The sequence below is a fragment of the Silene latifolia genome, chromosome 11, assembly GCF_048544455.1.
Source record: "Silene latifolia isolate original U9 population chromosome 11, ASM4854445v1, whole genome shotgun sequence".
NCBI lineage: Eukaryota > Viridiplantae > Streptophyta > Magnoliopsida > Caryophyllales > Caryophyllaceae > Silene > Silene latifolia.
Genome location: NC_133536.1, coordinates 116223503 through 116295591, shown reverse-complemented (window position 1 = coordinate 116295591; position 72089 = coordinate 116223503). Strand labels below are relative to the sequence as shown.

The 72089-nt window shown below is 35.5% G+C and overlaps 1 protein-coding gene and 1 long non-coding RNA gene across 4 annotated transcripts; one reads left to right on the top strand and one right to left on the bottom strand.

Moving 5' to 3' along the window:
- Nucleotides 1-44732: 44732 nt before the first annotated feature.
- On the top strand, nucleotides 44733-47798 carry LOC141615045 (uncharacterized). 3 transcript variants are annotated; one of them, XR_012529576.1, is made up of 4 exons: nucleotides 44733-44883; nucleotides 45663-45800; nucleotides 46851-46961; nucleotides 47564-47798. It is a non-coding gene; the product is annotated as an uncharacterized LOC141615045 (long non-coding RNA). The 3 variants fall into 3 exon arrangements; XR_012529575.1 differs by having other exon boundaries at nucleotides 45017-45800; XR_012529574.1 differs by lacking the exon at nucleotides 44733-44883 and having other exon boundaries at nucleotides 44939-45800.
- Nucleotides 47799-55023: 7225 nt separating this feature from the next.
- On the bottom strand, nucleotides 55024-55533 carry LOC141613847 (uncharacterized). Its single transcript, XM_074432589.1, has one exon. The coding sequence runs from the start codon at nucleotides 55531-55533 to the stop codon at nucleotides 55024-55026; it is 510 nt and encodes a 169-aa protein (XP_074288690.1).
- Between the last annotated feature and the right edge of the window lie 16556 nt (nucleotides 55534-72089).

Genomic DNA, 72089 nt, shown 5'->3' with positions numbered 1-72089 from the left:
TCGATCGAGTAACTGACGTACTCGATCGAGTAACCCCTACTCGATCGAGTACCAAGGCTACTCGATCGAGTACCTACGCATTTCTCAGCACTGTCCAGTTTTCGTAAAACAGTCATAACTCACTCATTACTTGGTCGTTTTGGGCGTGTGACCTATCGTTAGAATCGTAAAAGGACAAGCTATCACCTCCAATTAGAATCACATCAAAATCATTTATGCATCTCAAGTTATAACAGTTTAAAGACAACTTTGCTGTAATCAGACGACATAACTATTTGATTTTTACTTCCAAATAGCTTAAACAACAACCAAGCAAACAAAACCAGTCCAAAACTCATAAAACCAGTATTCATAATCATATGTTACTATTTTCAAAAGCCAAGCAACAACATTCATCATGCACATAATTTATCTAACTTGCCAATTATGACTTACCCACATGTTTTTATTCTATCACTTTTCCGTAAACAAAATCACAAATACATGACATCAAGTCCCCTATTCACATGTAACTAGCATAACAACATTATAAAATAACTTTCATTATATAACATGCTTAATCGGAACCATGTTACCATACCACGATGATTCATCTTTTTCCACTAATTCATCCATCATACCACATATTTATCCACCATATTCGTTCAACATATTCACCCAGCACATGTTCAATTCACACTCCCAACCTTCTGTACTTTTACTCAACACGACAACAACAACATGTATACTTACACATCGCTTTATATATATATAGACAAAACACTTTTCCTTACATAATTATAACATGTCAAATTACATGTATCAATAATTATACTTTCATGCTTTACAATCAACCAACATACAATTCACGTCATTATCATCTTTCATCCATCAATTCATACAACATACTACTACATAGATGCACACAGCACACAATAAGCACATAACGATCCCGACACATATCCCATGGTGACCGGTTCTTAATTGTAGGGCGAGTTCGCGACTTTAGGACGTCTCCCAAGTCTTTGCATTAGCTCCTACAACTTCTACCCCGGGTTCATTTTAATTGACTCCCTATGTTCATTGGATTCATTGGTTACAGGTTTCAGGATCGTCGCTCTGATACCATTTGTAACACCCCCATACTCCAAGTGCCTTACCAGGACCACTCAGGTATAAGGATGCTACCATCTCGGTTACCCGAGGCACGATAATCATAAGACAATGAAGAAACATACTTTATTAAACAAGTTAAGTGATTACATAACAAAACCAACTGTAAGCAAAATACAACTGCTCTCAAACTATAAACCAACTGAAAGGAACTGTCCTAACAAACACAGCGGAAGACTAAAGACTCTGATATGTGATGACTCCATCCCCAGCTAGATCCCACGCGTATCCAAGATATACCTGCCAAGCACTGCTCACCACCCCCGAATGGATCACCACAGTTTTTAAAACATTTAAACGGGTCGCACCAATCACACAATTCACCATATATATATACAATAAGATAAAATGCAGACCTTAACCGTCACACATACACAACCAACCAACTCCAATCATCTCAATCACCGATCGTCCACTTTGGACCAGCCACCCGATGGGGGACCGCAGCCGTACCCACCAAATCCCCGCTCCACATAGTGAGCGATAACCCTGTCCATTAATGTGCACATCCCCTTCCGTGGCGGGTTCCACGAAGGGCGAAACTAGGGCGTGAAGCCACTCCCGCAAGTGACTCCACTCAGCCGAGAACGCATCTCGAGAACCATAGGCAACCAATCACAATCACAATATCAACAACCGTCTCGAATCTATCAACAGTGTACAATCACAATCACAAACGTCACAATACAATTACTATATCAAACAATCAATCTCAACACATCAACAATCATCCCATTATGGGACTAATACCGAGTAGGAAATCCTACCCGAAAAGCAACACAATCATCGACGATCTAGCAAAATTGCCTCAAAACCTCTCCTTTACAAATCCTTCTCCTATCACATAATCACATAATCACAATCTAACCTTAACAAATCATAAAAACCCCCAATCCCAAAATTAGGGTTTAACGAAACTTGACGAAATACTATAAAATTGGTATGCAGATCTTACCCTCGACGCAAGGATCACAAAGGTATAAAGAACGATGGAATCCGACCTCTCAAGCTCCGGGATTTGTCAACAATGCGATTAGTATTAAGAACGTACTTGCCTTCTCTCTTAAACAGTAAATTAGGTTTTGCAAAAGTGATTTAGAAACAATGACGGAAGGTTATATATCTTAATCGCATAATTAACAAAACCCGAGAAAAACTCCCCGTAAACCGGCTACTCGATCGAGTACCCAAGGCTACTCGATCGAGTACCCCCTTACTCGATCGAGTACCCTAGTTACTTGATCGAGTACCCAACAGGTCAGAAACTATTTTATTTCGCAAAACTCCCTTACTCGACAGAGTAAGGCCTACTCGATAGAGTACCCCAAGACTCATAAATACGGAGTATTACAGTTATAGATTTTCAAGAAGGAATATGTTGGAGTCACACAACCAACTTCCTTGATCTTTACTTATTGGGGTTTGTATCAATTTTAGTGTCTAACACTTTCTCTTTCGAGCCTAGTTCTATCCTTAACAATTAAGATAGGTACTTACTTCTTATTGCTCCCACTGACTTCAAGAATTTCTACTAAATGAAGACTTATCTTCATATAAATTCCTAGTTAATCCTTCACAAGGGTAAACTCTATTGTGGTATTTGGTTAATCAAAATTTCTAACAAATCAATTTACCAATTTAACATTGTCATGTTCTTAATAACTTAAGTGCTTGATGAAAAGTGTTTAGTTTTGAGCAATAAGACTTTTGAACCGTGGATGCATAGAAGATATTATCAAAACATATTTTGACTAATCATTACTTCTATTCACACATCTTCACAAGAAATCATACATAGGCATGTTAGAAATTTAAGATGCTAATCTTATATGACATAGGACAACTCCTATGTAGTTATATGGAATAGAATGATTGGAAGGGAACTAGTCCATGCCCTATTTAAACGGTTCACTTGAGGATTTAGGAAGAGATTCTATTTGTCATTAGTAATAGTGGTTTAGCGGAGACTCGTGTTACAATCGAATTGATATCGTATATTAATAGGAGAAATGATAAAGAACAACATAAATCAACGAAATAGTGGGAAAAGAAACACTCATCGTTCATATATGAAAACATTTTAGCATGTTTTACAATTTATATAACGACCTCCACCCAATTATATAAATGATTCCGAGATCCAAATCCATATTAACTCGGGCACGGGGAAACCGATACATCCCTCGCTAATATAACTCGGTGGGTTAACTCTTTAACCGATTCTACAATTAGAACTCTCGGTCGATGAAATTACGTTAAGTTCATCTCTAGCCCCGCAACATAAGACTAGTCTTCATGTCCCGCCGAGTCCAGCCAAATTTCGCGTGTAATAACGTTTTATTACCCCACTTACCCAATGAAAAATGAAAGCACCCCGGGAAAACCGAACCTAACCCAAATGTCCCAGGGATTCATGGGTCCTACTATTTGGTAAGGCTTAATCTCAATTTTTTAATATGTGTGAGGTCGAGTCAATTTATTATCTATCAAATTTTAAGTGGACTAAATTGTTGAACTAACGATAATTATAATTGACACGGTCGAATACTCGATATATTATGCATGTTTAGTTTATGGCGATTTGGCAATGCATGCAAACATATAAAGGAAAAATGCAAAGAAACAAAATAAATTTCCTAGTATGGCCTTCCTAAAATAGAAAATTTAATATTCTATTTTCAAATTCAGAAATCAACTTCATTGGTCCTTTGAACTTCAAGTGGCACGTTTCCCAAGGACTCTGTCTTGATCGGAACGCCTTTCCGATTTTTTTTTTTGATTAGGTAAGAAAACTAGGTTGATCCTCTAGGGTAGGACCAACCTATCTCATCCTTTCGAATGAGGGAGGTAAGTTGAAGCCACCGGCTATCAAACCACCTCTATTATACATTTGTAAAAATAATTAATAAAATTACAAATAATAATAAAATTACAATGCATTTCTATTATACATAATTACATTTGTAAAAATGAATCTAATAAAAATAAAAGTGATACGAGATCACATTAAAATTACAACCGAATCGGTATTCCCTTACATTACCGGTAATACCGATTAAAACTAAGGCCATACTAAGATAAAATTACATAATTCAAAATTACATAAATAAAATATAAAATTCATAAATAAAATATGCAGCGTAAATATATGTGTCTAATATGCCAAATTAATGTGCCAAATCGCCCTACTTAAACCTTATATCTTATATAATCTGTTTTTATGGAAATGCGTGTAATAACTTATTAAAATCACAAATCAATACTTAATTCAAATTTAAGCCCAATTTAATTATCCTAACCTTCTTAGGACTCAAAAATTAGTCTTCACTAAATATTTGACAATAATTCAACTTGGTTTTGTATTATTGCTTATTTAAACTTCTTTTAATCATAATAATTATGAAATAATTCCCAATAAATCATAAAAATTTGAACAATTTTAAAATCTCATTTTTGCATATACTGGAATATTACCAAGATTCCAAAAACTCAATAAATTTGCCCACAAAATATTTATTATTTACTTCATTAATAAATCGTATAAATCATAATTTTTACCATTTAATCCAAATTAAACATAAAAATTATGGAAAAATCAAAATCAAAATTTTGTACATTCTTAAATAATTTCCAAAACCTGGAAATGGCATAATTCCAGCCAAAAATTTCGAATTAATTTTTTTTATGACTAATAAAGTTGCCCTTTTATCGATTTTATCACATAAAAATCAATAAACATATCAAATCAATTAAAATTAATCATGCAACTTTAGATCTGATGTTCATATCAAATATACAAAATTAGGGAAAAATTTCATGCCATAAAATTCATTTTAGCTATTTTTGCTAAAAATAGTCACTATTTATATTATGTTAACCATAATCATGCATAATAAATCACATTTATCTCAAATTTTACATAAAATCTGTAAAATATGCATGAGACATCATATTAAAATGTCATGGCCTGTTTCGAAGATTAACTATTTTTAGGGGGTGTTTGGTTGGGGCTTTTGGAATGGATTGGAATGGATTCAATCCATTCTAGTGTTTGGTTGGAGGTTTTTGGAATGGAGTTAGATACCCAATGGATTCTAACTCCATTCCAACCCCTTGGAATCTCATACCCATGTTTCTACTCAAGTTTATAACTCCATTCCATATTATTACTACCTCTATATCCATTCCAAGGTCGAACCAAACACTCATAAGCAAGTATGGGGTTCTAACTCCATACCACTATAGTATCACAATCCATTCCGTACCATTCCAATACTTTGAACCAAACGACCCCTTAGTCATTTAACCTCCATTTATAGCATTTTTATCATATAAAAATCATAAATCATGCAATATTAATCACATTAATACGACATTTTACATACAATAATTAAAATACGCATGTGACGTCATACTAAAATTTCATGGTCAGTTTCAAAGTTTAACTATTTTTAGTAAATAAAAGTTCATTTTACTCATTAAAATGTAATTATTTCACTAAAAATTATTAAAATAAGCAATAATCATCCATAAATCATCAAAATGACCTAAATATATTTTAGAACCAGAATTTATAACATGCGTGTAAATTTCGGGGTCTATCTTATATGTCACAAATTTCTAGTTTTTATTTTTTTATCAAATAACTCATAAAAAAACATAAAATGATATGCATGCAATACCAAAGCTCTTGATGTCAATTTTTAGGTTCATATACCCCTATTAGACTCATCTAATTTATTTTTATAAATTACTCATAATTTATGTCATGTGGATCTAGTTGCGTGCAAGATGTTTTTAATCAAAAATAAGGAGAAAACGATTTTCTTACATACATTTGTGACGGATTTAGGGCACTAGATTTGGACTCCTTCCAAATCTAGATCTTGAGCTAATGCCATTTTTGGATGATCCTCCAAGAACCTTCAAGCATTCAAGTGTAGAATGCCTCCTTAGTGATGCACCCAAGACATTCCCATAACACTAATCATATTACTAACTAGGTAATAAAATTAGTTAACCTTAAATATTAATTATTATATTAGTTATATTACTATCATAGTAATCTTATGTGAATATTAGAATTTATGAACAAATTTTTAAGCATAAAACAATTTTATGTAGAGAGAAGGAGGAGTTTTTGCATGAGTATAGAGTATGTAAAAATAAGAGAACTAATTCTCTATATTGGGGAGGGGTTGGCCGGTCACATGCATGGTAAGGGTGAGGGTTTTCTTTTCCTTTTTGTCTTACCAAAGATGCTTTTTTTCTTACCAAAAAGGTTAGGGTAGGTATCTAGGTTATGGGTGGTCATCATGATGTTTTTACCTTTAAAAACAACAATTAATTACCATCCTAAATTACCCATAACACCGGTTTCTCACACATAAAATGGACCTCTATTTTATCTTTGTAATTTGTCATTTGTAATATGTAGTGACATGTGACATGTAACATGTCATTAGTAATATAAATGCATATTTAACTAATTAAATATCATTATATATTAAATAAATTACATTTATCAAATTAACAAGTAACTCACAATTACATGTATATAAAATGGGTCACATTAAGTCTAGTTAATGTAAATCTACAATATTTTGCAATTATGATTAACTAATTACTCTTATCGAAAATGTTTCATAAACATTGATCAATTTTAGTAATATATAATATTAACTACTAAATTGAATGTTATTTAATCAAATTAAAATAAAATATATAATTCTCATTCATTGATAAAATTTGTGCTATTTAAAGATTTAATTAATCTGTATCGACATACAATTAAATAACTTATCAGTTAAGGGAATTTTCCTATAGGTGTGACCTTAATGGATCAACTGATCACCACCGTCAAACGACAGTAATGTCAAACTCTAGTTAGCCTATCATTACCGATTAATGCTGATCAGTTGACTATATATATTGAATCATCCCTTACGTATTCTTATATGAGATTTATTAATGTGATCGCACTATTGTTGAGGACACTTACTCCAACAAATACCCCTCAAATGCCACCATTTGAAGGTACACGAGTGTTCGCCCCCTCATTTCTCCCTTAAAATTCTAGACTCGACTTCTTAAGTCACAAACGGACACGTTTTTTCGACCGACCGATCGAAAACACAAGCGTTACACATTGTTTGGTACCGTCATCGTGCATAAAATCACTTGACCGACCATCTCGACCAACTAAACCATCACCAAACTTTAAACACTCTTTTTTACATTGCTAAAACGGTTTTCAAACCGAGTTTTCCGACCAAACAAGTTGATACACTTTCGTCGATTTCTCGTCTCAAGCCTATCTTGTAAGTATGAGGGTGTAAAAATCCTCTTTTATCATGTTTTTCATTTGTTTCATGACTATGACATGCTAAAACATGCATAACATGGTTCAAACATAGGTTAAAGGAGCCAAAACCTAATTTTGGCCCGAGACAGGGGCTGCTTGTATAGGAGCAGGCCTCGCGCCTAAACCCCCTCTGAGGCCTTAATCCAACCGTGTTTGGTCTCATTTTCCTCTTTATTTCATTTCTTATTTGTAATCGATTTTTACCATTTCAAATATTTCAAACCATTTTCATGGCAAACGGTTAACCATAAAACATTTTTCACCCTTGGTTCCTAATACCAAGACGGTTTAATCCGTGTTTGGATGATAATATTTGGTTAATTACATTTTAAAAGGTATTTTAAAACCTTTTATTCCATTTCTTTACATTTTCAAAACATGCGCATTAGTCATAAATACAAAATCATCCTTGGTTCCACATACTATGTCGAATTTTAACCCGAGTACGATGGTGAACGTTGACTAATCACAAACAAATGAACTTAAAATAATTAGTTCATAATCATTTTCAAAACTATTCTTGTCAAGCTTGCAAAACTGAACCCGACATCGAATATCGTCAAAACAATGATGATTATTCAAGTCTCGTTCTTCATATTAACACAAAAGTGGTCTAAACGACCTTTTCAAACCAAGACGGGTTCAAACACCCTCTTTTCAAGCCTTTTAACAAACCTTTTAATGGTCAGAAGAAGTCCCTTCAACCGTCTGCTGATCCGCGCCTAAACAGGCTAATTATTTTCCAATTATCAAACCAGGACAAGCTTGTTTGCATCGCCGGATGGCTCGCGCCTATATAGGCAGCCTGATCTAGACCCTGATTCCATCCACCACTTGTCTAGGACGATCCCGACTTCCGATAACCCGAATATAGGAAGGATCAGATGACAAATCTGCTCTTTTACAACATATTTGCAAAACGCCTTACTAAGACAAATGGATCACGTTATGCACAATAAACCTAACTCGATAAATGGATGTTTAATTTCCGTCTTGCATGCAAATCAATATTAAATCCAACTCGACATCAAATAATTGATAGTAGGATTAAACAACCGATATAGAAAACTCATATGTCAGGTTTAAACTTGTCGATGCGCATTCATGAATTTACCCATTTTATCAACTTTTGCATTTAACCAACCAAGATCGATCAGTAGACGCCGCTACCACAGGCGGCATTGGGTGTCCGATTAAAAGGCTTCCCAAAACGTACCTTCACCTCTTACTCAGAAACTTTGGATAGTGGACAACCTTATCCAAGGCGTACGAGAGTCATTCTAGAGATAGGATGCTAAAGAGGGACGATTCCTTATCTTTAGTTCCTATGTCAAACACCACTTTTTTGCCTTGGTTAACCTAGGTATAAAGTGGATTCGAACGGGTTCCAAGAATCCCACAAATGCTTGGTGGCTACTCCGAACATCTCTTGCAACATTTCGAGACCATTGCTGAGACGAAACCAACCGATCTAAAATGATCGAGTCAAAAATATTTTTACGCCGTCGAGCGTGCTTTCAAAAGACCGCTATATGCCCAGAGATTAGCTGGTCGTGTAGGTGGCCTTTTCTACAGATTGGCGACTCCGCTGGGGAGAACTAGGACACTTGGGTCTTTATGATCCCTAGATGGTGAGGCTCGAACGAGGTCTTGGTTAAAATGCATTACTTGATATTACGGTCATAAGTCGGGTTCCTTGTCCGGGCCCATAACCTATCCTTTATCGACCAATTGGCTCGTCCCGTCGGCGTGAGTTTTCTCATCCCCGCACTTTGAATCCCGATTGAGTCAAGCATACCGTTGAGGTTACACATTTTTGTTTCGTCAAGAGCTTTCATTTCCTTTGAGCATGAGGCTAGGGCACCCTCCTTACACATTTTGTTTGGATTGGTATCCCTCACAAAAATCGGGGTTTGATCGCTTGGTGTGTAACCAACCCTTTAAGCCAAAACCCGTATCAGCATTATTCAAAATAAAATGAAACTGCGAGTGCTTATGTGTTATGTGATTATAAGTACTTCCGTGTCATTTCAAACATTCAAAAACCCTTTTTGCGCCGTTATAATGGTCGTTTCAAACCTCGGTCTTTCGTCGACCGTCGCATCTAAAAAAACACGCCTTTTTAGGTAGTCGTAATGACGATTTTCAAAAGCACGCCTTTCTAGGCCGTCGTAATGATGATTTTTAAACTCTGTTTTCTACAACCATTTCAAAAAAGCACGCTTTACTAGGCCGTCGTAATGACGATTTTCAAACCCGGTTTTCTACAACCATTTCAAAAAGCACGCCTTTCTAGGCTGTCGTAATGACGATTTTCAAACCCGGTTTTCTACAACCATTTAAAAAAGCACGCCTTTCTAGGCCGTCGTAATAACGATTTTCAAACCCGGTTTTCTACAACCATTTCTAAAACCACGCCTTTCTAGGCCGTCCTAATGACGATTTTCAAACCCGATTTTCTACAACCATTTCAAGAAACACGCCTTTCTAGGCCGTCGTAATGACGATTTTCAAACCCGGTTTTCTACAACTATTTCAAAAAACAAGCCTTTTAGGCGGTCGTAATTACGATTTTCAAACCCGGTCTTCTAAAACTATTTACAAAACACCTTTATACGTCGTTATAATCGCCGTGTCAAGACACGGATTTTAACCCGTCTCGCGCCGACACAATGTCTCTTTCAAAACCCGAAAATGACACACATCTTTTTCCAGACTTTTTAAAATCCCGAGGACCATACACGATCCCAGAGACCTTTTCGAACCTTTCAAAACTCAATTTTCAAAACACACAATTTTGAATTTCAAAAAACTGTCTTTGGAAACAGTACATTGTTTTCAGAGCCGCCTCAACTCAAACTCAAACCGTCTTTTGAAAACAAACTTAAGACAACCTTTTCAACTGATCGACTTTTGAAGAACCCTATTCTTCGGAAGCGTCCATACAGCGACAAAGGAATCCTTTTGAAAATACCTATTTTCGAAAACTTTAGCCCACCATTCAAATTCCGCCTCGTGTCTATCGAGTCGAAGCAAGCGTACTTATGGGTTTTTACATATGAATCGTCTCAACTTGAGACTCGTTCAACGGCGTCACACCACTACGTTGGACGCGAGTCAAGGTTTGGTCAACACCGTCACTTTATAAATTGAGTCAGTACCGAGGCACCGCACATGGCCACCCTCGTCTTGTTAAGTCTGATCTGTCTTTCCGTCTTTTGTGCTGTCTGCGTTCAATCGTTAAACCGTGTCGGATTGGGATGTTACGTAAGCCATTTTTCTGCCTCAGAGCCATGGCGCATTCCTCAGCATCATCCAGCAACAATGACAATAGAGATGTCACAACTGCTCAGCTAGCGAGCCTACACAAGAAAACCGGAGAACACAACACTCCGCCTTTGACTGAAACCGAGAAGAGGCTCAAGCTCTTGGAAGAGCAACTCCTAGCCCGTGGTAACAATATCCACCTTGAGAAACATTGAAGATTCGAATCCGTTGGGGATCAAATACCCGACAACTTTACCTTGACTGATGTACCCAAGTTCAAGGGATTGGAGGACCCACTTAACCACATTCGAGCCTTTAAGGATTACATGTTCATTAAGGGGGTCAAACATTAACTCTTCACCTGGACCTTCCCGTCATCCCTAGAACTGATCCCCCGTCAGTGGTACTATTCCTTCGACCTCGAGAACCTTCCTACATTGAATGAAGTCACCGTTGAATTTGCCAAACAATATGCCGACAACATCGAAATCCAAGCCAGTATCCGCACTCTTGAGGTCCTGACTCAGAATGGTATGGAAGAGTTCACAGAATTCCTAACCCGTTGGAGGAGGGTAACCACTCATTTGGTCAGTAAACCGAGTGAATCAACTCTGGTGGAGAAGTTTGTCAACAACCTCCGCCCGGTTTATGCCAACCTGCTGAGATATCGAAACATCAAAACATTCCAGGACTTACAAATCCTCGGGACCCGCATTGAAGAGGATTTCCGCAAGGGTGTCCTAGCTAAGACCACCGGTAGAGGCTATCAGGGATCTACATCGAACGGATCTCGTCCTTGTGGTCAAAGAAACAAAATCGATGAAGTCAACCTCCTCGAACCAACCGCAAAGAAAACTGAGCGTCCTCAAAGGGTATTCACAAACTTGGGAACAACCTATGCCAGTGCCTTAAAAAGACTCATGGACCAAGAGAAACTACAACCTATTGGGCCTACTCCTGGCCCGTCCGAGGCTAAGAAAACCCGTTTCTGGAGTCCTAATGCCTACTGCCATTATCACCAAGGAAATGTTCATGACACAGAGGTTTGGTTTAAACTGAAGCCCGCCATCCAAGATATGATCGAGATGGGAGAACTACCTTTACCTCCACCCACCAAACCAAATAAAAAAATGAACCCCTTGGAAATTCATGCCATCTCTGATGACGAGACAACCTTCAATTGCTCACACCTCATCCTACCAATTGACGGCGAGCTGATTGCCTTGGAGAAGGATACCCCATAAGGGATATTCGTATTCAGCGCTGCAACCATGCTCACCATGTTCCATCAGGTTGACGAAGCCATTGCTAGCCTCTCAAAGAGGATTACTCGACTTGAGGACGCCTACCACCGGTTGGTTTTCAACCAACCAACACCAACATCAGATCCGAGGGAGGGTCCTCCGAATACCCAAAACTACCCTCACCAGAAAGGATTGCTCTCGCGACCATTCTGGCATGCACCCCACAATAATCAACCCCACGATAATCAACCTCACAAAAATTACCCTCACAAAAACTTCCCCTATAAAAATTATCCACCGAGGAATACCCCTCCAAGTGTTGCAGTATGTGTCCTCAACAATAGTGCGATCACATGATTAAATCTCATAATAAGAATACGTAAGGGATGATTCATTATATAGTCAACTGATCAACATTAATCGGTAATGGTTGGCTAACTAGAGTTTAACATTACTGTCGTTTGACGGTGGTGATCAGATGGCCCCTTAAGGTCACACCTATAGGACGATTTCGAAACAAGAAAGTTAATTAATTGTTTATCGATACAGATTAATTAAATCCTTAAATTGAACAAATTGATATATGTATAAGAGAGAATATTATATCATATTGTAATTTGATTAAATAAGATTCAATTTAGTAATTAATAAGTTATATTACTAAAATTGATAAATGAAACATTTGAGATAAGAGTAATTAGTTAATCATAATTGCAAAATGTTGTAGATTATATTAACTAGACTTAATGTGACCCATTTTATATACATGTAATTGCGAATTACTTGTTAATTTGTTAATTGTAATTTATTTAATATATAATGATATTTAATTAGTTAAATATGCATTTATATTACTAATGACATATTACATGTCACATGTCACAACATATTACAAATGACAAATTACAAAGATAAAATGGAGGTCTATTTTAAGTATGAAAACTGGTTAGGTTTAGGGTTAGTGGGTGATAATTTTGTCATTAGTTTATTGTATGCTCAGGACATCATCATTACTCTATAAGCATGGCTTAAAACCCTAGGACCTACTCTAACTTATGGGTAAGAACAAAAGGTGTTTTGAAAAGAGAAATGATTCTCCCCATGAGTTGTAAAAACCGGTGCCCCCAACTACACTTGGGTAGTGTAGTTTTCATTTTTACTCATTCTATTTTTTCATTACAACATCTCTCTTCCTCTCTCATAAAAATGGGTTTTTATGTTCAACAATTTGTTCTATAATTTCTAATACATCAAATATATTACTAGAAGTAGTAATCCTAATATTAGAAATTAATTTAAGGTAACTAATACATATTATCTAGTTTGTAATAGTATTAGTGTTTGGGTTAGTCTTGGGTGCAACTAAAAGGAGGCATTCTATATTTGAATGCATGAAGCTTCTTGGAGGATCATCCATAATGGTAATAGCTCAAGATCTAGTTTTGGAAGGAGTCCAAAACTAGTGCCCTTAAATTCGTCCATATGAAATGTAAGAAAATCAATTTTCTCTTTATTTTGTTATGCATGCAACTAGATCCACATAAATATAAATTATAAGTAATTTATATAATGATTAGATGAGTCTAATATGGGTATATGAACTTTACAATTGGCATCAAGAGCTTTGATGTTGCATGCATAATCGGTTTGGTTTTTCCGAGTTGAATGTAACTTAATTAAAACTAGATATTTTGTGATTTATGAGGATAAAGCCACGCAAATTTTTGCATTTATATATTCTGGTTCTGAAATATTTTTAGGTCATATTGATGATTTATGCATGATTATTGCTTATTTTAATGATTTTTAGTGAAATAATTACATTTTTATGAGTAAAAAGAACTTTTATTTACTGAAAATAGTTAAACTTCACTACTGGCCGTGATTTTTTAGTATGGACTCATATGAATATTTTATGTATTGTATGTAAAATTTTGTATTAATGTGACTAATAATTCATGATTTATGATTTTTATGTGATAAAAATGGTATAAATGGAGGTTAAATGACTAAAAATAGTTAAACTTTGAAACTGGCCATAAAATTTTAATACGATATCACATGCATATTTTACAGATTGTATGTAAAATTTTAGATATATGTGATTTATTTTGCATGATTTATAATTTTAATGGTTAAAATGATATAAATAGTGACTATTTTTAGCAAAAATAGCTAAACCGAATTTTATGGCATGAAATTTTTCCCGAATATTGTATATTTGATATGAACATCAGATCTAAAGTTACATTATTAATTTTGATTGATTTGATATGTTTATTGATTTTTATGTGATAAAATCGATAAAAGGACAACTTTATTAGTCATAAAAATAAATTCGAAATTTTTGTTTTAAATTTTGCCATTTCCAGGTTCTGGAAATTTTTAAGAATGTTCAAAATTTTGATTTTGATTTTTCCATAATTGTTATGTTTAATTTTGAATTAAATGGTAAAAGTTATGTTTTATATGATTTATTAATGAAATAAATTATAAATATTTTGTGAAAATTTTATTGAGTTTTTGGAATATTTATAATATTCCATTATTTACAAAATTGTGATTTCGAAATTTTTCAAATTTTTATGATTTATTTGGAATTATTTCATAATTGTTATATTTATAATAGAACTCCATAGGAGCTGTCCTATGTCATATAAGATTAGCATCTTAAAAATTCCTAACATACCTATGTATAATTTCTTGTGAAGAAATATGATTAAAGGTAATGATTAGTCAAAAATAATGTTTTGATTATATCTTTTATGCATCCTTGGTTCCAAAGTCTTATTGCTCAAACTAAACATTTGTCATCAAGCACCTAAGTTGTTAAGAACATGACAATGTTAAATTGGTAAATTAATTTGTTAGAAATTTTTATTAACCAAATACCACAATAGAGTTCATTCTTGTTAAGGATTAACTAGAAATTTTTATGAAGATAAGTCTTCATCAAGTAGAAATTCTTGAAGTGAGTGGGAGCAATATGAAGTAAAGTTCCTATCTTAATTATTAAGGATAGAACTAGGCTCGGAGGATAAAAGTACCCTAGTTTGACACAACTTGGAGGTGATTTGTTGGTATCCTTTTAGACTTAGTAGCTTGGAGAACCAATATCTATGATGGAGTGTGTACCCTTAAATTACTTCCCCCTTAGATGATTTCCGCCACTTAGATGAGGAAAGTGGTTATTCTTTTGTAGATGCATCCATTACTTGTTTTGTGTGCTTAATGCTTAGATGTATCGCCATTTTGGCAAGCCCCACCTTGCCTTGCAAGGAGGCATCTTACCTCATAGATGTCTTGTTTTGAGTTGAAGGGGCGGAGTGAGACCCGCTAATTTTCACACATCGGTTATATTATTAGGATAGTTTAAATAAAGGTCTTAGTTCTAGTCACCTCTTTACTCGGGACGAGTAAAGGTTCGGTTTGGGGATGTTTGATGTGACTCTTAATTGGGCACATTTAGTCCCTTAATTGAACCTATTTTGATTACTAATATAGCATTTCATTGTCATTTTATCCATCAATTCCTTCCTATTTAGCTTTCCTAGTGCATTTTATATGTCTTAAATGACAGGAGTTAATGAGGCCGAATTCCCATCTATCGTGCATATTTGGAAGCTTGTTGACGATCCTAGATGGAATAGTATGAAGAGAGGCAAGAATAATGACCAAAGAAGTAAGAATAAAAAGTATACATAGATCATTGGCCTTTAAGCGAGGATGAAATCCTCTGCCAGGATCCGTTCGTCCTTGGCACGGGGATGAGCGGATTGCACTTTGTAGTGCTCTGATCCGAGTGGCTCTTACTCGGGACGAGGGGATCCCCAGGCAGACTAACCGTGCACCAGTTGAGCTCGAGCGGATCGTGGTGGGAGTAGCAGCTTGATCTGCGCATTTCCCTCGGGACTTGTCCTTCTCTATTCAATACTTAGCATTGTTATTTACTAGTCTATCCTTGCTTAACCTAATGATGTACCACTATATATACTCTATTTGTAACAATCAAGAACTAAGTTCCCATAATAGGAAATCTTCTCAAATTAGATTAGGAGTAGATTAGAATAGATCAATCTCAATCATTCCACATTAATCTTTCCTTAATTATTGTTCAAGCTTTATTATTGGGTAATTGAAGATTATTGGGTTATGATTGGAGAATTGACAACTCTTTATCAATCAATCAAGTTTTATTCTATTATTGTTTCCTTGCCATTTGTTCATCTTAAGTTTTGTTGGGAAATGTGTCCTCAACAATGGTGCGATCACATGATTTAAATATCATTATTAAATCTCATTTTAAGAATACAATTGGGAAGTAATATTGTTACTGTCAACTGGTCAACATATATCGGTAATGATTGGCTGACTAGAGTTTGACATTACTGTCGTGTGACGGTGGTGATCAGTTGACCCCCTAGGTCATACCTAAAGGGCAATACTCTTAATTGATTATTTAATTAATCGTATAATGTTGCGAGTTAATTAAATTACTTGAAAATTGACGGACGATTTTGGAAGTAAAATTTACGTATCAAATTGAAATGTGATTAAATGAGATACAGTCTGAGTAATTGAATTGTATCATTACTCGGATGAAATTATTGTTTAAAGAAACAATCGGAATTGAATGATTTATTATAAATACAATCTGTTGTGATTTATAAATTGGTAAAATATTTTGGCACAAGTAATTATGATATTACTAAGTCGATTTTTGTATGTGACGTATTTTTATTAATACGTTGATTTTTAATATGTTAAAAATACATAACAAATTTATATCACATATGACATGTGACATATTGACAATTGACAAAAATAATATGGATACCATATTAACATATGTGCCGAAAATAAGAGGAGGTTTAAGCTAATATTGTGGTTGTTTTATTAAGTGGTAAACACAATCATTACATGCTTTAGTAGCCATGCAAGCCTACTAAACATTGTGAAGACAAATGTATGCATGCATTGGCTCCCCTCCCACTCACCCTTGGTCCGGTTTTTTAAGAGGGAAAAACTAATTGTTTTTCCCCTTAATTTGCCTCTTAGACTATAATGTAAGATTCATTCATTCATTCAACTACTTATCTAAAAATAAGAGAGTTTTTAGAGAGATAAAATACTCCCAAAAATTCCTTCTCCTCTACACGGTTTTAGGAGCTTAAAACCAAAATAATTTTGGTTCAATTTTCACTACATTAATATTATACTAGTACTTATAATATTAATTAGATTAAGTGTTAAGCCTTGGGTATAAAGCTTGGGGAGAGATCTTGTACTTAGATCTTGTTCATCCATAAAGGAAAAGCTCAAGAACAAGAAGAGAAAGGTGATCTCTCTTGTGCCCTAATAGCCGAAATCTACAATGTAAGGACATGATTTCTCCTCTATTTATATTATTGTTTGCATGCATGAGATCCGTTTTAATTTTATGACAAATTAGTTTAGACATATATGAGTATGTTTTTATGTATATGAATCTACATTTCCTTCAATCGGTATCAAGAGCCACGGTTGTTTGCATGCAAATTGGTTAAAAGTTTTTCCAAGTTATATGAATAACAAATAAAGCTTGTAAAATTTGTGTTATTATGATATACTATGAAATTATTACATGCATGTTAATATTTCTGGTCCTAAAGTGTTTTAGGATATTTTGGTTAATTTTTCGGATTTTTATTGTTCATAATTTACAATAATGGCATTTAAATGTGATTTTATGAGTAAAAATGTCATTTTTGGTCTAAAAATAGCTATACTTCGAATTTTCACTTGGTTTTTGGATATGTTGTCACATATATTATTTTGAGATAACCTGTAAAGTTTCATAATTTTTGGACTAGTTATGCTCGAAAAATGATTTTTTCATTATTAAATTCGGATTTAAGTGAAAAATAGGTTAATATGAGTTAAATTTCGAATCTGGTCATAGAAAATTAATATGTTGTCACATGCAATTTTACAAGATGTGTGTAAAATAATTGGCTATAAAGAAGTCTTTTTGCATGATTTATGAATTTTTGAAGAAAAATAGCATAAATAGTGACATTATTAGTGGAAAATTAATAAAACATAATCTATGACCTAGGAAAAACGTGCAATGTTGCATTTTATTATCTTTTTCAGATCTAAAATTGAAAAGTTAATGAAAATAATTTTTTCCATGTTTTTATGATTATTTTATTAAAAATCGATAAACCGCGACATTGTTTTTCCGGAAAAATTTCGAAATTTTTAACCTAAGATTTTGAACATTATGAGTGTCATGGATTTTTCCAGAACGTTCATGAATTTAAATTTCAAATTTTGAATTTATTTGAAATTTTTAGATTTATTTGATGTTTAATAGCTTATTTTGTAATTTTTGGTCCATTTATGAACAATTTTGTAAATAAAAGTTAATTATGGTCAAATTATTAGTGAAGACTATATTTTGAGTCCTAAGAGGTTAGGGTAATTAACTTATGCATAAATATGAGTTTATGTAATTTTTGTGATTATAAAATGTTGAAATCACGCAAATCCGTAAAAACCGAGTAATATACGATATTGGCTAATTAAAAGGCGATTTAGCATAAAAATTGAGCATGTTCATACATATTATAATGCTGCATTTTTCTTTATGATTGTCATAATTTTAATTTATGTAATTTTGAATTATGTAATTTTACTTAGTATGGCCTTAGATTTTAATTGGTATTTCCCGAAATGTATGGGAATATCGATTCGGTTGTAATTTTATTGTGATCTCGTATCACCGTTTTGTAATTTAATAGATTTATTTTATTTTAGTTACAAATGTATAATAGGAAATTATGTAATTTGTTATGTAATTTTATTCATTCCGGAGTTCCAAAAGACGGATTACTTCAAGAATGGCGATACATAAAGACGGTGTTACCTCAAGATGCGTGCCACAACCGAAGTTCAAGGGACCAATGGAGTTGGTTTCCGAATATGTAATAGATTAATAGTTTTTCTAATTTAGGAAAGGCCATACTAGGATTTATTTATCTTTATGCTTGCATTTTATTTTATGTCACATGCATCGCTAAATCGCCATAACTAAACATGCATTGTTATTTTATTGAGTTTATCGACCGTGTCAAATATAATTATCGTAGTTCACCGCTTTAGTTCACTTAAAACGTGATAGATAATAATTTGACATGACCTCTCGCTAAAACAATTAATTGAGACATAGCCTTGCCAAAGAGTAGAAACCATGAAAACCTATTTCGTGAGGGAGTGCACTCGGCCACACCGGGGTACAAACCTTGTTACGTAGGGGAAGTGGGTGATGAATGTTAATCCACCGAATTCATGTTGATGAGGGATGTATCGGCCCCACCGTGCCCAAGTTAATGTGGGTTTGGATCATGGACACATTTATTCGAAATTTGGATTGAACTCAACAAAAGTATTTGATAAGGGATGTATCGGCCCCACCGTGCCCTTATCGATGTGTTTTGGGCTATAGATAATTGTTAATGTAATATTATCGACCAAGAGTTCTAAAAGTAGAATCGATTAAACGTTAATCCACCGAGTTATATTGATAAAGGATGTATCGGCCCCACCGTGCCTAAGTCGATATGAATTTGGGTCTTGGAATCATTTATTATAGTTGGGTAGAGGTCACTATATAAATGTTCATATCTTGTTAAATTTGCAAGTATGATTTAAAAAGACAAATGTTAATATTTCCTTTCCTCCATATTTGTAGTGCATTACAATGAATCCAACAAATGCTACCGCACCAATTACTATTGAGTCATATCACCATGTTCTTGACGACGTATGCTCCAACAATAATTTTGATACAACTAGAGAACTTCATTTCGGGATAGGTTCGGATGGAAACCTTAATTTCATCACCTCTTCTAAACCACCCACTACTACTAGACCTCGTGTGAGTCCGTCTCAGGAAGACTACCTCATGCAAGCTATAGGGTCTTTGTCTCTGGAAGATAAAGATGCCAAAGCTAGTGGGAGCTCTAGCAATCAAGTTCTTGCTACAAAGGGCAAGAGGTTCAAGAAGAAAGGAAAGAAAATCAAAAACTTCAAGCAAGTTAATGATGAGTGCCATTATTGCTATGGCATGGGACATTGGCTTAGAAATTGCCCTATGTATTTGTGAAATATAAGGGAAGGACTCATTACTCCAAAAGGTACAATTCCTAAAGAAATTTATGTTATTGATATAAATTATACTTCCACTACGACATGGGTACTAGATACCGGTTGTGGTTCTCACCTTTGTAATCATTTACAGGGTTTAAGAGATGTGGAGAGGCTTAGCAAGGGAGATGTGGATCTACGCCTTGGAAATGGAGCTCGGGTAGCGGCCGAATCCAAGGGAACTTATGTTTTAGCTTTGCCAAATGGATTTGAGTTGTATTTGCATAATTGTTTTTATGTACCTACACTCTCTAAAAACATTATTTCAATCGCCATGCTAGACGTGGACGGTTTTTGTTTTGCCATTAAGAACAATTGTTGTACTATTTCTAGGAATGATTTGGTTATTGGCCAAGCTACTTCCATCAATGGCATTTACATTTTAGAGACCTCAAAACCGACAAGAGATATTTATAACATTCAATCAAAGAAACCCAAAACAAGTGACCCAAGTGAAGCGTTCATTTGGCATTGTCGATTAGGTCACATAAACGAGAATCGCATCAAAAGATTAATTTCGACTAATGTGATTACACCATTTGATTATCAATCATATGGTACATGCGAATATTGCCTACTTGGCAAAATGACTCGTAATCCTTTTAGTGGTAAAGGGACACGAGCTAGTGAACTATTAGGACTCATACACACCGATGTATGCGGACCAATGAGTATCACCGCTCGTGGTAATTATGACTACTTCATAACCTTCACCGATGATTTAAGTAGATATGGGTATATCTATTTAATTAAACATAAGAGTGAAGCGTTTGAGAAATTCAAGGAATTTCAAAACGAAGTAGAGAACCAATTGAATAAAAGGATTAAGGCACTACGATCCGATCGTGGTGGTGAATACCTTAGCCTTGAATTTGATTCACACTTGAAAAGTCGTGGTATTATATCACAACTTTCTCCACCCGGAACACCTCAACTTAATGGGTTGCCGAAAGTAGAAATCGAACCTTACTTGATATGGTTCGATCCATGATGAGTCAAACCGAGTTACCGAACTCGTTTTGGGGATTTGCGATACAAACCGCAATTCGATCTTTGAATAATAGTCCCACAAAGTCCACTGAAAAGACTCCATGTGAGATGTGGACGGGTAAGATCCCAAATATATCCTATATGAAGATTTGGGGATGTGATGCTTACGTCAAGACTAAGAACGACAACAAGCTTGCCCCAAGATCCGAAAAATGCACCTTTGTAGGTTACCCCTCGACCTCTCGAGGATATTACTTCTAAAAACCTCAAGATCATAAAGTGTTTGTGTCTTGCGAGGCTGTCTTCTTAGAAAAGGAATTTATTTCTAAGAGACATAGTGGGAGAAATTTTGAACTTGATGAAGTTCAAGAGCCACAAACCGAAATAGAGACGCAAGAAGATGTTCCTTCGTCGTCTAACGCGGTTGTACCTCCTCCACTAAGAAGGACGGGCCGAGTTATTCGCCATCCCGATCGATATGTGGGACTTATCGAGGAAGATGGAACACTCGATGTGTTGCTTATGGAAAGTGACGAGCCCGCCACCTACAAGGCCGCAATCTCTAGTCCTAATTCCACCTTATGGCTTGAAGCCATGAAGTCTGAAATGGATTCTATGCTTGAAAACCAAGTTTGGGACTTGGTAGATTTGCCTAAAGGGGCAAGACCCCTCCAATGCAAATGGATATTCAAGGTCAAAAATGGCATAGAAGGACATGACGATGTCTACAAAGCTAGGCTAGTGGCAAAAGGATTTACCCAAGTCCAAGGTCTCCATTATGATGAGACCTTCGCCCCGTAGCCATGCTAAGATCCATACGGATTTTGTTAGCGATCGCCGCATTTCATGATTATGAAATATGGCAAATGGATGTCAAAACCGCTTTTCTAAATGGGCATTTAGAAGAGGAGGTGTACATGATACAACCCGAGGGTTTTGTTGATTCTAAAAATCCTAACAAAGTGTGCAAGCTTAAGAGATCCATTTATGGTCTTAAGCAAGCATCAAGAAGTTGGAACCATCGATTCAATGATGTAATAAAGGAAAATGGTTTCACTCGAAATGTTGAGGAACCATGTTTATACATGAAATTCAGTGGGAGCAATGTTGTGTTCCTAATCTTGTATGTCGATGACATACTACTCATTGGAAATGATATTCCAATGTTGTCCTCTGTTAAGAAGTGGTTAGGTAACCACTTCCAAATGAAGGATTTAGGAGAGGCACAACGCATATTAGGTATCCGGATCTATAGAGATAGATCCAAGAGGATATTGGCACTAAGTCTAGAGTCTTATGTTGATAAGATTCTTCGACGATTAAGCATGGACAAATCCAAAAGGGGTTTGGTACCTATGGTAACCGGAACGATATTGAGCAAGACTCAATGTCCCTCCGAACCCCATGATGTTGAACGCATGAAGTTGATCCCCTACGCTTCCGCTGTTGGATCAATCATGTATGCCATGATATGCACACGTCTCGATGTCTCGTATGCCTTGAGCATGACGAGTAGATATCAAGGAAATCCAGGTGAGAGTCACTGGATTGCTGTCAAGAACATCCTTAAGTACTTGAGAAGAACTAAGGACTCTATCCTTGTGTTTGGAGGAGACACTGAGTTGCGTGTTACAGGATACACGGACTCAAGTTTTCAAACAGATAGAGATGACATGAAATCACAAGTGGTTTTGTTTTCATGCTCAATGGTGGTGCCGTAAGTCGGAGAAGATTCAAGGAAGTCAGAATCAGCGGATTCGACAACGGAGGCTGAGTACATAGCAAAGATCGGGAAGGCGCCAAGGAAGCTATGTGGATCAAGCAATTCACGGAAGGTCTAAAAGTAGTACCTACCGCCGATGATCCCATCACTCTCTATTGTGATAATAGTGGGACGATCTTCCAAGCTAAGGAGCCAAAGTCTAGTAATAGATCTAGACATGTACTTAGAAAGTATCATGTAATAAGAGATTTCATTGAAAGAAAGGAAATTGCGATTTGTAAGGTTGGGACGGATGACAACATAGCCGATCCGCTCACCAAGCCTTTATCGCAGGCTAAGAATGATGGACATGTTACGTCCATGGGACTTAAACGTGTACCAAATTTTTGTTAGATTTTGAAATGAAATAAAAGTGTTGTTTTTGTTCATGTTCATAATCACATTTGTCTTTTATCTTTAATTTATACTTTGTTACATCCAAACGGGTTGTAGAGACAATTGAACCCCGTTAAAGTGAACACGGATTAACATAGTATTTGCCCATAGTCACTTGTATGAGGTGACGTCTCGAAGTGACTAGAGTGTGAGGCGATTGATGGCAAGTTCAAGTGCCATAGAGTCATATGAGATGACTAGTCGATCACATAGGCAGACTGTTAGGAACATTTTGTCGGGCCTTATGACCGCTTATAGAGTTCTGGCAAATTTATATAGCCTGGTCGTGGCGAGAGCTACTATAGTATTCGAATGAGTCGATTCTTTTGACTAAAGACTATTCACCTAAGATGGCACAGTTTGATTAACTTTGATTTGTGTTACTACGACCTTCGTAAATGGGGTCAAATGGGCATATTTTGGGTTATGATGGTTGTGGCTAGTCGAAGGGAATGAGTGCGATAGAATTGTCCACCCCTTGTCAGGGTTATAACAATATCTCGGGGCCACTCGAGGAGTAATGAATCGGAAATGCGTGGCCACGCTCGGAAGGTATCCGAGTGGATAAATCCGGTCAATCGCTTATTCTCCGGATCGAGGAAACCACTCTCGATATGATCACTTGCAAGTACGACCTGAAAGACACCTTGCATTGAGTGGGAGATAGTAATAGGACAAGAGAATTGGTGACGCGCACTTGTCGAGGACAAGTGGGAGATTGTTGGGAAATGTGTCCTCAACAATGGTGCGATCACATGATTTAAATATCATTATTAAATCTCATTTTAAGAATACAATTGGGAAGTAATATTGTTACTGTCAACTGGTCAACATATATCGGTAATGATTGGGTGACTAGAGTTTGACATTACTGTCGTGTGACGGTGGTGATCAGTTGACCCCCTAGGTCATACCTAAAGGGCAATACTCTTAATTGATTATTTAATTAATCGTATAATGTTGCGAGTTAATTAAATTACTTGAAAATTGACGGACGATTTTGGAAGTAAAATTTACGTATCAAATTGAAATGTGATTAAATGAGATACGGTCTGAGTAATTGAATTGTATCATTACTCGGATGAAATTATTGTTTAAAGAAACAATCGGAATTGAATGATTTATTATAAATACAATATGTTGTGATTTATAAATTGGTAAAATATTTTGGCACAAGTAATTATGATATTACTAAGTCGATTTTTGTATGTGACGTATTTTTATTAATACGTTGATTTTTAATATGTTAAAAATACATAACAAATTTATATCACATATGACATGTGACATATTGACAATTGACAAAAATAATATGGATACCATATTAACATATGTGCCGAAAATAAGAGGAGGTTTAAGCTAATATTGTGGTTGTTTTATTAAGTGGTAAACACAATCATTACATGCTTTAGTAGCCATGCAAGCCTACTAAACATTGTGAAGACAAATGTATGCATGCATTGGCTCCCCTCCCACTCACCCTTGGTCCGGTTTTTTAAGAGGGAAAAACTAATTGTTTTTCCCCTTAATTTGCCTCTTAGACTATAATGTAAGATTCATTCATTCATTCAACTACTTATCTAAAAATAAGAGAGTTTTTAGAGAGATAAAATACTCCCAAAAATTCCTTCTCCTCTACACGGTTTTAGGAGCTTAAAACCAAAATAATTTTGGTTCAATTTTCACTACATTAATATTATACTAGTACTTATAATATTAATTAGATTAAGTGTTAAGCCTTGGGTATAAAGCTTGGGGAGAGATCTTGTACTTAGATCTTGTTCATCCATAAAGGAAAAGCTCAAGAACAAGAAGAGAAAGGTGATCTCTCTTGTGCCCTAATAGCCGAAATCTACAATGTAAGGACATGATTTCTCCTCTATTTATATTATTGTTTGCATGCATAAGATCCGTTTTAATTTTATGACAAATTAGTTTAGACATATATGAGTATGTTTTTATGTATATGAATCTACATTTCCTTCAAGTTTGGTATAATTCCTTTACCCTTTACTCTTTATTGCTTATTTCTTCACTCTTTTATCATGTTTATATTTGTTGTGATGATTGACACCATTGATAAAATGTTTCCCATGATAATAAGTGAGTAGTTAATTAACTAGGATTAGTGGGAGATTAGGGGATTTAATCATGGGATAGATTTATGCTTAATGAGTTCATATGAATGCTTGATTATTGTTCTTCAACTTATGCACATGTCATGTTTGATGAAATGCTAAACTATAAAACTTGGCTCCGAGATGTAAGCTTCCCTAGCATTTGGTTTATCATGCATGTAGTTTAATAGGAAGAATTAATTCGACTTGTAGGTGTTGTACAATCACAAATGACTCGGCTCCGGGACCCAAATCTTCTTATGAATTATTTGACATGAACTAGCTTAAAATCCAACAATAATAAATATCTTGCATCTATATAAGTCATTTATGCTATCTTACCATTTATGCTATCTTACCATGATTCCCTTATATATTGCATCTATATAAGTCATTCTAGTATCTTTATTAATTGTTTACATTTCTTAATTTATTGTTTGTTTTGTTGCTTCTATTAGTTTAGACTCACCAACTCCAACACAAATCAATTGTGACACTAGCATAAATTGAGATAGATAGACTTAGAACCCAAAGCACACCGTCCCGTGGATCGACCTTGACTTAACCACTAAGTAGTTGTTTGTTGAGAAATATAAATGTGTTTGATGGAGTGAACAACGACTTGCTCTACATCAGTAATGCACGTGAATGTTAAGTCAATTTGTTAATTAATTGAATCATTACATTGTTGAGTAATATAAATGATTTAAATGAGTAATATATATATTGTGGAAATAATCTAAAATTAATGTTAATTTGTTTATTGTATAAGTGAGAGGTGCAATTATGATTTTGCCAGCTTCAATCATATCTTGAATGGCATGCTTGAGTTTGAAACCAGTTTCGGAGTCATGGCCCTTACCTTGATGATATTGGCAATAAGCATTTTTGTTCCAGAAACGGGTTCTTTTGTGTTCAGGTTTGTCCGGAGTCGGACCATTGGGTTGCAGCATTCCTTCTGAAGCAAGTATCCCCAAAGCGGTGCGATATGTTATTCCCAGATTTGTGAATACCCTTTGATGTTTTTACATGGTTCTAACATTGGCGTTTTTTTGGGATATTTTTGTGAGTTTTCTTTATGTTTTTGTCTATCCTGGGCGGAAGCAGGATTTGGTCGTCGTCAATGGGAAGTTTTTGGGATGTTGCAGTCATTGGCAGTCCCTAAAACAATCATTGAAGTCAGGGGATTCCATGGATTGGCTTCCATTAATAGAAGGTTCATTAAAAAATTCAGTTCAGTTGTTGCACCCAACACTGAGTGCATGAATAAAGGAGAGTTCCAATGGACTGATAGCGCTCAATAGTCCTTTGGGAAAATTAAGAAGCTGATGTGTTAGAATCCTATTCTAAAACTACCGGACATTGATCAATTTTTTGAGGTAGAATGTGATGCCAGTGGAGTAAGCATTGGAGCAGTTTTAATTCTAGCTCAGAAACCAGTGGCCTATTTCAGTGAAAAATTAAATGGAGCTAAGTTAAAATACTCTACCTATGATAAATAGTTTTATGCCATTATCAGAGGCCTGATGCACTGGAATCACTATTTGGAGCCTAAGCCATTTGTGTTACACTCAGACCATGAGGCCCTGAAGTATATCAATGGTCAACACATATTGAGTCACAGGCATGCCAAGTGGGTGGAGTTCTTGCAGTCATTTCCATTTTCCAGCAAATGAAGGAGGGAAAGCAAAATGTAGTGGCAGATGCAATGTCAAGGAGGCACTCCTTACTGTCATTTGTGGAGAACAAGGTCAGTGGGTTTGAATTTATGAATGAAATGTACAAGAAGGATCCTGATTTCTCTGAAGAATGGATAGCTCAAACTGAAGGGAATAAAATACCAGAAAATAAGTATCTGCTACAAAAGGGTTTCTTGTTTCATGGCAACAGGCTGTGTGTGCCAAGGGGATCTTACAGGGATTTGTTAATCACAGAAGTACTATGAGGAGGGTTAGGAGGACATTTTGGGGTTCAAAAGACACTAAATATATTATAGGACCAATTCTATTGGCCTAGAATGATGGGGGATGTCCAAGTTGTCCTCTGAAGGGGTTCAAAATGCTAGAAAGCCAAGAGCTCATTCCAAGTTGGGCCCTATACTCCCTTGCTAGTGCCTCATAAGACATGGGAAGATGTAAGCATGGATTTTATTTTTGCATTACCCAGTACTCATAGAGGCAAAGATTCTGTGATGGTATTTATTGATAAGTTCAGCAAAATGGCTCATTTTGGTGTCTACAAGAAGACTGAAAATGCTGCCAGTCTTATTGAACTCTACTTACAAGAAATTGTGAGGCTACAAAAGGTACCAAACACCATAGTGTCTAACAAGGACACCAAGTTCATGATTTATTTCTGGAAAACCCTGTGGAGGCTTTTGAAAACAAAAATTTTGTTCAGTACTTCTCACCATCCTCAAACTGAGGTCACTAACAAGACTTGGGACGGATACTGAGGTGTATAGTTAGCTAGTCCTTGAAGGATTGGGATCTAAAACTGTCAGAAGCTGAGTTTGCATTAAGTAGAGCACCATCTGCTATAACTAGTCATAGTCCATTTGAAATAGTCTATGGGGTTAATCCACTTATGCCCCTAGAACTGTCCAATATTCTAAGAGGAGAGGTGAACTTTGATGTTAAGTATAGAACTGAGCAGATGTTGAAGCTACATGAATCAGTCCAGAAGCAAATTGAAAGGGCCAATGAGAAATACAAGAAGCAGTCCAAGGTCCCTCAATGGAAGAAGGAGTTTATGCCAAGGGTTCTGGTAAGGATTCATCTGAGGAAATAAAGGTTACTAACTAGGAGAAAGAACAAACTGATGCCAAAAGCTAATGGCCCCTTTAAAATTGTTGAAAGGATTAGATCAAATACCTAGAAGGTTGATTTACCAGGTGATTGTGGGGTACATGGCACTTTCAAAATAGGAGATCTCAGTGGCTATTATGAATAAGATGACGAGGAGGCTATAGGTTTGAGGGAAATCCCCTTTCAACCAGGGGAGGCTGCAGCAGGCGCTAGGGACCAGGCCAACACTGATCAGGGATCAGGTCACAATCCTAACCACACTACCCTGATATGAGCCACTGCATGGCCTGCTTTAGGAGGTCAAAAATATTAGTACAAGCACAACCACCAGCTACCACTTTTGCCAGCTGAAACTTTAATCAACCAAGCTCGGAAAATTCCTAGGGAGCCAGGCTTAATTCACACTGCATCAAAGGGAAAACCAAGCTGAAAGACAAGTTGCAGATAGGGACATAAAGCATAAAGCAGATTGTCATTTCTGGCTAAAGAGGAAAGAACTGATGCTGAGGTCCTTTTTGTTTGTCTCTTCATATTTAAGATATCACCTAGAGCCAAAGTCATGGCACCAACTACACCAATTCGTCCTTACACTCCCATCCAAAGCAGCATAACAGTCTAGAGGAGCAACCTCTTACTATCAACTACAATTTTCTCTTGTTTTGTTTAGTTTGTTTTAAATCATTTTGTTATCATTTGTAAAATATTTCCATCACTTTCTTTGTATCCTAAGAACCGATCCTGGCCCTTAGATGAGATTTCTAGGGTTATTTGTAACCAAATCCCAAGGGAGAGGCCTATATAAGGACCTCTACCCCATCTGCATTGTGGCAGCTTTTGATGAATATTAAACCTTAGGTTTCTCTCAATTTTAAACCTTTTTAACTTGTGCTTAGTCTATAGTGAAGAGTCGGGCCTGTTAACATTTTGTGCTTTGAATGTAGATGTTGAACAAATTCTGTTGGTGAAGTTTATTCAATCCTGTGCTCAGTCTGTGGGTTGTTTGGCTTTGTTGTTGGCTTGAGTTGGATATTTATCTACGCTCGACTATTATAAATATAGTTTAAGTTATTCAAATTGTTAGCTTACTTCCTGTGAGTACTTTGTGAGATTTCAGTTCATAATTATATCATTTAGTCATTATTCAATCCCAAACAACAGTCCTGTGTCAAGCTGTCTGAACTCATCTGTCAGTTAGTCTTATTTAATTATTTTAATATACATTGAGTGTTTCTAAAATCCTGAAAATACACTCACATTTAGATTATTCAATCACATGATTTGCCACCAAGTTTCATGAATTTAGCAGCTCATTCAGTATATTTAATCAATTTATAAAAGTTCATTGCATTTCTGAGAAGCTTCAGAAAAAGCCAATCCAACGAAAAATTGACTTTTTTTGTCAGACATGGGGTTTGACACTGCAGTATTATTCTTGTCACAGGCAGCCATGATCAAATAAATTAAGGAAGAAGAACATGTGATTAGTTTGCTATGAAAAGAAATCAAGAAAGAGGAGAGCACTTATGTGCCTGCTGAGGTTACTTCGCTGATTCAGAAGTAAAAAGAAGTATTTCCAGCTGAGTTGCCTAGTGAGTTACCACCTTTGAGAGGGATTGAGCACCACATAGACCTTATACCAGGTTTTGTATTACCCAATAAGCCTGCCTATAGGAGTGATCTAACAATAACAAAAGGAGTTACATCATCATATTGAATAACTAATGATTAAAGGATTTGTCAAGGAATTTTTGAGTCAATGTGATGTGCCTGCCTTACTGTTGCCAAAGAAAGATGGAACCTGGAGGATGTGTAATAATAACGGGGCTATCAACAATATAACAATCAAGTATAGGTTCCATATTCCAAGGTTAGATGATATGTTGGATGAGATAAGTGGAGTCAGGATCTTTCCAAAAATAGATCTTAGACAAGGATATCATTAGGTAAGGATCGGAGAAGGAGATGAATGGAAGACAACTTTTAAATCTAAGCATGGCCCGTATGAATGGTTTGTCATGCCATCTGGTTTGTTTAATTATCCTAGAAATTTCATGAGGCTAATGACTTTCATGAGGCTAATGATTGAGGTGCGGTAGATACCCATTATCTGTCGAGTCTCCAACAAACACTCGATGGTTATCGGACTACAACATGCTTAGGAATCGCAGCGTTTAATCGACCGTTTGTGTACAACTAGAAGTCGGAAAAATTAAGATGATTTCGAAAATAAAACATTTCAAAACTTTTCAAAAGTATCTGGAGTGTTTAATTCATGACGACGAGGTCACAATGATACTAACTAGAGTCAAACCGAAACCGGACCAAAAACCGACTCAAAATTCAAATCCCAACTCCAACAACGAGTCAAACCGAGTCAAACACTGTAACACCCCCATTTATTAAGGAGCCTTTAGTAAGACATTCCCAAATAAATAGGACTGTTACCATCTCGGTTTCCCGAGGCAGTGATTAACAAAGTCTAACTCACCAAAGTACTTTAAATTAAAACTTAGCGATTACATGTTTATTACAACTTAACTAACTAAAACTTAATATAAAATAATTACAACTCGCAGCGGAAATAAATAAGTGATGAAATAATCTATGTGGTCTAGACTTCTAGGTAAACTGGCCAATTCCTCATGCATTCCCATAAGCTCCCAAGTCAGCTAACCTTTAGTATCTGTCAAATCTGCTCCCCATTATGTTTCATCACAGGTGTTCACGAATACACAGTCAACCGTGAGGTTGCGTAGGAATAAACACTTACAACCAGAACATACGATAACAATCCACTTTCCATTCTCATAGCACAACTCCCTGACAACGTGATCCTTTCCATGACTTAGCACACCTCCCTTAACAACGTGCGCACATTACTTTGGTATCCCTCCCTTAACAACGTACCGCCAATATGTAATAGTACCCCTCCCTCACAACGTACATATTACCATCACCCCAGTGTACAAACTCCCTCAACAACGTACAACTGACTGTCGCACAGCTTTTCATAATAATCACATTCACAATCAACGATAACAATGCCAATCACCTCATCATTATTATGAATATTAACTAACAAAAATCAATATAATTCACCCTTCCAACAATCACGATAATATCAATCAACATATTCAATATAATTCTCCCTTTGAACAGTTACGATAATATCAACCAACACAATTCACATATGATCACTTCACTTTAATATAAACCATCCATTATACCAAACATTATCGAATAAGAGTTGAGTAGGAGTTATCCTTACATGACAAGCGATTCCAATTAACCAGCTCAAGCGGTCCAAATAATTAAAGCAACCAGAACCCGATTATAAATTCTTCATAAATCGACCTATCATAAATATTATTCTTTACTTATTATTTATCCAAATTAATTATTTATTATTTAAATCATTATATTATTTTAATTGATTACAATTTAACTTAATTAATTATATTCCCGTGTAATGATTACGTAACCCCACTTAATGATTATTTAAACAAACCCATTCACACCCACACCCAATCCCGTGAAGACAATCCCACGTCCACACTCATATACACAATCTCGTAACAACACAACCCCACATCCCCACAACTACGGTTTTACCGTGTCCCTTACCTCACCAAAACCCGCGTCCCATGACACTCCTAGCCACCGACACCACCGCCCAAACCTACCACAGCCTAGCTCGTACCACAGCCACTCCCATCAACCATCTAGCACCTCCTAAAACACCCCCTACAACCTCCAATTTACACGCCCTATAAAGCCCCCGAAAACCCGACACAAAACAACATAGCTAAAACACTCACCACCCTACCACCACCACTGGAACAAGGTGGTTCCAGGGTGGTCCCTAAATCCCTTCGACCCTACAATACCACCACAGAAACCTCCCTACACTGGCAGCAACGCCAACCACATCGCCTCCCCTGTTTTACGCTAAACCGACCACCACCACCACAAACCACCACTTTCACCCTCCCTGACACCTCCACCCTGGTCAACCCAAACAACCGGTCCAATTAACACCATACCCAGATAAAGCCACGTCCAGTTTAGGGTTCGATATAGGGTCGAAGTCCCCTGTCCTATTTCACGTGTTTCAAGCCCTAGCCGCCACAAACCACCTTCGATAGCCCCAACGACCCCACCACAACGGTCGACTCTCACCCCTGGTCTCAACCCTAGTCTCGGTTAGGTCTGCGTCACACGCAACAAAGGTCAAAAACTCATATAACCTAAGGTACAAACACCTTCAACCACCTACACGAAACCCATAAAAACACCCCTGCCCCGACGGTCATTGTTGATAAAACGGAGTTCCGGCTACCCTCTGGTGGTCCACAGTCATATTCACGGTCAAAACAAGTCCTATGGTGGCCTAAATAACAAGTTATAACGAAGCGAAGTGTATACAGGAGACGGTCATAAAGTATTACCTTGAGACGATAATAAAATTAATTCATTTGCTTTTCTCTTCCTTAATTATATTCTTCTTTATCTTAGATCTCTTCCTTCTTCTTTTATGAATTATTTTTCAGCTATCATGGTATTTATAGTCTAAGATTAGAGAGTATGTGAGGCCAATTAGGAAACTACTACAATTACCTTATTCTAATTATTATAGGAATTGCCAATTATTATTATTATTATTATTATTATTATTATTATTATTATTATTATTATTATTATTATTATTATTATTATTATTATTATTATTATTATTATTATTATTATTATTATTATTATTATTATTATTATTATTATTATTATTATTATTATTATTATTATTATTATTATTATTATTATTATTATTATTATTATTATTATTATTATTATTATTATTATTATTATTATTAATTCCCGATACAAATCCCGATCACACTCATACTAGATAAATAGGTTTCGGTCGAAATAACAATGGCACACGGCCTAACGCTCAATTATTTGTTAAGCCCAATTCCGGACTTGGATACTGAATTTATTATTTAATTAAAGTCTTACTTGTAATTATTATTAGAAATGCCTTTAATTAATTATTAAATTACATAAATTATTCATATAAATTATTATCAAAATACGGGGTATTACAAACACAAAAAACAAATCTTTTCAAATCTTCCATGTTAAGTATTCCCGGAATGCTTCATGGTCAAGTACAAATCATGTCATCCAAAACATAGGATAGAACAACTCATGATTACAATTGCGTGATAGTGACAAGACATCTCGAAGACCCGCGAATTGACTCGCGCCTCTTCGAGTAGCCCATGCGGCCACGTCGCTCAAAACGCACACAACCACCCATTCTTCTATAAATACTCTTTGGTTCATATACCCCTATTAGACTCATCTAATTCATTATATAAATTACTCATAATTTATGTCATGTGGATCTAGTTGCATGCAAGATGTTTTTAATAAAAAATAAGGAGAAAACAATTTTCTTACATACAATTGTGACGGATTTAGGGCACTAGATTTGGACTCCTCCCAAATCTAGATCTTGAGCTAATGCCATTTTTGGATGATCCTCCAAGAACCTTCAAGCATTCAAGTGTAGAATGCCTCCTTAGTGATGTACCCAAGACATTCCCATAACACTAATTATATTACTAACTAGGTAATAAAATTAGTTAACCTTAAATATTAATTCTAATATTAGTTATATTACTATTATAGTAATCTTATGTGAATATTAGAATTTATGAACACATTTTTATCCATAAAACAATTTTATGTAGAGAGAAGGAGAAGTTTTTGGATGAGTATAGATTATGTAAAAATAAGAGAACTACTTCTCTATATTAGGGAGGGGGTGGCCGGTCACATTCATGGTAAGGGCGAGGGTTTTCTTTTCCTTTTTGTCTTACCAAAGATGCTTTTTGTCTTACCAAAAAAGCTAGGGTAGCTATCTAAGTTATGTGTAGTCATCATGATGTTTTTACCATTAAAAACAACAATTATTTATCACCCTAAACTACCCATAAAACCGGTTTCTCATACATAAAATGGACCTCTATTTTATCTTTGTAATTTGTCTTTTGTAATATGTTGTGACATGTGACATGTAACATGTCATTGGTAATATAAATGCATATTTAACTAAATAAATATCATTATATATTAAATCAATTACATTAAACAAATTAACAAGTAATTCACAATTACATGTATATAAAATGAGTCACATTAAGTCTAGTTAATATAATATACAACATTTTACAATTATGATTAACTAATTACTCTTATCTCAAATGTTTCATAAACAGTAATCAATTTTAGTATTATATAATATTAACTACTAAATTGAATCTTATTTAATCAAATTACAATAAGATATATAATGCTCACTCATTGATAAAATTTGTTCTATTTAAGGATTTAATTAATCTGTATCGACATACAATTAATTAAATTATCAGTTAAGGGAATTGTCCTATAGGTGTGACCTTAAGGGATCAATTGATCACCACCGTCAAACGACAGTAATGTCAAACTCTAGTTAGCCAATCATTACTGATTAATGTTGATCAGCTGACTATATATATTGAATCATCCCTTACGTATTCTTATATGAGTTTATTAATGTGATCGCACTATTGTTAAGGACACTTACTCCAACAATCTCCCACTTATCCGAGACAAGTGTGCGTCACCAATTCCCTTGTCCTATTACGTTATCTCCCACTCAATGCAAGGTGTCTTATAGGTCGTACTTGCATTTGATCATATCTAGAGTGGTTTCCTCGATCTGGAGAGTAACTGTCTGACCGGAATTATCTACTGTAGATACCTTCCAAGCGTGGCCACTCATTTTCAGTTCACTGCTCCTCGAGTGGCCCTGATATTCATAGATAACCCTGATAAGGGGTGGAAAATTCCTATCATTCTATTCCCTTTAAATAGCCACAGCTCATCTTGACCCAAAAGATGCCCATTTGACCTCAGTTACGACACTCGTAGAGCATAAATCAAAGCCAATTAGAAACTGTGCCAACTTAGGCGAACAGTCTCTATTCAAAGAATCGACTCATAAGAATACGATAGTAGCTCTCGCCACGACCAGGCTTTATAAAAATTTCCAGAACTCTATAAGCTGTCACTGCGTAACAGAGTGTCCCATACGGTCTCCATATGTGACTGACTAGTCATCTCTTATGACTCTATGGCACTTGAACTTTCCATCAATCGCATCACACTCTAGTCACTTGGAGACGTCACCTCATATAAGCAACTAGGGGCCAATACTATGTTAATCTAGTTCACTTAAATAGGGTTCAACATTGTCTCGACAACCTATTTGGAAAAACAAAGTATTAAAGAAAAGAGTTTTGTATAAAACTCAAACGATGAATGTATTATCACATATGTAAAATTGATAAAATATCAATTACTACATAATCAATAATTCATTTTTAATCTTGTATATAGTTTGATAATCTCAATTCAGTTGAATGGCATGACTTATCATGCTAAGCCTATGAGAAGACTTTGGTCAGTAAGTCTTAGCAACACTTTGCACTTTCCTAACCGTACTATATACTTTTTCCCTTTGTTATGTATAATCTTTATTATTAAACTTTTGAGTATGTGCCTAGATCCAATCTAGACATAGGCTCTCTTGCCTTAGAATAGCTCCCACTGTCCTCACAATGAGTAGGGATAGGACCTTCGGTTATTGGAACGAACTACCACAGTTCCTCCAATTCACAAAACTGAATCCTAATATCATCCCTTCCTTCTTGCATATCTAATTATTGAAAGTGTACTCAATTTCCGTTGTGTATATCTCATTGTTCAACTGCCTAGGACGTTTCTAGCAGATATCCTCCTTAAATAATATAGCCAAGATGGTTTTGTAACCATCCTTATCTGTTTAGAATATGGTTTTTGTGTAACTCCTTGCACATAAATCCATCTCATTTCTAAATGCTTAGCTTCATATATTTAGTCCTTCCTGAGTACTAACTAATGAACTATGTGGCTATATAGAGACTTCTCTCAAAGATTTGATTTGTAACATCTCGTCATACTCCAAGTATACGCGGTTTAAGAATGGTGATACATCTTAGCGTAATGAATTAATCCCGCAGCGGAAGCAAATGGATTCAATTTCTTCATGTTCAATACTGTTGAACTTGTCAAGATTCTTATTAACATAAGAATATTAGCTTTATGCTAATATCCATCGAACTGGATATCTTAGAGATGTAATATTCTTCTCCTAATTCTTTCATCACTCATAGTGATCAATATGTCATTCACATATAAGACTAATAATACCACCGTACTCCCACTAAACTTCATGTATAAACAAAACTACTCGACAAATCAAGAAAGGTTTATTACATAATTGAAACATACTATTCAACTCCTTGACTTCTACTTAATATTTCACTTAAGTTCGTATCCTACCTTAGGATAGTTGCGATTTACAAAACTCATGCAAGATGATTTTAAAATCCAACAGTCAAATAATATTATGAAATCCGAATTAATGAAGCGTTGCAATTGGTGTAAACCTCATACCACCAATCAACCAAGTAATGGAAACATCTTAATGTTTATGTTCAGTTCGGACTTTTGCGGAGTTGAAACTAGATAAAGCATCTTAATAAGTTACAGGTTTGTTACTTTAAAAAATAACATTACTCTTGTCCACTTAGGTTTCGAATAAATAATTACTCATTTTGACCCAGAAGGAACATCTTCCTACGTCTTATTCTCAGTTTATGGCTCTTGAACATTTTCTCCCACTCTGTAGGAAGAAACCCTTTGTTCTCGAGCCACAAACCCTTTGTTCTCGTGATCATGTAGGAAGAGAGAGCAAATGTTTACTATCGAAACAAGCTACAATTCAGGTACCATGCCTAACCATATCTCATATGAAAAGTAGAGGATTGCTTTAACCATGTTTTATATTAGTGGAAAATTTAAATGCCAGACAAATTTTATAACAGAAACTACCTCCAACTATAATGTAAAGATTCAATCATATCATAATGAAAGTGAACTTGTGATACCATTGTTAGAAATTATTAATCTCATTATTCAACATATTCATATATGTTACATTTAATTTAGTCATAAAATTAAAACTAGATCTTATGCATGCAAACATAAATAAGAATGAAAAGAAATCGTCTTTCTTACTATGGGTATTTCGGATTTAGGGCATAAGTGAGTTCTCCTTCTCACTTGTTCTTGAGCTTTCCTTACAAATGGAAGAACAAGGATTCAAGGATAGAATCCCTCCCAAAGATGAATACTTAAGATAACCTCTTAAAAACTAATATTATTCGAACTAGAAGAATATTAATCTTACTAAAAATTGACCCAAAATATGGTTTTGTTCTCTTCAAAATTTCTGCTAAGAGAGGATGAATTTTGGAGTATTTATTTCTCTTTCTAAACTTCTATAAGTTATTTGATGAATGAATAATAATAATGCACAACACTAGTAGTGATATTATGTGCATTATAGAGATTATAAAGGGTAAAAACCCTTTGCTTGCTAGGTTGGGAAACCGGGTATGGGGAAGGGGCAATGGCCAATGCATGACCAAGATGCTCTTCACAAAAGCAACTAGGTGTGCATAGCTAGAATTTGGGTTTAATCATTATACTCCTTATACATTATAAAATATAATTAAAAACCCCAACCCACTCCATTATTTCGGTACATATATTGTAAAATGGAAAGTCCATTTTACAATTTTTTTGTCAATTTGTCACATGTAACATGTTCCATGACATATTACATATAAAATGTATTTTTAACAATTAAAAATCAACATATTAATAAAATATGTCACTTATAAAAATTAACATAGTAATTCATAATTACTTGTACCAAAAAGTGTTTCCGAATTATAAATTACAACATTCTGTATTTATAATAATTTATTCATTCCGTTTCAATTGTTTCCGTAAACAATAATTTCATCTAAGCAATAAAAAAATTCGATCACTTAGACCGTATCTTATTTAATCAAATTGCAATGAGACACGTAAATATTACTTCCAAAATCGTCCGTCAATTTTTAAGTAATTTAATTAACTCGTATCGTCATACGATCAATTAAATATTCAATTAAGAGTGTTACCCTTTAGGTATGACCTAAGCGGATCAACTGATCACCACCGTCGCACGACAGTAATGTCAAACTCTAGTCAGCCAATCATTACCGATATGTGTGGACCAGTTGACTGTAAAATATTACTTCCCCCATGTATTCTTAATATGAGATTTAAACATGTGATCATCATGATCGACAGTTGTGATCGCATTATTGTCGGAGAACACATATTCCAACAATCTCCCACTTGTCGTCGACAAGTGTGCGTCACCAATTCTCTTGTCCTATTACTATCTCCCACTCAATGCAAGGTGTCTTTCAGGTCGTACTTGCAAGTGATCATATCGAGAGTGGCCGGAATTTATCTACCATAGATACCTTCCGAGCGTGGCCACGCATTTCCAGTTCATTACTCCTCGAGTGGCCCTGAGATATTATTATAACCCTGACAAGGGGTACACAATTCCTATCGCACTTATTCCCTTCGACTAGCCACAACCATCATAACCCAAAATATGCCCATTTGACCCCATTTACGAAGGTCGTAGTAACATAAATCAAAGTTAATCTGAAACTGTGCCACCTTAGGCGAACAGTCTTTAGTCAAAAAAATCGACTCATTAGAATACTATAGTAGCTCTCGCCACGACCAGGCTATATAAATTTGCTAGAACTCTATAAGCGGTCATAAGGCTCGACAAAGTGTTCCTAACAGTCTGCCTATGTGATCGACTAGTCATCTCGTATGACTCCATGGCACTTGAACTTGCCATCAATCGCATCACACTCTAGTCACTTTGAGACGTCACCTCATGTAAGTGACTATGGGCGAATACAATGCTAATCCGTGTTCACTTTAACGGAGTCAATTGTCTCTACAACCCGTTTGGATGTAACAAAGTATAAGGTGAGTTAATGATAACTCAAACGACGAATGTCGACATCACATCCGGGTAGTCAATACCATATTACAACCTTGTGATGTATATCGTAAGTGTGTAAACACTAGTCGATTGCAATAGAAGTTTAACATACCATGTGTCCATGTGTTCATACTTCTTGTATTGCACTTCCTTTATATTCATGTTATCTATCGTAGCATGAACCTTACCAAGTACACATCTAGGTTCCCAACCTAGGTTTAGGTTCTTTATCTTGAAAGAACTTTCTTGTTGTTTATCACATAACAAACGAATTGTGGTGGATAATATAACTTGCACTGGTCAAGTGTTCTACCAACTCACAATGCACTAGGTATACGTTTTGTAGGGTCTTGCAATAATTGTCAAGATGATTAGTCTAGCACTTCTCATAAGTCCTAGCGTTTTAGAAAATACTAGTTTTGAGTAACTTCTTACTACAACTAAGTATCTTTCCAACTTCTTATTTCTCCTTTTAGTTTGAATAGCTTAGGATTTTCATAAATCCTTACACGTTTTCAAACTTCAATATGTGCAACTTCTTGTCACATAACAGAGTGTTCTGTTAAACACTAGAATAGCTCATTAGTTCTCCTCGAGAATTCATGACGATTCTTCTATGGCTTACCAATGAGTCATCATGCTCTTAAGCATATGATTCATTATTGGACATGGTCATGATTATTCTAATGACGGAAACATTAGTAATTCATAATCATGTGATCAACCATTCTTAGGTTCAATGAATGACCATGACTGCTTATGGTAATTCCATTTTCATCGATATGAATAACCTACGTTTCTCGTTGATTTGATGTGTATATCTCAATACCTATCCAACATCCCATGATGTGATTGGATTCATCATAGTCCATTTTCATCCAAAATTGAAAACTCAAATACTTCTTTGCGAAAGATAGTACTAGCTCGTAATTCTCAATGAGTAATGAGTTATAAATTTTACAAGATGATTGCTCCCACTAAATTCCATGTCTTCACATGATAATTCCAAACTCCCACTCAATTCACATGTTTCGCAATTGACTAATCAATCGAAACATTTCAAGAATTGAAATACATTTTGCTTTGCCAAGTTATTAAGATAAAATCAAATATGTTCCCAACATATATTTTCAAAATACTTATTTAGAAAAGGTTTCAATCTTAAACTTATGGAAAGAGATTTTTAATCTCTAACTCATTCATTTTATAATGATGCGTAGCAATGTCATTATTTAAATGTGAATTTCATTTAATACACGTCTTTCTCAAAATACCCTTTTCCGGAAGGAGGTTTAACCATTTCATTTTCATAATGAGGTTAAGTAATGACACTAGCATGGTTAACAATTAACTTAGCTCTTGTAGATATCGGCATATCTTTCTTTGCAACTTTTAGTCATAAATCTCATTTATTTTCAAGGATGCAACTTTGTTTCATTTAGGCTCTTAAGTAAATATCAATATTGAAACTCTTGGTCGAATGTTGTTCATAAACTAGCCAAAACTCTTCTTAAGACTTTACTTTAGTCATTTTCTTCCAAAACTTTCTTTTGGTCTCCTCGTGTAGTAATCTTAAGAACATATTCTTTTAATTACTTCATTTGGTCTCTTTTGTCATGTAGATCTCATCTATTCGAGACCATAGATCTCATCTATTCGTGTATACTATCTATTTAGGTATACAAATCATTCTTTCTTCCGTAGATCTCATTTACTCAAGCATACAAATCATTCTTTGTATTCTTTGTGTCTTCATTTTTCTCCCACTCTATCTTTCGAATAAGTACACTAGATATTCAAAGATAGCTTATCAAACACAAATAATGATTTTGAAGTATAAGGAGGACTATCTCATAGATTGACTAATAGTTTTAGATTTGATAAGTGTACTTGATAATTGACATTCCTTTAGGAGAGTTCATCAACTCAACATCACTTTATAATTGATCATACACAAGCCTTAAGCTTGTGGACATATAATGAATCCCATCAATATAGTTGCCTATTAGATCACTTTAAGTAGATCATCATATGTTTCTATGTGCAAGCATATAAAGACGAATTTTTAGAACAAAGAAATACGATAAAAGGGGTGACTTGGGTTGAAAACCAAGCCACCATAATTCAAAATACAACCATTGTTTTAGAAAGGATCAACTATTTCCATGTCGAACACGGAAATCAAAATAGTTCTAAAAATCCGAAACATAACTTAAAATAAGACAATAATAAAAAGCCAAGCTTCATTGGAAGCTACTCCTAGCTCCTTGATGATTTCTCAAGCTTGCTTTTCCTTTCCCTTGTCTTTTCTTGGAGGAGGCCCTATTTACGATAAAAAGGGCATACATTATCACAACTTTGTATCAAAATACCATAGTTGAATTAGAAACATAAAAGAAAGGATAGTCATTTACCTACTGGAGTGATATTTCCAGCTTTAATGTCACCAAGGTACTTGGAACAATTCCTTTTCCAATGTCCAACACCATTACAATAATGGCATTTATCAAGAGGACCCTTCTTGGTCTTGGAAGTGCTAGCTTCAAAAGTCTTAGCCTTGGTGGACATGGGAGCTTGCCTCTTACCCTTTTTCCCATTCTTTTTGAACTTCCCTTTGCTCTTGGTGCTTATGTTAAGCACATCCTTAGGTGGGTTAACATTTAACCCCATGTCTCTTTCGGCTTGCACAAGTAACTTGTGCAACTCTTCAAGAGACACGTCTTTGTCTTGCATGTTAAAATTCACCCGGAATTGAACATAAGCTTTGACTTTGGATAAGGAGTGTAGAATCCTATCTACAATGAGCTATTTAGGGATTTCAACTTTTTGAATCTTCAAAGTCTCGACTAGCTCCAACAATTTGAGCACGTGAGGGCTAACCTTTTGGCCCTCCTTGAAATCGAGATCAAAGAATGCCGAGGCCGCCTCATATTGGACGATCCTCGGAGTTGGTGAAAACATTGTCACAAGTTTTGAATAAATTTCATTAGCGGTGCTCATTTTAAAGACTCTCCTTTGGAGATCCGCCTCCATCGCAAAAATCAACACATTTTTCATTGCAGCGGACTCTTTGTGGTAAGCCTCATATGCTTCCCTAGTGGCGGCACTCGACCTAGCATTAGGTTCGGGTGGAGAGGACTCGGGGTGAGTCGGCCACACCCTGCAAGTTGTTTGAGAAGACAAAGAAAACAAGAATGGTGAGTGGCTTAGTCCGAGCTGCTGAGACAGACATAAGTTTTTCTAATCGATTTAGTGTTTCTTTTTTCTTAGAAAAAACGGTAATATTTATTACATTTAGTTTTTTTTTTTAATATATATCATATCTTCCTTATTTTTTGTTTTTTCAAGCTGCTTATGAGGAAGAGATGAGTCGACCAACGCTTACTTGAGAGGATCCGGACGAGCCATAATCCAGGAGACTCCATTTCCAAACTTGATCCCGCATCAATTAACCTACCTTTATGTGCTAAGGTTATATCAAGCTAGGAGACTCCATTTCAAGCCATATAACAAGTCATAATCCCATTAAGCCTTAACTTTACAAAATCAAGCTCCAGAGATTTGTTCATTAACGCCTCTTATTTCCGAGCTCCACATTCCAAATATCCAATCTAGTTTCACGTTGACCAAGACAAGGAGTCTTCAAATATTTTACTACCCAGAACGGGACATACCGAATTCATCTTTAGGATCCATGGATAACACCATTTTCCCCTCATAATTCGATACTTAGGACCCCTTTTTGTCGCCCCTTACCTACCTTAGTATGTCACTTTAGCTCATTTTATCTTAATCCGTGTCTCTCTCACCATGCCTTGCACAAATGGTGTTTTCGAGCTATGTTACTTTCTTTTGTTGACCTTCTTGTAGGTACCTTGCTCGGGAATTCTACCGGGACGGAGTTTGAGTGAAATTAGCTTAAAGAAAGGAAGCAACAAGGAGAAATTGTAGCCGAGGGAGTAAACAATACCCGACCGGGCAAAACTATACCCGATCGGGCACAATTATACCCGGTTGAGTATATCTCACCCGTTTTGTGTTTTTGACTTTTTTAGGCCAGATTTTTGCGTTTCATCCAACCGGGTGTAATTTGACCCAGCCGTGTACAATTCACTCCCTCGGTAACAATTTTTGTCTTCTCTTGTATTTCCTCCTATCTTTTGTACTTCATATATATATAGCTAACTTTCAAGAAAATTAGGGATCCAATCCTAACTACTGAAGAAGATTTGCATGGTTAAGAGAGGAAAAACTTACATTCCTTTGTAACTTGTGAATCATTCTTCATCAATCAAGAATATAATTATTGTTCTTCCTTTGTTCTTCATTATTATTCCTACTTCTCATTGTTTGGTATTACTTCTTTCCTTTCCATTTTCTTCTTTACTCATCAATTGTTTTCATTTGCTTTCCTCTGGATCTCATTTGCAAGTAGTTGTTAGGATTAATTGTTTGTTGCTAGATTAGTCAAAATCTCTCTCTTGTTTGTTTGTTCATGTTTTTAGTTGAGGTTCTTCCATACAAAGTTTGCACCTTTGATTAGTTTTGAGAAAGTTTGTTCCTTTTTGTATTAATTCATCCTACTCTTAGTTTAATTAATAGATCTCCTTATTTCCTATAGTTAATTGCATGTTTAATTGTCGAAATCAAATAATTACCATGTTTATTGTTAGACCATCTACCTTTAATAATTGTCTTGCCACACAAACATGAATAGTGAGTAGTCTCCTCACTAAGGTGTGTTTAGGTCCGACATGAGTAATTCACATGCTTAATTCCACCTAAATTTGTTTTCAAGGGGGAAATTAGTTGGGTTTCCATTGGAATTTGATTGTTTATGTTTTAATTGGGAGTTTGGTTGGTTGGGTACCATTGTCAACCAATGGGAATTAGTTAGGTGCCTAGTTGACTTGCTTTTTACATTACTTGCCAATCAAGGTTGAACCCGGAAGGGAGAACCTTGAGAGGGTGCCTTTGGGGAACCGGGTTGACTTTCACCTTTAGGAAAAAGGTTAGAAACCACAGGAATTTATCGCACGCGTTTTCGCACTAGTAGAAAAAACACCTATTGCGTCAGTTGAATTGCGTCGGTTTTAGAAAACACGAAGCAAAAAGTACTCACTTTTGGCGGGAATCCAATTTCGCCCTATAGGGAAGCTTAATGCGTCGGTTCTTGGAAAAAAACTGATGTATATAATGCGTCAGTTCTCAGCAAAACCGATGTATTTAATTAAATACATCAGTTATGTCACTAAACCGACTTATTTAATTTTTGTTTTTTTGTATCGGTTATATCTAAAACTGACGCAAATGATGTTTAATTAAAAAAAAATTACGATTAAACATTGATATTCATTCACTCTCGCTAAAACCTTTCAATTTTCATCCCCAAACAACTATCCAATTATAGAGTATTTCGGAGGGAGAGAAAAACAAAAATCCCCAAATCTTCAACAATGGTTGTCGAACCCAATCAAAGACAAGAAATTGAAAGCCAAGGATGAATAAACCACCGAGATCGATGGTGGCCTTGTTCTCTTTATTGAGTAACTTCAGGAAATCCAAGATGAACTTGAAAAGGTTTGGATTTTTTTTCGATTTTTATAGGGTTTTTGCATTTTGGGTGAACATAGCTTTGTAAATTTGTGTATAATGGTGTATATGTTTGTTATTGTTATTTTTTTTTGGATTTGTGATTTTTGATGATGGGTAGTTGAGATTATTGCTACTTCTCGATCAATGCCACCGGCGTACTCGTTAAAGATCTCCGTCGCAAACTCGCCAACTGCACGAGCGTCGACTACACTAATCTCCCATGTTCACTCTTTCTACCTCCCAGGCTCGCGATTTTCAAAGGGTTTTTGTCTTCTTTACTTTGTTTTCCAATTTCCTTGTCAATTTCATTCTAAATCTAATTTATTGTTGAACTAATGTTATCTTGTGCTTAATTGATTTTGATTTGATGAAATTGTTGAGTATTTGGGGAAAACGAAACCCTAACTTTTATGAATTTCCAATTTCTTTGTCAAGGATTGCTGCGTAGACCGGTCATCAAAGGTATGATATGTACATACACTCACATTAACGCCGTTTCTTATGTTATGCATGAAGTCACAAGGGTTCTCTTGGCACTGCTTCTGTATTTTATAATCGGACAGTGTATTCGAGGATTGGGACATCATGTGTTGCTATGGTTTATCATTCTTTTCGTGTTCCAGTGTTAGTTTGCTTTGAAGTATACATGTTTAGGTCCAACCTGATTCTATATGTGCGATTGAACTTGGTAATCCTTTGTCTATTCTTAATCGTGAATACTTGATAAATTCTTTTTTTTCTTTTTATTATTGTTGGTGTTATAGGAGGCACGAGGCTATTATAATATGCTGGAGGATAGGGATTTAGAACTATGACCTATCGACCTCAGTCTGAATGTTTTCATAAGGTAGGCAAGCAATGCTGATGATCAACGTGATCTCTGCAGGTGATCCAGATGCTAGGTAATGGTTGTTTTTCAACTGTAATTGTTTTTTATTTCGTGGGATTTCAGTTCTTTAGCTTGCTTATAGTTTTGTTAGTAGAATAGTAGCTTAGTAAGTACTTGCTTTGCCTCTATCATTTGTTTACATTATTTTTCTTTATGAAATGTAATTTAATCAAAACTAAACAAATAGTTAGGACAGACGGAGTATGTATATTGTGTATTTGTGCTTGTTATGTAACATGACTAGATTTTTTCTGGAATGAAAATGTTCTGGTTCGTGGGTGTCAACTTTGTGTAACATTGAGGTATTGGAAGATGGAGTTCATGTGAGCCGATTATAATAAAAAAAAGAAGGGTGTAGTATCATTAATGTTTGTGGGATATACAGTTTAAAAGTAATGTGAAGTTTCCCTTCGACCGTTGGTTACGTCTTGATAGTTTTGTTGAGTACCATTAGGCCGGATGTTGAGCTCAGGTATAATTGTGAATGTTCAGGACTAATCACGCAAATAGGATAGCGGCTATAGTTGAATCGTTCGTCCAGATGCTAAGTTATTCCTCATAAGGTTTAATCTCGAAGTAGTTTAATACTTATGAGATCATGCAGTGGTTTAATCAAACTATTGTATGTATGTTTATTTAGAATGGGATGACGTGGAGAAATTGTGTTTATCAGAATGTGATTTGAGAAAGTTGGTTAGAAATTGTTGAATATCTTAAAGCAGTTGCCTACTTGGAAGCATCCTAAAGAGTTAGTTACTTGTGGGGAAGTAAAATTGTTTTTCGAGCGCCTTTAACATATTGGTTTGGATGCAACAGGGCATCTAATGTCACTTTGATAAAGAAAATGGATCCTAAAAGACGATTTTGCTTAATTTTGCTCAGGGGTTAGTGAAAGATTTGTAGTGAGATACTTCAAAGATTTCTAATGAATTCAATTTCTTGCATTAGATTGTGTAGTTCAACTATTCTTCTACTTGTATCTTCAATATATTTTCGACTTATTTCTCTTTTCCATTTAATTAGTTTAACTTGCTTTTGATCGCCTCTTCAGAAATTCTTTCAGCAATAGTTGGTGACATTACACCTTGCGATGGTATTTCTAAGGAGGAGAAGAATCGTAAGGAACAGGAAGCACTCGACCATATGTGCAATGTCCTTGGCGAAGAATCAAGAGGTATCCCTTATTATCTCTATTTTACTTGCCATTTTATATACATTTCTAGGGCCTTGAGGGGAGTTCCCTTTCAGGCCTTGCTTTTTGACTCTCCGATATAAATTTCCAAGTTAAAGGTCAAGTTGCTTCATGAATTCAACAAGTAGTCATCTATAGGTTTTAGGATGCATTGTGAAGAAAATTCTCACTTGGTTTTGCGGGAATGAGTTCTCACTTGGATAATATGTTTTGTACATTGACAATGAATATGGGTAGGAGTTAAGGAATTCGGAGCAGCTGGTGAACCTTATATAAACCCGGCTGAAAAAATGGCTGCCAAATTGAATACGAGAGTCTTTGTCACTTTTAAGTCTCGTGTGTGCTCTTTGTCTTCATTTTTTATATTTCATGGTTGAATAATACTTTTCGTTTCTCACATTATATTTCACTATTATAAGGTTCCCAATAATTTGATTATTCACTTATTTAATAATGTAATTTGTTAGTCTGAATTTTTTTGTTATGATATATTAGTCTGTCATTAAAGATAGTTGTTTAAACATACTATATCAATTTTTTTTTATGATATCTAATTGACTTTTCTCTTCTCTTGGAGATTGCAGGTGATCTATATATTCTTCTACTATTCCGATCGAGGACTATTGACTACTTGAGTATGTTCAGTTGAGACGTTCAGTTATGTTAGGTTTGTGGCATCAAGTTTGGATTGATATATAGTGTTTTGTAAAGTTTACTAGATGTTTACAGAACATTTAGTATAGATTAGCTTAGTAACTAAACATTGGATTGTATTCAGAACATTGTTTGGTTGAATGAAATGTAATGTTGTTTTACATGCATGTGATGTATTAGTGGCTGGTTTGATTTTTTGTTGCGGGTTTTTATGTTTTAGTATTCGGATTGTCAGTTTTATGGGGAGTTGGCGCCTAAATTTCAGTAGCAAATTTATATATATAAAAAATACATTAATAAATTGCGTCAATTCTTGAATAAAATGATGCATAGGAGGGAAATGAATTTTCACTAAAACAAAATATCAAATGCATCAGTTCTTATGACAAATGACGCAAAAAAAATAAAGATAATGCATCAGTTCTCTAAAGAACTTACGCAAATAATAACTATTTGCGTCGGTTCTACATATTTATTGCGTCAGTTCTATTTACGCAAATGGAGAATTTTTGCGTCGGTTTTTAAGACACAACTGACGCAAATGTTGAATTTTTTGCGCCGGTTTTACAACTGACGCATATCAAATACGACCCCTCGATATACGTCAGTCAAAAACCGACGCAAAAGGCCCTCTACAACTGACGCAATAGGGGTTTTTTCCATTAGTGTCGAGTCCTAGAAACTTGCATAAGAGAGGTCCGAATCAAGAACCCGGGAGGGAGGTAAGTGGGGAATCCTAATGTCTTAATATGAGTCCAGGAGGAAATTATTAACCGAGTTAGAGGCGTTTTCCCACACTAAGCTACCCCTAGACGATAATTGACGGAATTAACGTGTTGATTATGAATTGTTAGTGACTTAATCGCACCCCAGGCCTTTCTTAAATTGATTAAAACCGTATTCAATACTTGCTTCTTAATCTGGTCCTTGTGTCAATTGGTAGTCTCATTTGCTCCTTGTGTTTGACCCTTTATTGTGCAACGATACGTCGACTTGCAAGGTTAAAACTTTGACCATCATGTTTTTGGCGCCGTTGCTGGGGAGCAAAGGAAATATATTTGTTTGGGCTAAAATTTACATAATAGGTAGAGCCCACCACTACAAGAAAAACTAAAACAAGCAACATATTTTTAGCGACTGACCCGGATAGTCGCCAAATTGGCGACTGATATTAGAATTAGCGACTGAAATCAGTCGCTAATTTGGCGACTGCTTCTTTTAAAAAAGGAATCTTAGTTAGCGACCGACTTTCAGATTTAGCGACTGAAGTCGGTCGCTAAATTGCTTTATAGAAATCCCGCAGCATTCTTTCCCTCTCTCCTGATTTTCTCTTTTGAACAAAAAAAAAAGGAAAGGCGATCGACAAGAACAACGACACCACCACCTATTCTAGCCGTGGCCACCGTCCTCACCGCCTCCACCACTCCTATTTAATTAGGTTAGTTTTTTTTATTTAATTTCAGTTTAATTGGTTTAATTTGTTAGATTAATTTGTAGTTAGTTGGATTAATTTGTGGTTATTTTGCTAGATTCATTTGTAGTTATTAGGTTAGATTAATTTGTAGTTAGATTTTAGTTTAATTTGTATTTGAATTAAAAGGGAATGATTAAGGGGGTTTGTGTTTAGGTTTAGGGTTATGGGTGGGGGTTTGGTCGGCCGTGGGTGGCGGTGGGTCGGCCGTGGGTGGGTTGTGGAAGTGGTGGGTCGTGGGTGGTGTTTGGCGTTGGGTAGCTAAGTTAAACCGTGTTATTATTATTAGTATTAAGCTAAGTGGAACCGTCTTAATATTATTATTATTATTACTAAGTTAAGTGAAACCGTCTTATTATTATTAGTATTAAGCTAAGTGGAACCGCCTTTTGCATTAATGGAATTAGCTAAGTGGAACCGTCTTTTGGATTAAGAGAAATTAGCTATTAGCTAAGTGGAACCTTCTTTAGGACTTGATTTTGATAAATTTAGTTTGATAATGTATGTTATTGATGAATTGAGGTTGAATAATCCTGATTTTTTTTTTCTTTTCTCCTTCCAGGGTTGTCACCGTGCTACTGAGCACCACCGTCCGCCGTAGCTGTTGCTTCTCTTTTTTTTTCATTTCTGCTTTTATTTGATTAGGTAACCTCCTCTTACCAGTTACCTTTTAAATTTACTAATTTTAGTTCAAATTATGCTACGGGCACTAGGATAAAAACCTTTATTATGTTGTTGATATTGTGCTATTGATTGACTTAATTAATTTAGTACCAAGTGTTGTTTATCTTAAACTTTAAATTATTGTTAGTTTGATTTGATGTTGACTTAGTACCCGTTCAAGAATTACTCATTAGGAGTAATTCTTGAATAGTCCCCATTTTGGGACTGTCTTTGTACATTTCAAGTCATTTTGGTAGTAAACACGTACTTGTGAATTATTAATGAGGAATGAGTTTGGTGGCGATCCCTTTAATGTTCTCCGAATACATGTATATGTGGAGTAATTATTTAAACTACATTGATGTGTATTTGGAGAACTGAAGGGAATTGCTGCCGAATTTTTTCCTCATTAATAAATTACAAGTGTGTTTGCTAGTGACTTGAAACGTACATTGACGGGTTTAGGTTGGAGTGATAAGGACCCTATTCGAAGATGGATTACTTGTTGACAATATTTATATATTGTTTTCATATGTTTATTGTATAATGTGAAAATTTTGTATGTAATATTATTGTTATTTTTAAAAAAATGTTTAAATTATTGTGGGTTCTTCTTTAGATTTAAATGAAGAGATTGGAACGTGATACCTGGTGATGTGAGTATCAAAAATAATATTTATAATTTTCCAAACTACAACTAGCAAGCGATAGTAAGGGTCGATCCGCAGGGAGGTAGGGAGTTAAGTTGTTTTATTTCAGTCTATGGAATTTCTGGGGGGGTTTTAGATTGAAGTAAATCTAAGTCTAAATGCAAAAATTAGATAAGCAAACAATAGAAATAAGTGTAAGCAAATGATAAAAAGGAGCTAAGACGGTCGGTTCACTATAGCTGCGATGGCATATAATCCTAGGTAAGTCCGAAATACAGTCGTGTAGGATGGGTAAAACATGTCCTCTCGGCCCAAGTTAACTAGTAGCTCCTTTCGGCCTATGGTACTAGTCCCTAAGTCTCACTAATACTAGCTCTCGCCCTGAAAAGTGATTCCTAAAGCCTAAATTACTTATCTTTCGATCTTAGCAATTTAGTCGTCTTAATTCATTAATTAATGCCCTCCTATATCTCTCGATCTACGGGTTGGTCAAAACTAAGCATCTAACAAGTCTCCTCTCGCTCTCATTGTTAGATATTGCACTTAACGAATCAAACGATGCTAATCAGACACGGGTCTGGTCGATCGACCAACTACTTCAGTCGACCGACCACACGGCATAGTCGATCGACCAGTTAAGCTAGTCGGTCGACCATGCCCTAATTCGGGGTCACCTATTCTACGCCATCTGCGCTATAGCTCCCCTACATCTTAGCAAAGGTACTTAGCTACTCATGTGAATGATAACAACAGTAAAATTAACAAATAAAGCAATTGAATTCATAATTGAATCAACTAAATAAATAACTAACATGAAATGAGAATTCGGCTTTGGGAAATCTAAACTATCAATTCTAAACTACGGAAGAATTAAGCCAACGAATACCGTAAAGAAGAAGTGAAGAGGAAAGACCAAAATCCAATGCAAAAAGTAAACTTTATTGATGAAACTAATCTAAACTAATGAAATAATCCAAAGTTCAGCTTCTCTGTATTGAACCCTAATTAATTCTCTATATCCTCTTCTGAAACCTCAGGTTACGTTATATAGAAAGTCTTACGTAACTTATTCCTATAACCTAATTACAAATGGGCTTGAACTCTTCTTTTAATTTTCGCGTCAGATCGTGGGGTGGTCGATCGACCACCGGGACCAGTCGATCGACTGCCCCTCTTTCCTGCAGACTTCTGTTCAGCATTCTGACAGTCTATAGACCACGTAGGTCAGTCTATAGACCACTGTAGCTGGTAATCCGCTTCTGAAACTCTCGCAAATATATCTTTCAGGCCTTGAATTGTGTACCAAGTTCGCTTCCTGAGTCTTTACTTCATGTCAAATGCAATGTTAAGTACTTAGGGACGGATTCAGGTCGATTTCCGCTGGATTCTTCACATTTCTGCAATATTATACAAAAACATGAAAGTAGACGGAAATAGGGAAAATAGTAGCATAAACTACATAATTGAGCTCTGAAATGCGTGTGAAATAGGGTGTAAAACATCATATTTAGGACACGCATCAAACTTCCCCAAACCAAACCCTTTCTTGTCCCCAAGCAAGAACTAGACTCGATCTTACACTACTACAGATACAGGCTATAACAACGTTTAAAAACCATTGTTATATAAAATAGCGGACGTTGTTAAAGCGTCCGTTGTAAAAGGTTTTAACAACGGTTTGTTTTCTTAAGCAACCCGTTGTTAAAACTATTAACAACGGTTTTAAGTATAAAAACCCGTTGTGGAAAGTGTGACTCAATTTTGGTGGGAAAGGTATAACAACGGTTACTTTACAAAGAACCGTTGTTATAACTAAAGACAACGGGTTGTTTCTACATAACCGTTGTTGTTTGTTTTTACAAAATAAAAAAAAATTAAATTACATATTACTAGATGCATGCATAATTACGGGGTCCGTTATAATTCCGATGCATGCATTATTACTGCCATCCCTGCATATGAATGGACAATATATGGAATGAGAAGGGTTTACATAAGATTTGAAGCAGGGAGATATGATGATTATGGCACAACTTCCTAAACATGCATATATTATATTAATTAAAAAACAACTCAAAGGACACATTACTTAGTATAAATACATACATTATCTCAACCACCATTCCATTATCTCACTATCTTCAAACCCTAACTGCTAAAACAATCTCCAATTACCCCTAATTAATCTTTCAAACAACTCTAAAGTTCATCAACAAAATGAACGATTACATCCTTAAAACTCTTACTATGACCGAGAACAACAACAGCTTCATCCGCCGGTTGCTCCACATCGAGGACAGTTTTAGGAGCTATCTTGTGGATGCTCAAGCCGCACTCAAGGACTTCTAGGTAAACTGGCCAATTCCTCATGCATTCCCATAAGCTCCCAAGTCAGCTAACCTTTAGTATCTGTCAAATCTGCTCCCCATTATGTTTCATCACAGGTGTTCACGAATACACAGTCAACCGTGAGGTTGAGTAGGAATAAACACTAACAACCAGAACATACGATAACAATACACTTTCCATTCTCATAGCACAACTCCCTGACAACGTGATCCTTTCCATGACTTAGCACACCTCCCTTAACAACATGCGCACATTACTTTGGTATCCCTCCCTTAACAACGTACCACCAACATGTAATAGTACCCCTCCCTCACAACGTACATATTACCATCACCCAGTGTACAAACTCCCTCAACAACGTGCAACTGACTGTCGCACAGCTTTTCATAATAATCACATTCACAAGCAACGATAACAATGCCAATCACCTCATCATTATTATGAATATTAACCAACAAAAATCAATATAATTCACCCTTCCAACAATCACGATAATATCAATCAACATATTCAATATAATTCTCCCTTCGAATAGTTACGATAATATCAACCAACACAATTCACATATGATCACTTCACTTTAATATAAACCATCCATTATACCAAACATTATCGAATAACAGTTGAGTAGGAGTTATCCTTACCTGACAAGCGATTCCAATTAACCAGCTCAAGCGGTCCAAATAATTAAAGCAACCAGAACCCGATTATAAATTCTTCATAAATCGACCTATCATAAATATTATTCTTTACTTATTATTTATCCAAATTAATTATTTATTATTTAAATCATTATATTATTTTAACTGATTACAATTTAACTTAATTAATTATATTCCCGTGTAACGATTACGTAAACCCGACTTAATGATTATTTAAACAAACCCATTCACATCCACACCCAATCCCGTGAAGACAATCCCACGTCCACACTCATATACACAATCCCGTAACAACACAAACCCACATCCCCACAACTACGGTTTTACCGTGTCCCTTACCTCACCAAAACCCGCGTCCCATGACACTCCTAGCCACCGACACCACCGCCCAAACCTACCATAGCCTAGCTCGTACCACAGCCACTCCCGTCAACCATCTAGCACCTGCTAAAACACCCCCTACAACCTCCAATTTACACGCCCTATAAAGCCCCCGAAAACCCGACACAAAACAACATAGCTAAAACACTCACCACCCTACCACCACCACTGGAACAAGGTGGTTCCAGGGTGGTCCCTAAATCCCTTCGACCCTACAATACCACCACAGAAACCTCCCTACACTGGCAGCAACACCAACCACGTCGCCTCCCCTGTTTTACGCTAAACCGACCACTACCACCACAAACCACCACTTTCACCCTCCCTGACACCTCCACCCTGGTCAACCCAAACAACCGGTCCAATTCCCACCATACCCAGATAAAGCCACGTCCAGTTTAGGGTTCTATATAGGGTCGAAGTCCTCTGTCCTATTTCACGTGTTTCAAGCCCTAGCCGCCACAAACCACCTTCGACAGCCCCAACGACCCCACCACAACGGTCGACTCTCACCCCTGGTCTCAACCCTAGTCTCGGTCAGGTCTGGGTCACACGCAACAAAGGTCAAAAACTCATATAACCTACGGTACAAACACCTTCAACCACCTACACGAAACCCATAAAAAGACCCCTGCCCTGATGGTCATTGTTGATAAAACGGAGGTCCGGCTACCCTCTAGTGGTCCACAGTCATATTCACGGTCAAAACAAGTCCTATGGTGGCCTAAATAACAAGTTATAACGAAGCGAAGTGTATACAGGAGACGGTCATAAAGTATTACCTTGAGACGATAATAAAATTAATTCATTTGCTTTTCTCTTCCTTAATTATATTCTTCTTTATCTTAGATCTCTTCCTTCTTCTTTTATGAATTATTTTTCAGCTATCATGGTATTTATAGTCTAAGATTAGAGAGTATGTGAGGCCAATTAGGAAACTACTACAATTACCTTATTCTAATTATTATAGGAATTGCCAATTATTATTATTATTATTATTATTATTATTATTATTATTATTATTATTATTATTATTATTATTATTATTATTATTATTATTATTATTATTATTATTATTATTATTATTATTATTATTATTATCATTATTATTTTTTTTTTAGGTGAAATGTGAGTATATATATATATTTCAAAAAAACATATCCAATTACAAAAGGACAAAAAAGCTTTCTACAAATAGAAACAAAGCATTTCTATTAACAGAAACCAATCCAAGTCCTTGCATTCAACTCATTTTGTCCTCCTCTACGATCAGTAAATTTGCGAATTTGTTGTTGGACCACCATCTTCATCCGTTCTGCCACTAGCACAGGCCTGATAACACTGAACTGAGTTCGAGCAAGATTGCGTTGATGCCAACCTGTGTACCTGTAGCACGATAGCACCAAGGCTATAGCCTTCCATTTCATGCTGCTATCAGAAACATTCAGCAGCTCACTATCAGTGGGGAAAGGGCGTTCAATCCAGTCTTCAATATATTTCTGAACTTGACAACTAAATTTACATTCAGCAAACAGATGCTCATTAGTTTCAGCCTGTTCTGCATATAGGACACACAAGTCATCCTGACAGCACCCATACGAAAAGAGTTTGGCTTTAGTATTCAGTCCACCCTGCATTATCAACCAGGAATTGAAGGAATGTTTGGGAACATTCCATTCATTCCAAACTATTTTTGTCCAATGCTGAGTAGGAGCTGTTCCCATAAGCCATTCATATCCATGGCTAATTGTATAACCTTTTTTATGAGGAGCCTAACAATTATCAATGAATCCATGCTTAAGCTGCTCCTTCACCTTACAAATAGTCTTCCAGGTCCAAGTCGAGTCATTTGCAGGTGTATAGTCATTCCAGTTCATTCCTTTGAGATAAACACTATCTATCCACTTAATCCAAAGCCTGCCAGCCTTCACATATATCCAGTTCACCAATTTTCCAACTGAAGCAATGTTCCAAGTGCTGGCTTTTTTAATCCCTAGTCCCCCTGCAGCTTTTGACATGGTAACTCTGTCCCAACCTACTAAAGGAACTCTATGATATTCAGAGGAGCTATCCCATAGGAAGTTCCTACATATAGCCTCAACTCTCTTAATAGCAGCTTTAGGAATGACAAACATTGCTGCCCAGTAATTGTACAAAGTATTAAGCACTGAATTTATGAGAACAACCCTACCAGCATAAGATAGCTTTTTTGCACTAATACTTCTGATCCTTGTCACCATTTTCTCCACAAGACTGCTGCACTCTTTCTTTGATACTTTCCCTGGCTGAATTGGAACCCCTAAATATCTAAATGGCATTTTTCCTTCCTGAAATCCAGTGACTGATAGGATATCAGTCTGCAAGTCCACATTCATACCATTAAAAAATATTTCTAACTTTACATTGTTCATCTGCAAACCTGATGCATTAGAAAAAGGAGGTGAAAGCTTTAACAAGGAGGAGAATAGATGGGGCATCTCCTTTGCAAAACATCAGGAGATCATCTGCAAACATGAGGTGAGTTAACTTAATTCCTTTTCACTGTGGGTGATAATGAAATGGCCATCTGGCTATGGCATAGGCAATGAGCCTTGTCAAATAATCCATACAAATAGTAAAAATAAGAGGAGAGACTGGATCACCCTGCCTGAGTCCCCTCTTACCCTTGAAGTACCCAAAGTTGCTTCCATTCAAGACTAAGGTGTAGGAAGTAGTTGTTATGCAAGTCATCAAGAGATCAATAAATTTGTTAGGAAACTTCAGTCCAACCAACAATTGTGCCACAAAGTCCCATTCTACAGTATCATAGGCTTTCTGAAAATCAACTTTGAATAAGCATCTGGGAGATACATTTTTCCTAGAGTATTGATGTACTATATCCTGGCATATCAGAACATTCTCAATAATGGACCTACCTTGTACAAATGCTCCTTGACTTTCATGTATCAGATCAGGCAATACCAGGACAAGCCTATTGCAAAGAATTTTAGAGATAACCTTGTAAAGTACATTGCAGCAAGCAATGGGTCTGAACTGTTTAACTGAGGTAGGTCTCTCACACTTAGGAATCAGGCTAATGTTTGTTGCATTCAGTTGAGTTAATAGTTGACCTGTATTAAAGAAATCTTGAACAGCATCAACCACATCACTTCCAATCAAATCCCATTAGTCCCTAAAAAATCCACTTGAATACCCATCTGGACCAGGGGCTTTATCAATAGGAATGGAAAAGACCACCTGTTTGACCTCCTCATAAAGCATTGGCTTATTCAGAATAGAAATGTGTTCCTCTGTGCAAAATTTCCCAAATTCAACGAATGCAGGTCTCACATGCTCAGTTACCTTTCTACTACCAAGGAGTCCATTATAATACTCTAAGAATGCATCCTGAATACTCTGATTATTAGTACATACATTCCCTTGCTGATCTTCAATCTGAATAATAGTGTTTCTGATGCATCTTTTCTTTATGCTGGCATGAAAGTAAGCAGAATTAATATCCCCATCATCAGTCCATTTGATCTTGGCTTTCTGCTGCAGAAAACTATATTTGGCCTTGGTCAAAACTCTAAGATTCTCCATAGCTTCCCTCTCCCTGGTGATAAGAGAAGGATTCATAGGGTCACCCATTATATGACTCTGAATCTCAGCTAAAGTCAGTTCTGCCTCCTCAGTCTTGACTTCAATATCAGAATAGCATTCCTTGTTCAGATCTTTTAACACATTCTTTAAGGCTTTCAGTTTCTTAACAATGCAAAACATTCTTGTGCCATTCACAGTACTATCCCATACTTCCTTGATCCTGGGAATGAACCCAGCTGCACTCCCCCACATATTAAAATATTTGAAGCTCCTAGACTTAATGACATCCAACTATTTATTAGAGACAGCACATGGATTGTGATCAAGGAGTCGTTCAGGGTGGAAATGACCCACCATTTCTGGATACACACTTAGCCACTCATTGTTTACTAGAAATCTATCCAGTCTACTGTATTTTCTATGCTCAACATCTTGCTTATTCGTCCAAGTATAGAAAGCCCCTGTAGCCTGTATATCAATCATCCCACAAGCATTCATGCAGTCAACAAAAACATCCATATCCTAATCTCTAGTCTGCCCTCCTAGTCTTTCTTCAGGATTCAGTACAGTGTTAAAATCTCCAGCTAGTGCCCATGGTCCAGTACAAGTAATGGCAAACTTATTCAAACACCTCCACAAGTCAAGTCTATCCTTCCCCTCATTAAAAGCATAAATCAAAGTTAAAAGAAAGCTATTCCCACTAACTTTAACAGTAATCTGAGCATGAATAAATTGAGGATTATACTCCAGAATATGAACATCAAATAATTGTGGTTGCCATAACAGCCACACCCTTCCACCCTTATGAGTATGAGTATTAGTGGTAACACACCAACCATCAAACAGGTTAAGAGCTATATTAGTCACATTGCCACCATTTATTTTAGTCTCAAGCAGGCCAAAGAGACCTACCTTCTGATTATTCATAAAATTTTTAACTACTTTCTGTTTATTTACATTATTAAAACCCCGCACATTCCAAAATCCAATGTTATTCATGAGGCACAGGTGGATTGGGAGGGTCACCAGTTTGCTTGATATTACTCTGTTGCTGTTTAATTGCATCCAAATCTATAGTTTCATCTTCAGATTCACTATCACCTTGCTCCTCGGGCTGCTGTACAGTGCGCCCTGGAGTAATTGGACTTGCCAGAACAGGGAATTCAGTCTCTGAAAGTTTTGATGCAACCTTTTGTTGGGAAATGTGTCCTCAACAATAGTGCGATCATATGATTTAAATATCATTATTAAATCTCATTTTAAAGAATACAATTGGGAAGTATTTTTACTGTCAACTGGTCAACATATATCGGTAATGATTGGCTGACTAGAGTTTGACATTACTGTCGTGTGACGGTGGTGATCAGTTGACCCCCTAGGTCATACCTATAGGGCAATACTCTTAATTGATCATTTAATTAATCGTATAATGTTACGAGTTAATTAAATTACTTGAAAAATTGACGGACGATTTTGGAAGTAAAATTTACGTATCAAATTGAAATGTGATTAAATGAGATACGGTCTGAGTAATCGAATTGTATTATTACTCGGATGAAATTATTGTTTAAAGAAACGATTGGATTTGAATGAATCATTATAAATGCGATTTATAAATTGGTAAAATTTTGGTACAAGTAATTATGATATTACTAAGTCGATTTTTGTATGTGACGTATTTTTGATAATACGTTGATTTTTAACATGTTAAAAATTACATAACAAATTTATGTCACATATGACATGTGACATATTGACATTTGACAAAAATAATATGGATCTCATATTATCATATGTGCCGAAAATGGGAGGTTGTTTAAACAAATATTGTGTTTGTTTAAGTTAGTGGTAAGCATAATGATAATTACTCTAATTTAGGCATGCATACCTAGTGCCTTTTGTGTAAGAGCACAAAGGCCATGCATAGGCCATTTCCCTCCACCCTACCCGGTTCTCCCTTGGAAAGAACAAGGGTTCTTTTTCTTATTTTTCTATTATTCACTATATGGAGTAGTGTGTGAAAAATAATCATTCATTCTTATCACAAAATTATTTTAGTGAGACAAAAATAATCTCTCTTCCTCTCCTCTTCTCTCAACCGGTTTTGAGAGCCTAATACCAAATATTTTTGGTTCAAATTTTTCACAAGATTAATATTATACTAGCTCAAATAATATTAATTAGATTAAGAGTTAGCTTTGGGTATTATTCCTAAGGAGAGATCCTACACTTGGATCTTGTTCTTCCATTAAGGAAAGCTCAAGAACAAAAGAAAAGGAGATTTCTTTTGTGCCCATTTGAACCGAAATTTCAATGTAAGGATATGATTTCTTCTCTTTTATTATATTGTTTGCATGCATAAAATCCACATTTAATTTTATGACAAATTAATTTTGACATATATGAGTATGTTAGTATGTATATGAGTCTACATTTCCTTCAATTGGTATCAGAGCCACGGTTGTTTGCATGCAAATTGGTTAAAAGTTTTTCCGAGTTATAAGAATAACAAATAAAACTTGTAAAATTTGTGTTATTATGAGATATCACGAAATTAATCCATGCATGTTAATATTTCTGGTCCTAAAATGTTTTAGGATATTTTGGTTAGTTTTTCGGATTTTTATTGTTCATATTTCACTATAATGACATTTAAATGTGATTTTATGAGTAAAAATGTCATTTTTGGTCTAAAATTAGCTATACTTCGAATTTTCACTTGGTTTTTGGATATGTTGTCACATATATTATTTTGAGATAACCTGTAAATTTTCATAATTTTTGGACTTGTTATGCTCGAAAAATGAATTTTTCATTATTAAATTCGGATTTAAGTGAAAAATAGGTTAATATGAGTTAAATTTCGAATCTGGTCATAGAAAATTAATATGTTGTCACATGAAATTTTACAAGATGTGTGTAAAATAATTGGCTATAAAGAAGTCTTTTTGCATGATTTATGAATTTTTGAAGAAAAATAGCATAAATAGTGACATTATTAGTGGAAAATTAATAAAACATAATCTATGACTTAGGAAAAACGTCTAATGTTGCATTTTATTATCTTTTTCAGATCTAAAATTGAAAAGTTAGTGAAAATATTTTTTCCATGTTTTTTATGATTATTTTATTAAAAATCGATAAACCGCAACATTGTTTTTCCGGTAAATTTTCGAAATTTTTAACCTAAGATTTTGAACATTATGAGTGTCATGGAATTTTTCCAGAATGTTCATGAGTTTAAATTTCAAATTTTGAATTTATTTGAAATTTTGTGATTTATTTGAAGTTTAATAGCTTATTTTTGTAATTTTGGTCCATTTATGAACAATTTTGTAAATAAAGGTTAATTATGGTCAAATTATTAGTGAAGACTAAATTTTGAGTCCTAAGAGGTTAGGGTAATTAGCTTATGCATAAATATGAGTTTATGTATTTTTGTGATTATAAAATGTTGAAATCACGCAAATCCGTAAAAACCGAGTAATATACGATATTGGCTAATTAAAGGCGATTTAGCATAAAATTGAGCATGTTCATACATATTATAATGCTGCATTTTCTTTATGATTGTCATAATTTTAATTTATGTAATTTTTGAATTATGTAATTTTACTTAGTATGGCCTTAGATTTTAATTGGTATTTCCCGAAATGTATGGGAATATCGATTCGGTTGTAATTTTTATTGTGATCTCGTATCACCGTTTTGTAATTTAATAGATTTATTTTATTTTAGTTACAAATGTATAATAGGAAATTATGTAATTTATTATGTAATTTTATTCATTCCTAGTACCCAAAGACGGATTTCTTCAAGAATGGCGATACATAAAGACGGTGTTACCTCGAGATGCGTGCCACAACCGAAGTTCAAGGGACCAATGGAGTTGGTTTCCGAATATGTAATAGTTAAATAAGTTTTTCTATTTTAGGAAAGGCCATACTAGGATTTATTTATCTTTATGCTTGCATTTTATTTTATGTCACATGCATTGCTAAATCGCCATAACTAAAACATGCATCCTTATTTTATCGAGTTTATCGACCGTGTCAATTAAAATTATCGTAATTCACCGCTTTAGTTCACTTAAAACGTGATAGATAATAAATTGACATGACCTCTCGCTAAAACAATTAATTGAGACATAGCCTTACCAAATAGTAGAAACCATGAAAACCTATTTCGCGAGGGAGTGCACTCGGCTACCCCGGGGTACAAACCTTGTTACGTAGGGGAAGTGGGTGATAAATGTCTAATCCACCGAATTCATGTTGATGAGGGTTTCATCGGCTACCCCGTGCCTAAGTTAATGTGAGTTTGGACAATGGGCACATTTATTCGAAATTTGGATTGAACTCAACAAAAGTAATTGATAAGGGTTTCATCGGGTACCCCGTGCCCTTGTTGATGTGTTTTGGGCTATAGATAAATATTAGAGTAATTTTATCGACCAAGAGTTCTAAAAGTAGAATCGATTAAAAGGTTAATCCACCGAGTTATATTGATGAGGGTTTCATCGGCTACCCCGTGCCTAAGTTGATATGAATTTGGGTCTTGGAATCATTTATTATAGTTGGGTAGAGGTCACTATATAAATGTTCATATCTTGTTAATTTGCAAGTATGATTTAAAAAAGACAAATGTTAATATTTCCTTTTCCTCCATATTTGTAGTTTTTTACAATGAATCCATCAAATGCTACCGCACCTATAACTATTGAGTCATATCACAATGTTCTTGACGACGTTTGCTCCAACAACAAATTCGATACAACTAGAGAACTTCATTTTGGGATAGGTTCGGATGGAAACCTTAACTTCATCACTTCTTCTAAAACACCCACTACTACTAGACCTCGTGTGAGTCCGTCTCAGGAAGACTACCTCATACGATCTATAGGGTCTTTGTCTCTGGAAGATAAAGATGCCAAAGCTAGTGGGAGCTCTAGCAATCAAGTTCTTGCGTCAAAGGGAAAGAGGTTCAAGAAGAAAGGAAAGAAAGTCAAAAACTTCAAGCAAGTTAATGATGAGTGCCATTATTGCTATGGCATGGGACATTGGCTTAGGAATTGCCCTATGTATTTGCGGAATATAAGGGAAGGACACATTGTTCCAAAAGGTACAATTCCTAAAGAAATTTATGTTATTGATATAAATTATACTTCCACTACGACATGGGTACTAGATACCGGTTGTGGTTCTCACCTTTGTAATCATTTACAGGGTTTAAGAGATGTGGAGAGGCTTAGCAAGGGAGATGTGGATCTACGCCTTGGAAATGGAGCTCGGGTAGCGGCCGAATCCAAGGGAACTTATGTTTTAGCTTTGCCTAATGGATTTGAGTTGTATTTGCATAATTGTTTTTATGTACCTACGCTCTCTAAAAACATTATTTCAATCGCCATGCTAGACATGGACGGTTTTTGTTTTGTCATTAAGAACAATCGTTGTACTATTTCTAGGAATGATTTGGTTATTGGCCAAGCTTCTTCCATTAATGGCATTTACATTTTAGAGACCTCAAATCCAACGAATGATATTTATAACATTCAATCAAAGAAACTCAAATCAAGTGACCCAAGTGAAGCGTTCATTTGGCATTGTCGATTAGGTCACATAAACGAGAATCGCATCAAAAGATTAATTTCAACTAATGTGATTACACCATTTGATTATCAATCATTTGGTACATGCGAATATTGCCTACTTGGCAAAATGACTCGTAATCCTTTTAGTGGTAAAGGGACACGAGCTAGTGAGCTATTGGGACTCATACACACCGATGTATGCGGACCAATGAGTATCACCGCTCGTGGTAATTATGACTACTTTATAACCTTCACCGATGACTTGAGTAGATATGGGTATATCTATTTAATGAAACACAAGAGTGAAGCATTTGAGAAATTCAAGGAATTCCAAAACGAAGTAGAGAACCAATTGAACAAAAGGATTAAGGCACTACGATCCGATCGTGGTGGTGAATAACTTAGTCTTGAATTTGATTCACACTTGAAAGGTTGTGGTATTATATCACAACTTTCTCCACCCGGAACACCACAACTGAATGGTGTTGCCGAAAGGAGAAATCGAACCCTACTTGATATGGTTCGATCCATGATGAGTCAAACCGAGTTACCGAACTCGTTTTGGGGATTTGCAATCCAAACTGCAATTCTATCTTTAAATAATAGTCCCACTAAAGCCACCGAAAAGACTCCATTTGAGACATGGAAAGGAAGAGTTCCTAATCTATCCTATATGAAAATTTGGGGATGTGATGCTTACGTCAAGGCTAAAGCCGACAATAAGCTTGCCCCAAGATCCGAAAAATGCATCTTTGTAGGTTATCCTTTGACCTCTCGAGGTTACTACTTCTACAAACCTCAAGAAAACAAAGTGTTTGTGTCTAGTGAGGCTGTCTTCTTAGAAAGTCAATTTATTTCTAAGAGACAGAGTGGGAGAAATTTTGAACTTGACGAAGTTCAAGAGCCACAAACCAAGGTAGAGACGCAAGAAGATGTTCCTTCGTCGTCTAACGCGGTTGTACCTCCTCCACTAAGAAGGACGGGCCGAGTAATTCGCCATCCCGATCGATATGTGGGACTTATCGAGGAAGATGGAACACTCGATGTATTGCTTATGGAAAGTGATGAGCCCGCCACCTACAAGGCCGCAATCTCTAGTCCAAATTCCTCCTTATGGCTTGAAGCCATGAAGTCCGAAATGGATTCTATGCATGAAAACCAAGTTTGGGACTTGGTAGATTTGCCTAAAGGGGCAAGACCCCTTCAATGCAAATGGATATTCAAAGTCAAGAATGGCATAGAAGGACATGATGATGTCTACAAAGCTAGGCTAGTGGCAAAAGGATTTACCCAAGTCCAAGGTCTCCATTATGATGAGACATTTGCCCCCGTGGCCATGCTAAGATCCATACGGATTTTGTTAGCGATCGCCGCATTTCATGATTATGAAATATGGCAAATGGATGTCAAAACCGCTTTTCTAAATGGGCATTTAGAAGAGGAGGTGTACATGATACAACCCGAAGGTTTTGTTAATTCTGAAAATCCTAACAAAGTGTGCAAGCTTAAGAGATCCATTTATGGTCTTAAGCAAGCATCTAGAAGTTGGAATCATCGATTCAATCATGTTATAAAGGAAAATGGTTTCACTCGAAGTGTTGAGGAACCATGTTTATACATGAAATTCAGTGGGAGCAATGTTGTGTTCCTAATCTTGTATGTCGATGACATACTACTCATTGGAAATGATATTCCAATGTTGTCTTAAATCAAGAAGTGGTTAGGTAACCACTTCTAAATGAAGGATTTAGGAGAGGCACAACGCATATTAGGTATCCGGATCTATAGAGATAGATCCAAGAGGATATTGGCACTAAGTCAAGAGTCTTATGTCGATAAGATTCTTCGACGGTTCAGCATGGACAAATCCAAAAGGGGTTTGGTACCTATGGTAACCGGGACGATATTGAGCAAGACTCAATCTCCCTCCGAGCCCCATGATGTTGAACGCATGAATTTGATCCCTTATGCTTCCGCTGTCGGATCAATCATGTACGCCATGATATGCACACGTCCTGATGTCTCGTATGCTTTGAGTATGACGAGTAGATATCAAGGAAATCCAGGTGAGAGTCACTGGATTGCTGTCAAGAACATCCTTAAGTACTTAAGAAGAACTAAGGACTCTATCCTTGTGTTTGGAGGAGACACCGAGTTGCGTGTTAATGGATACACGGACTCAAGTTTTCAAACAGATAGAGATGACTTGAAATCACAAGCTGGTTTCGTGTTTATGCTCAATGGTGGTGCCGTAGTCGGGAGAAGCTTCAAGGAAGTCAGAATCATGGATTCTACAACGGAGGTCTGAGTACATCGCAAAGATCGTAAGTCGCTAAGGAAGCTGTTTGGATCAGGCAATTCACGAAAGGTCTAAAAGTAGTACCTACCGCCAATGATCCCATCACTCTCTATTGTGATAATAGTGGGACGATCTTCCAAGCTAAGGAGCCAAAGTCTAGTAATAGATCTAGACATGTACTTAGAAAGTATCATGTAATAAGAGATTTCATTGAAAGAAAGGAAATTGCGATTTGTAAGGTTGGGACGGATGACAACATAGCCGATCCGCTCACCAAGCCTTTATCGCAGGCTAAGCATGATGGGCATGTTACGTCCATGGGACTTAAACGTGTACCAAGTTTTTGTTAGATTTTGAAATGAAATAAAAGTGTTGTTTTTGTTCATGTTCATAATCACATTTGTCTTTTATCTTTAATTTATACTTTGTTACATCCAAACGGGTTGTAGAGACAATTGAACCCCGTTAAAGTGAACACGGATTAACATAGTATTTGCCCATGGTCGCTTGTATGAGGTGACGTCTCGAAGTGACTAGAGTGTGAGGCGATTGATGGAAAGTTCAAGTGCCATAGAGTCATATGAGATGACTAGTCGATCACATAGGTAGACTGTTAGGAACATTTTGTCGGGCCTTATGACCGCTTATAGAGTTCTGGCAAATTTATATAGCCTGGTCGTGGCGAGAGCTACTATAGTATTCTAATGAGTCGATTCTTTTGACTAAAGACTATTCGCCTGAGATGACACAGTTTCAGATTAACTTTGATTTGTGTTACTACGACCTTCGTAAATGGGGTCAAATGGGCATATTTTGGGTTATGATGGCTGTGGCTAGTCGAAGGGAATGAGTGCGATAGGAATTGTCCACCCCTAGTCAGGGTTATAACAATATCTCAGGGCCACTCGAGGAGTAATGAATCGAAATGCGTGGCCACGCTCGGAAAGTATCTATGATAGATAAGTCCGGTCAATCAGTTATTCTCCAGATCGAGGAAACCACTCTCGATATGATCACTTGCAAGTACGACCTGAAAGACACCTTGCATTGAGTGGGAGATAATAATAGGACAAGAGAATTGGTGACGCACACTTGTCGAGGACAAGTGGGAGCTTGTTGGGAAATGTGTCCTCAACAATAGTGCGATCATATGATTTAAATATCATTATTAAATCTCATTTTAAAGAATACAATTGGGAAGTATTTTTACTGTCAACTGGTCAACATATATCGGTAATGATTGGCTGACTAGAGTTTGACATTACTGTCGTGTGACGGTGGTGATCAGTTGACCCCCTAGGTCATACCTATAGGGCAATACTCTTAATTGATCATTTAATTAATCGTATAATGTTACTAGTTAATTAAATTACTTGAAAAATTGACGGACGATTTTGGAAGTAAAATTTACGTATCAAATTGAAATGTGATTAAATGAGATACGGTCTGAGTAATCGAATTGTATTACTACTCGGATGAAATTATTGTTTAAAGAAACGATTGGATTTGAATGAATCATTATAAATGCGATTTATAAATTGGTAAAATTTTGGTACAAGTAATTATGATATTACTAAGTCGATTTTTGTATGTGACGTATTTTTGATAATACGTTGATTTTTAACATGTTAAAAATTACATAACAAATTTATGTCACATATGACATGTGACATATTGACATTTGACAAAAATAATATGGATCTCATATTATCATATGTGCCGAAAATGGGAGGTTGTTTAAACAAATATTGTGTTTGTTTAAGTTAGTGGTAAGCATAATGATAATTACTCTAATTTAGGCATGCATACCTAGTGCCTTTTGTGTAAGAGCACAAAGGCCATGCATAGGCCATTTCCCTCCACCCTACCCGGTTCTCCCTTGGAAAGAACAAGGGTTCTTTTTCTTATTTTTCTATTATTCACTATATGGAGTAGTGTGTGAAAAATAATCATTCATTCTTATCACAAAATTATTTTAGTGAGACAAAAATAATCTCTCTTCCTCTCCTTTTCTCTCAACCGGTTTTGAGAGCCTAATACCAAATATTTTTGGTTCAAATTTTTGACAAGATTAATATTATACTAGCTCAAATAATATTAATTAGATTAAGAGTTAGCTTTGGGTATTATTCCTAAGGAGAGATCCTACACTTGGATCTTGTTCTTCCATTAAGGAAAGCTCAAGAACAAAAGAAAAGGAGATTTCTTTTGTGCCCATTTGAACCGAAATTTCAATGTAAGGATATGATTTCTTCTCTTTTATTATATTGTTTGCATGCATAAAATCCACATTTAATTTTATGACAAATTAATTTTGACATATATGAGTATGTTAGTATGTATATGAATCTACATTTCCTTCACCTTTGGCACAGGTCTCCATTCCTTTCTAACCACAGCAGGCTGTATTTGTTTCTTTGATTGAGTCTTCCTGCATTCATTTGTTTCATGCCCCATGCCTTTGCACTTCAGACATATACTAGGCTTCCAACCATACTCCACTTTAATCTTCAATAGACTTCCATTCTCATCTTTAAACTGCACACTAGTTGGAAACTTATTTCCCACTATTAACTCCACCATCATTCGTGCATATCCCAATCTGGTTTTTGCTTCAGTTGCTTGATCAGTCCTTACAAAAGGCCCTACCAAAGCAGCTATTTTAGGAAGACACTTCCACCAAAATTTGAGAGGGAGGCCATATAGTCGTATCCAAGCAGGTACCACCTTTATCTCCTCCTTGAGAAGATCTACATCACTCTGCCAGGGTTTAACCACTAATGGTTTATTATCAAACATGTGATACCCTGCTTTAAGCACTTCATCTTTCTGTTGCATTGAGTTAAATCTTACTAAAAAAATTCCATTAGGCAAAAATGAAATCTTGTGTCAATCCCATACTTACTCCAAATTCTATGAACAAATCCCTCCAAGACCTCCCATGGTGGGTTTGCACCTAGAACAAAACATACAACTGCCTGATTCCAATAATCAACCTCCTCCTGTACATCCTCAGGAGTAAATTGCAATTTGTTATCATCCAGGGGTACATCTATCTTCTCAGAGGTCTCTACTATACTCTGAACATTCAAAGTATTATCAATAGGCTTCTTACCACGAGTTGTTATCCATTGAACATTCTTTGTTGGCTCCTCAGCATCTTCAAAAGATAGGCCAGGAACCCTAGTAACTTCATGCATGGGCTTAGTACGTAACACTTCATCCTCAGCAGACCCCTGTTTTCCTCCTCCATTACGGCTATTACTTGCTTTATTTTTAGAACTTGGACGTTTGGAACTAGCAGATTGCTTTTTCCTAGATTTAGTTGCAGAGTTGTGAGCCATAATGAAGAGATCTCAAACCCTAACAATGGCAGAAAGTCGACTTTTTGGTCGTCTTAGAATCGCCTGTCATTAGGGTTTTTTTTTTAATTCTTTATTAGTCTCGATCGTATTATCATTATCATTATTATTATTATTATTATTATTATTATTATTATTATTATTATTATTATTATTATTATTATTATTATTATTATTATTATTATTATTATTATTATTATTATTATTATTATTATTATTATTATTATTATTATTATTATTATTATTATTATTATTATTATTATTATTATTATTATTATTATTATTATTATTATTATTATTATTATTATTATTATTATTATTATTATTATTATTATTATTATTATTATTATTATTATTATTATTATTATTATTATTATTATTATTATTATTATTATTATTATTATTATTATTATTATTATTATTATTATTATTATTATTAGGGTAGAGTTCCGGTGAGAACGGGGCTTATCGTGAGAACGGTGAGAACAGATCTCAACCGTTGGACCTCTAGTGATTAGATTTAAACTGACAGCTAGCTCGGTTCTATCCACGCACATACCTTCTTCATTATCTGTTACCATCACCTCCAAGTTACACCATCGCTGACCTCTAATGTTGCGGACAAATTCCCAGAATCACCAGTAACATACACCCTCCGTTGAAATCGCGAGCTTTCTCTCTCCTCTCCTTTTTTCCTACCATCTTTTTAACTTAAACTCAGTTTTGTTTTAATCATGATTATGGGCGATGCGACTATTCGGCATAATTTCGAGCCACTGACTCTTCACTAAGTGATGCACCACTTGCTCACCATTTACCTCAACCGCTGACGGCACCGCACCTCCAGTGACGCACCCACCTTTGCCGCCTGAACCACTTCATATTTTCTCCTTTGCTATCGTATGAAATTTCATCTTCACATCTGGTATTCTTTGCTACACCCCCACAACCCTAACTAGCGCAAACAGTCGGCGTTTGATACCTCTGATGTGAGTCACTATCGCTCCTCATACGAGAATCTATGTATTCTGTGGTGATTGATAGGTTGTTCTCAAACTGAGCTTTTTAATGATGGACAGTCGGAGAGAGGAGCCAAACGTAGAGTACCAGAGTTGTTTGAATGTAGAGCTGAAATGACCGAGTTGGTGTTTTGCTTGAGTTTTTAATTAGAATGTATGGAAAGGTTATTAAATATGTATATTAGCAAATTTAAAGTGCACTTACAAGCAATTTTGAATGTACATTAAGTGTATTTCTAATTTACTACATACAGATCAGAGTACTATTTAAATCCATGTTCGAGTTCTCACTTGTTTACTAAGAGTAGGTTCCAATTGAGTAAGAGACAGATATATATATATATATATATATATATATATATATATATATATATATATATATATATATATATATATATATGCTAATTATATACATGTTTACTTCAAACACTACAATCCCATATTCCTATGTATATAATTAAAAATGAAGGTACATTTTGGATGAACTTGCAGTACATTTCATGTATATATAAAGTACAATTAACATATGCTTAAGGTACGTAACAACTATACATAAGGTAGCAAATTAATGATTGAAGACACTGAAATATTTTTTCCTTCATGTCATTTGTTTACTTTTGGTTTTGGCACAAATACCAAGAAAAGGGGAAGGGAACATTTGTGGTGGTTGTCATTGGATGAATGTCTATGATCAAACTACTCATAAAAAGACTACCTAATATATAAAGGTAAACAAATGAATAATACATGCTAAAATGAAATAGGTAAATAAATGACCATGACAGAGAGAGTAATTGATTTGCTAAGTAGGTTATTCAAAATGTACTTATAGAACAATTAAATGTTCCTGTATATTAAGTAAAATGTACCTAGAGTTCTCAACTAATGGTCAAGATCCATTAAAAATACGGAAGGACATTCCAAATATGCTTAATGTACATTCTTAATTTATTTGAGGTATATTTCCATTTGTTTGAGAAAAATTACGTACATTTCAAATTTATTTAAGGTACATTCCACAATTTTGTATATGTCAAAACGAGTTATGTGATTGTATTTCATATCAAACTTGGCCAATTCCAATATAATTTGTAGGAAGTTTGACAAACAGAAAAAATCTTCCCCAAATCCCTTACACAAACGTGCTACATATAATGTTACCATCTCCTTTGACGTGACAGACTTTGCTTTCTACAAACGACTTCATGTAATCAGAGATGTCATCCACAATAAATTCCCATGGGCATCTAACTGACTCTTTGCGTTCAAGAGCAGAAACTAGCTTGAGGCAATTATATTCTAAGATGATCCTTTGTGCACAAAGGTACATTACACTTAAATTCAAAGAACATATATTCTAAACATGTGGTGTTGTACATAAACCTTTTCGAGACTTATCGACTCTAATTGAATAATGGTAAAGCATAAGAAACAACTCGAATAATCGACTCTAATTGAGTACCATTCAACCACTATTGTATGCGCAGCTTTGAACCAAATCACCTTCATCCCTAACTGCATATATCTGGTCATTCATTACAACAACGACAAAAATACCATTACATGAGAGGATGTCGCAGTGGAGACCACCAACAGGAGCGACTAAATTCGAGCATAAGTATTCCCGGTGACATGCGACGGTTTGCCGGCGCCGGTGATTCGGTTGCTGGCGCCTGACACGTCAATTAATTGGTCGGATGTCACTATATAAAAGGGACGAAAATGGATAGCAAAGTGGTGATGGTGTTATAGTTGGTGAAGCAGGGGGAGAGAGAATGGTGGAGCCGCAATTTAATGGATTCGACGGAGAACGTCAGTGGTGGCCAAAAATCAAAAGCGCGTGAGATGCAAATAGAGTGACCGTAGTATATGATCAAGTTTGGGACTCGGGGGTTGTTTTCGATGAGATTAGCCGTCAGTTTTATAATTTTGTGGGTGGGATGGGAGTGTTCTCACGGTTCTCACCATAAGGTTGTTCTCATATGATCCAAAATCTTATTATTATTATTATTATTATTATTATTATTATTATTATTATTATTATTATTATTATTATTATTATTATTATTATTATTATTATTATTATTATTATTATTATTATTATTATTATTATTATTATTATTATTATTATTATTATTATTATTATTATTATTATTATTATTATTATTATTATTATTATTATTATTATTATTATTATTATTATTATTATTATTATTATTATTATTATTATTATTATTATTATTATTATTATTATTATTATTATTATTATTATTATTATTATTATTATTATTATTATTATTATTATTATTATTATTATTATTATTATTATTATTATTATTATTATTATTATTATTATTATTATTATTATTATTATTATTATTATTATTATTATTATTATTATTATTATTATTATTATTATTATTATTAT

Bases quoted from the DNA above. Each gene is read 5' to 3' on its own strand.
- LOC141613847 (XM_074432589.1), bottom strand. From the start codon at position 55,533: ATGGGAACAGCTCCTACTCAGCATTGGACAAAAATAGTTTGGAATGAA.